This window comes from Myxine glutinosa, chromosome 2 (assembly GCF_964187855.1).
Source record: "Myxine glutinosa chromosome 2, kmMyxGlut1.1, whole genome shotgun sequence".
In the NCBI taxonomy this organism is placed as follows: domain Eukaryota; kingdom Metazoa; phylum Chordata; class Myxini; order Myxiniformes; family Myxinidae; genus Myxine; species Myxine glutinosa.
This window is the reverse complement of record NC_136262.1, coordinates 47,230,847-47,302,935: the sequence shown is the minus strand read 5'-3', so window position 1 is coordinate 47,302,935 and position 72,089 is coordinate 47,230,847.

Sequence of the window (72,089 nt, the reverse complement as noted above, 5' to 3'; positions counted from 1 at the left end):
AGCGGCTTGCCAAGCGGCTTGCTGGAAGGTTCCGTCCTGGCGAGTTTAGTTTGCACGCTTCCGGCAGCGGACGACTTTACCCACCTCCTCGCCAGTTTCCCGGCCCTCACACGGCCCACCTTCTCAGCGGTGGCCGTTAAACACGGGGTGGAGCACCATATCCCCACGGTCGGGCCGCCAGTCTATGCCCGGGCACGCCGACTCGAGCCCACGAAGCTCGCCGTGGTGAAAGCGGAGTTCGCCACGCTGGAGCGGCTGGGGATCGTACGGCGCTCCAACAGCGCTTGGGCTTCTCCTCTGCACATTGTGCCGAAGCCCGGCGGGGGATGGCGGCCGTGCAGGGACTACCGCCGGCTCAATGATGCCACCACACCCGACCGCTACGCAGTCCCACATATTCAGGACTTTTCCGCCCGGTTGGCAAACACGACCGTGTTTTCTAAGGTGGACCTCATCCGGGGCTACCACCAGGTCCACGTCCAACCGGACTACGTCCCAAAGACGGCCATCATCACCCCTTTTGGCCTCTTCGAGTTCCTAAGAATGCCCTTCGGGTTGAAGAATGCGGCCCAGGCGTTCCAGCGGCTTATGGACAGCGTCTTGCGCAACTTACCTTTCCTGTTTGTCTACCTGGACGACATCCTAGTCACGATCGCGTCCTGGGAGGGGCACCTGCTCCACCTCCGCACGCTTTTCGAACGCCTGGGCCAGCATGGCCTAATCATCAACCCCACCAAGTGCCGTTTCGGCATCGCCACCATCGACTTCTTGGGGCACCGCATCACCAGGCACAGGGCCGTCCCTTTACCGGCCAAGGTAGAGGCGGTCAGGGATTTCCCGCGGCCCCGCACGATCAAGGGGCTCCAGGAGTTCCTGGGCATGGTAAATTCTTACCACCACTTCGTGCCCTACGTCGCCCAGCTCCTCCGCCCCTTGCCCGAGGCCCTCTGGGGCAAGCCGGGCAAAGGTGACATCGCCTGGTCAGAGCCGATGGCCGCGGCGTTTGCGGGCGCAAAGCTGGCCCTGGCCGACGCCACCATGCTGGCGCACCCGGCACCCGATGCACCGATCGCCCTCACCACCGACGCATCGGACTACGCGGTGGGCGCGGTGCATGAGCAATGGGTGCGTGGTGCTTGGCAACCGCTGGCGTTTTTTAGCCGGCAGCTTCGCCCGCACGAACGCCGCTATGGCACCTTCGACCGCGAGCTGCTCGGACTCCACATGGCGGTCCGACACTTCCACCATCTGCTGGAGGGCCGCACGTTCAGGGCTTTCGTTGACCACAAGCCCCTGGTGTTCGCGATGGCCAAGGTCGCCGAGCCATGGTCGGCACGGCAGCAGCGTCACCTCTCTGCCGTGTCCGAGTACACGACGGACATCCGTCACGTGGCGGGTAAGGGCAACACGGTGGCGGATTGCCTTTCCCGGTCCGTCGTGCACGCGGTCCACCTCGGGGTCGACTATGCCCGGATGGAGGAGGACGAGACCGCCGACCCCGGCATCCAGGCCTTGCGGACCGCTGTCACGGGCCTCCGCATCACCGAGGTACCGTTCGACGCCGCGGGTGCGGCCCTCCTATGCGACGTCTCCCTCGGCCCGCCTCGCCCCATCGTGCCCGCTGGCTGGCGGCGTCCCATTTTCGAAGCCATCCACGGCCTGTCCCACCCGGGCACGAAGGCATCCCAGAAGCTCGTCGCGGCAAAGTTCGTCTGGCATGGCCTCCGGAAGGACGTCCGCGACTGGGCTAGGACGTGCCTCGCGTGCCAGCGCGCAAAGGTCCACCGCCACACCCAGGCCCCGTTGGCCCCGTTTGCGGTGCCCGAGCATCGGTTCGACCACGTGCACGTCGACTTGGTGGGACCTCTGCCCACCTCGTGGGGGTTCACCCACCTCCTCACCATGGTCGACCGCACCACACGGTGGCTGGAGGCCGTCCCATTGGCGGCGACGTCTGCGGCCGAGGTGGCGCTAGCCTTTATCGCCACTTGGGTTGCCCGGTTCAGTGCCCCCTCGGACATCTCGTCCGATCGCGACCCCCAGTTCACCTCGGAGCTCTGGGCTGCGGTGGCGCAAGGGCTCAGGGTGAAACAACACCGCACCACGGCCTACCACCCCCAGGCCAATGGCCTGTGCGAGCGCTTTCATCGCTCCATGGAGGCCGCGCTCCGGGCCAGCCTCCGCGGTGGCGGCTGGGTCGACAGACTCCCCTGGGTCCTGCTGGGCCTCAGGACGGCGCCCAAGGACGACCTGCGCGCGTCCTCGGCGGAGCTGGTCTTCGGGCAACCACTACGGGTACCGGGTGAATTTATCCCCGACTCCACGGCTCCTTGGTCCGCGGCGCAACAGCGCTCTGCCCTTCAGGAGACCGCCCGGAGGTTCGCCCCGGTGCCAACGGCACACCACGGTTGCCCGCCTTCCCACGTCACCCCGGAGCTTTGCACGGCAAAGTACGTCTTCATCCGGCACGACGCCCACCGGGCACCGCTACGGCCCCCGTACGACGGTCCCTTCTGCGTGCTGGAGACCGGGGACAAATTTTTCACCATCGACATCGGCGGTGCCCCGGATCGCATTTCTGTGGACCGCCTCAAGCCGGCCCACCTCGATCCGGACCACCCCCGCCAGCGGCTCTGCCTCCGCGTCGAGGCCGCCCCCCGGCGGTCGGACCCCCGGCACCCCCCAGCCCCGCCGGCCCGCTACCCCCCAGCCCTGCACCCATCGCCAGGGGGCGTTTCGGCCAGGTCATCCGGCTTCCCCGCAAACTCACCCTTCAGGTGCGCGGGAATTCTGGGGGGGCGCGTGTGGCGGGCACAAGGGGCAATAAATCCGCGCACCAGTGGGTGGCGCGAGCGCCCAGGCGGGGATCGAAGGCACATGCCCCGCCCTTCGACCGATCGGCCACGCCCGGGGACTAGGCGTGGCCTCGGCACATATATGCGGGCTCTAAGCTCGAGCCCGCCCAGTGCTGCAGTACAAGCTTTGGAATAAAGACTCTTTGTTATAATAAATGCGTTGTGGCCTACCTCTCTGGCAATCGAGTCGTGTGTGCGCAGCATCACACTTCACTGTATTATTTATTTAATACAAGTGTGTCGACATTTTGTTTCATACTACATGCTGTATTATTTATTTAGTACAAGTGTATCGACATATTGTTTCATACTACATGCTGTATTATTTATTTAATACAAGTGTATCGACATTTTGTTTCATACTACATGCTGTATTATTTATTTAATACAAGTGTATCGACATTTTGTTTCATACTACATGCTGTATTATTTATTTAATACAAGTGTGTCGACATTTTGTTTCATACACTGCAATATTTCTTTGTGGGGAGGCCACTCATGAGGGAGGTTCAAGAAGGTGTACAAGTGAGATATCCATCTTGTCCAACAAATAGTAAAGACTTTTTTCAATACCTAGGTATATATGCTCAGGAAGGAAATATTCTTCTCTCCTAGTATTATATATCCCACTATATATTCAGAAATAAAAAAACGTTGGTGTTTCTTGGACTAATGTGAGTATCTCGTTTACACACAATTTAATGAACACCTGCAGTTATCGGATATGAATGATGTACCGAATGATGCTGCAATGCCAGCTCTTATTGAATGATTTGATACAACAGCATGCATCCGTTAGGCCTGCATTAGCTACAAATAAACCCGGAGGTTTTGCCTCTCATCCCTGCTCTTGGCGGGTCAAAACACCTCTCTTTCTACTGTTCATTTTGTGCTGTTACGTCCTGATCTGTTTGTTCGATGTTCTTGCTCCTCCACAAGCCGAGCCTCGACATTGTGTACAAAAAACTATGTAAATCTAGTGGTGTATCTACATGAGCAATAAACAAAAATGGGGTATGCCAAGTTTCAACCTTCAACTCGACCCACACTAAAACTTTTCGGAACCTGACCCTGTCTTCCAACTCCATCAATGGCTTGAACCTTGCACTGCTTAGCGCATGGCCTTTGTTTCATTCCAAGGAAGCCTGATTGGTTAGTTAATGCAAATACCCGACAACATCTAATTTTACCCAATGATAGTTTCAATGACAACTACTTCTCATTGTACACCGCTCCTTTCCTATGCCATCTCCAGGCATTGCAAATCGTCATTGCCGGACACCAAAGGGGGCTTGGCAGTGACGCACGCTGAAAGAGAGCACTCAGTTTTCACTCTGGTTTCTTGTTGTACACCGCTCCTTTCCTATGCCATCTCCAGGCATTGCAAATCGTCATTGCCGGGCACCGAAGGGGGCTCGGCAGTGACGCACGCTGAAAGAGAGTACTCAGTTTTCACTCTGGTTTCTTGTTTGTTTTCTTGTTTGTTTTCTTGGTTGTCCGGACGATATCTCAGCCATCCTTTGAGCTAGGAAGCTGAAATTTCGGCACAGTAGTGAGCAAGTCCTTTGTCAAATACGGTATTTTTTGTTTTTTGAATAATCAATTAATTGAGGAGTTATTTAATTATTAGCGTTTAATTAAGTACTTATTTAATTAATTAAATTTCATTTATCTTCTGACCATTATTAACTCAGGCACCTTTTGAGTTCGGAAGCTGATATTTGGACATGCCAATGACCAGGTGATTTGGCTGCAAAGGATATTTTTGATTTATTAATTAATCAATTAATCGATTAATTATTTAATTATTCGATTAATGACAAAAAAAATTTTTTTTTTTAAGTTACAGATTCTGATGAAATAGTGGTAGTTTATGTGTTCTCTGACCAAATTGATTAATAATTTAATTTTTTAATGATTATTATTTATTTATTTTCATTATTAATCATTTATTTATTTTCTTTCTCATTTGGCCAATATCTCAGGCACCTTTTGAGCTGGGAAGCTAATATTTGGACATGAGTGACCAAGTGATGTGGCTATCAAGGATATTTTTGATTTATTGATTAATCATTTCATCTATTAAGTATTTATTGATTAATCGATTAATTATTTATTGAGTAATCAATTAATTATTTAATTTTTTATAAATGACTTATTTAATTAAATTTCTAAAAGATACATCTTCGGATGAAGCACTACTGGTTTAGTTATGCGATTAGCCAATTGATTATGAAAATATTTTGTGATAATCTTTTATTGATTTTAATTATACAATTAATCAATCAATTAGTGTACACCTCTCCCTCCCAATGCAGCCTCAATGAGCTGCACTGCGGTATTGCCGGGCGCCGGAGGCGCCCCGGCAATGCCGCGCTGCAGCATATTTAATTATTTGGCATGGGGCGGTGTACTTTGAATGTATGTGTACTTGTTTTCTTTCTTGTTTGTTTGTTGTACACCGCTCCTTTCCTATGCCATCTCCAGGCATTGCAAATCGTCATTGCCGGGCACCAAAGGGGGCTCGGCAGTGACGCACGCTGAAAGAGAGTACTCAGTTTTCACTCTGGTTTCTTGTTTTCTTTCTTGGTTGTCCGGACGATATCTCAGCCATCCTTTGAGCTAGGAAGCTGAAATTTCGGCACAGTAGTGAGCAAGTCCTTTGTCAAATACGGTATTTTTTGTTTTTTGAATAATCAATTAATTGAGGAGTTATTTAATTATTAGCGTTTAATTAAGTACTTATTTAATTAATTAAATTTCATTTATCTTCTGACCATTATTAACTCAGGCACCTTTTGAGTTAGGAAGCTGATATTTGGACATGCCAATGACCAGGTGATTTGGCTGCAAAGGATATTTTTGATTTATTAATTAATCAATTAATCGATTAATTATTTAATTATTCGATTAATGACAAAAAATTTTTTTTTTTTTAAGTTACAGATTCTGATGAAATAGTGGTAGTTTTTGTGTTCTCTGACCAAATTGATTAATAATTTAATTTTTTTATGATTATTATTTATTTATTTTCATTATTAATCATTTATTTATTTTCTTTCTCATTTGGCCAATATCTCAGGCACCTTTTGAGCTGGGAAGCTAATATTTGGACATGAGTGACCAAGTGATGTGGCTATCAAGGATATTTTTGATTTATTGATTAATCATTTCATCTATTAAGTATTTATTGATTAATCGATTAATTATTTATTGAGTAATCAATTAATTATTTAATTTTTTATAAATGACTTATTTAATTAAATTTCTAAAAGATACATCTTCGGATGAAGCACTACTGGTTTAGTTATGCGATTAGCCAATTGATTATGAAAATATTTTGTGATAATCTTTTATTGATTTTAATTATACAATTAATCAATCAATTAGTGTACACCTCTCCCTCCCAATGCAGCCTCAATGAGCTGCACTGCGGTATTGCCGGGCGCCGGAGGCGCCCCGGCAATGCCGCGCTGCAGCATATTTAATTATTTGGCATGGGGCGGTGTACTTTGAATGTATGTGTACTTGTTTTCTTTCTTGTTTGTTTGTCCGGACGATATCTCAGCCATCCTTTGAGCTAGGAAGCTGAAATTTCGGCACAATAGTGAGCAAGTCCTTTGTCAAAAACGGTATTTTTTTTTTTGATTAATCAATAAATTGAGGAGTTATTTAATTATTAGCGATTAATTAAGTACTTATTTAATTAATTAAATTTCCTTTCTCTTCTGACCATTAACTCGGGCACCTTTTGAGTTAGGAAGCTGATATTTGGACATGCCAATGACCAGGTGATTTGCCTGCAAAGGCTATTTTTGATTTATTAATTAATAAATTAATCGATTAATTATTTAATTATTCGATTAATGACAAAACTAATTTTTTTTTTAAGTTACAGATTCTGATGAAATAGTGGTAGTTTATGTGTTCTCTGACCAAATTGATTAATAATTTAATTTTTTTATGATTATTATTTATTTATTTTCATTATTAATCATTTATTTATTTTCTTTCTCATTTGGCCAATACCTCAGGCACCTTTTGAGCTGGGAAGCTAATATTTGGACATGAGTGACCAAGTGATGTGGCTATCAAGGATATTTTTGATTTATTGATTAATCATTTCACCTATTAATTATTTATTGATTAATCGATTAATGATTTATTGAGTAATCAATTAATTATTTAATTTTTTAATTCTATAATGTTCTATAATTCCAGCAATCTCTGTGTGTATGTTTGTATGTTTGTATGTTTGTATGTTTGTATGTTTGTATGTATGTTTGTCTGTGACCGCTGTTTCTCGACAACTACCGGTCCGATATACTTGAAACTTGCCAGGTATATTGCTGGGGACCCGAGGATGTGCCTTTTCAAGGTTTTAAATTAATCGCAGAAGTAGTTACCGAGCTATGTCCAAAAAACGATTCAACCAATCAGAGAGCAGCGAGCTATCACGTGTGCCGAACGTGGCGAACAGACTCTGCCTCGGATGGCACATTTGAGAGCGTATTCATTTATTTCCTGTCGGCAAACTATGTTGGCGCTATGTTGGCGTTAAACGATGTTTTAAAACTAATTAAAACTAATTTGCGATTCTTTCGCTTTCCTGCGATATGCGACCTTCCGGACAGTCAAATGAGGACGTCACTTCCGGACTTACGTAGCGGCGAGCGGGCGCCATTTGGAGGAGCTGGGAGGACTCAGTCGTGATAGAGTGAGCCTGAGTGAGTATATCAAGACAAGAACAAGATCTAGAAGGAGGTATGTACGGTGCGATTCATATAATATATTGTTTAGTTATCGTCGATGAGGAATTTGGGGGCCCGATTAACTGCAGCGCCATCCGAGCTGCGGCGTCGGGACGATACATTCATTGTACGGTAACATCACGCACTTACGGGCACGTCCTATATATATAGTACGGGCATGCCCTAGTTTAATTAAATTTCTAAAAGATACATCTTCGGATGAAGCACTAGTGGTTTAGTTATACGATTAGCCAATTGATTATGAAAATATTTTGTGATAATCTTTTATTGATTTCAATTATACAATTAATCAATCAATTAGTGTACACCTCTCCCTCCCAATGCAGCCTCAATGAGCTGCACTGCGGTATTGCCGGGCGCCAGAGGCGCCCCGGCAATGCCGCGCTGCAGCATATTTAATTATTTTGCATGGGGCGGTGTACTTTGAATGTCTGTGTACTTGTTAATATATTGTTTTTCCCTATCAGGCACAAAAGCAAACTTCCTGAAAGCAACACTGGTCTCAGCATTATGTGATCAGAGAATACCACTTTTGTGGATACTGTGATCAGAGGATATCACTAATGTGGATACTGTGATCAGAGGATATCACTTGTGTGGATACTGTTATCAGAGGATATCACTTGTGTGGATACTGGGATCAGAGGATATCACTGATGTGGATACTGTGATCAGAAGATATCACTTGTGTGGATACTGGGATCAGAGGATATCACTAATGCGGATACTGTGATCAGAGGATATCACTAATGTGGATACTGTGATCAGAGGATATCACTAATGTGGATACTGTAATCAGAGGATATCACTAATGTGGATACTGTGATCAGAGGATATCACTAATGTGGATACTGTAATCAGAGGATATCACTAATGTGGATACTGTGATCAGAAGATATCACTAATGTGGATACTGTGATCAGAGGATATCACTAATGTGGATACTGTAATCAGAGGATATCACGAATGTGGATACTGTAATCAGAGGATATCACTAATGTGGATACTGTGATCAGAAGATATCACTTGTGTGGATACTGGGATCAGAGGGTATCATTAATGTGGATACTGTGATCAGAGGATATCACTAATGTGGATACTGTGATCAGAAGATATCACTAATGTGGATACTGTAATCAGAGGATATCACTAATGTGGATACTGTGATCAGAAGATATCACTTGTGTGGATACTGGGATCAGAGGATATCACGAATGTGGATACTGTGATCAGAGGATATCACTAATGTGGATACTGTGATCAGAAGATATCACTAATGTGGATACTGTGATCAGAGGATATCACTAATGTGGATACTGTGATCAGAAGATATCACTTATGTGGATACTGTAATCAGAGGATATCACTAATGTGGATACTGTGATCAGAGGATATCACGAATGTGGATACTGTGATCAGAGGATATCACTGATGTGGATACTGTGATCAGAGGATATCACGAATGTGGATACTGTGATCAGAGGATATCACTTATGTGGATACTGTGATCAGAGGATATCACTTATGTGGATACTGTGATCAGAGGATATCACTTATGTGGATACTGTGATCAGAAAATATCACTTGTGTGGATACTGGGATCAGAGGATATCACTAATGTGGATACTGTGATCAGAGGATATCACTTGTGTGGATACTGGGATCAGAGGATATCACTAATGTGGATACTGTGATCAGAAGATATCACTTGTGTGGATACTGTGATCAGAGGATATCACTAATGTGGATACAGTGATCAGAGGATATCACTAATGTGGATACTTTGATCAGAGGATATCACTTATGTGGATACTGTGATCAGAGAATATCACTAATGTGGATACTGTGATCAGAGGATATCACTTATGTGGATACAGTGATCAGAGGATATCACTAATGTGGATACTGTGATCAGAGGATATCACTAATGTGGATACAGTGATCAGAGGATATCACTTGTGTGGATACAGTGATCAGAGGATATCACTTGTGTGGATACTGGGATCAGAGGATATCACTAATGTGGGTACAGTGATCAGAGGATATCACTTATGTGGATACAGTGATCAGAGGATATCACTTGTGTGGATACTGGGATCAGAGGATATCACTAATGTGGATACAGTGATCAGAGGATATCACTAATGTGGATACTGTGATCAGAGGATATCACTTATGTGGATACTGTGATCAGAGAATATCACTAATGTGGATACTGTGATCAGAGGATATCACTAATGTGGATACAGTGATCAGAGGATATCACTAATGTGGATACAGTGATCAGAGGATATCACTTATGTGGATACTGTGATCAGAGAATATCACTTATGTGGATACTGTGATCAGAGAATATCACTTATGTGGATACTGTGATCAGAGGATATCACTTATGTGGCTACTGTGATCAGAGGATATCACTTATGTGGATACTGTGATCAGAGGACATCACTTATGTGGATACTGTGATCAGAGGATATCACTTATGTGGATACTGTGATCAGAGGATATCACTTATGTGGATACTGTGATCAGAGGATATCACTTATGTGGATACTGTGATCAGAGGATATCACTTATGTGGATACTGTGATCAGAGGATATCACTAATGTGGACACTGTGATCAGAAGATATCACGAATGTGGACACTGTGATCAGAAGATATCACTTATGTGGATACTGTGATCAGAAGATATCACTTATGTGGATACTGTGATCAGAAAATATCACTTATGTGGATACTGTGATCAGAGGATATCACTTATGTGGATACTATGATCAGAGGATATCACTTATGTGGATACTATGATCAGAGGATATCACTTGTGGATACTGTGATCAGAGGATATCACTTATGTGGATACTGTGATCAGAGGATATCACTTATGTGGATACTGTGATCAGAGGATAGCACTTATGTGGATACTGTGATCAGAGGATATCACTTATGTGGATACTGTGATCAGAGGATATCACTAATGTGGATACTGTGATCAGAGGATATCACTAATGTGGATACTGTGATCAGAGGATATCACTTTTGTGGATACTGTGATCCGAGGATATCACTTATAGGGATACTGTGATCAGAGGATATCACTAATGTGGACACTGGGATCAGAGGATATCACTAATGTGGATACTGTGATCAGAGGTTATCACTAATGTGGATACTGTGATCAGAGGATATCACTAATGTGGATACTGTGATCAGAGGATATCACTAATGTGGATACTGTGATCAGAGGATATCACTAATGTGGATACTGTGATCAGAGGATATCACTAATGTGGATACTGGGATCAGAGGATATCACTAATGTCGATACTGTGATCAGAGAATACCACTTATGTGGATACTGTGATCAGAGGATATCACTAATGTGGATACTGTGATCAGAGGATATCACTAATGTGGATACTGTGATCAGAAGATATCACTAATGTGGATACTGTGATTAGAGAATACCACTAATGTGGATACTGTGATCAGAGAATACCACTTATGTGGATACTGGGATCAGAGGATATCACTAATGTGGATACTGTGATCAGAGGATATCACTAATGTGGATACTATGATTAGAGAATACCACTAATGTGGATACTGTCATCAGAGAATACCACTTATTTGGATACTGTGATCAGAAGATATCACTAATGTGGATACTGTGATCAGAGGATATCACTAATGTGGATACTGTGATCAGAGAATACCACTTATGTGGATACTGGGATCAGAGGATATCACTAATGTGGATACTGTGATCAGAGGATATCACTAATGTGGATACTGTGATCAGAGGATATCACTAATGTGGATACTGTGATCAGAGGATATCACTAATGTGGATACTGTGATCAGAAGATATCACTAATGTGGATACTGTGATCAGAGAATACCACTTATGTGGATACTGGGATCAGAGGATATCACTAATGTGGATACTGTGATCAGAGGATATCACTAATGTGGATACTGTGATCAGAGAATACCACTTATGTGGATACTGGGATCAGAGGATATCACTAATGTGGATACTGTGATCAGAGGATATCACTAATGTGGATACTGTGCTCAGAGAATACCACTTATGTGGATACTGGGATCAGAGGATATCGCTAATGTGGATGCTGTGATCAGAAGATATCACTTATGTGGATACTGTCATCAGAAGATATCACCAATGTGGATACTGTGATCAGAGGATATCACTTATGTGGATACTGTGATCAGAGGATATCACTTATGTGGATACTGTGATCAGAGGATATCACTTATGCGGATACTGTGACCAGAGGATGTCACTAATGTGGATACTGTGATCAGAGGATATCACTTATATGGATACTGTGACCAGAGGATACCACATAAGGAGCTGCTGATACAATATGGTATCTACTACTGCAGAGCTTGAGCAACCACCGTTTCTGCCTTGAGACATTGTCAGTACAATGCTAGGACATCTTCAGGAACCCAAGAGAACTTGGCTCTGACCACATCTCAAGCCCCTAATCAGCAGATACCTCTAATTATCCTCACCAATTAGCCGCAAGGTTCACATTCCAATGTCTGGGGCCTGATTAAACAGCTCTGGGGCTTGGAGGCCTAGTCTTGTGAAGGAAGGCGTAAGTTAGGAGCAGATCAGATTCAAAATGTCATGCACTAACGTCCTAATTGTCCTGCATATGATCTTTGTATGGTTCAAATTTGACCTGGACTGTATAGTAATCATTACTATAGACGCACAATCTGCTTTACGAGCCTGAAACTGTAAAAATAGTGTACACTATTAACTTGTAGGACTTGGGACTCATACACTACAAATGAAAATGTCTCATTATCTCAAAGGCCTTGAGCACATCACTCAATATTTAGCATTTTAAAAGGATAGAGCACCGACAATAGGTTGGCAACCATTGCGTGGGCTCTGATGGGCCTAATCGCCTTCTCCTGCGTTGAAGTTCTTTGGATGGGATATAGTGCATAGTCCCCTCGACCTCCCATGACTCCAATACCTTATGACAAGCATAGAGAAATCAAAGTTCGTGCTCAGGTTGGGTACTCCATGCTTCAGCAGGAACTGTACGTAAGACGGTGAATCTGAGATGTGCGACTGGAACAAGAGTGACGTTATGTGAATTCATGAAATCTGTTCACCACTACCTCGGGTCATCCTCCATCCGTACCCATGATCCATTCTACCCCAAATTCCCAAGCACACCCCGTTTCCAGGTTCCTGTGATTTTTTCCCTCCTCTCCATCACCACTTTTCGTTCGTTAGTTGGCGGTTGGTTCATTCCTTTACCGTTTCATCCGTGCCTTCCCCTTCCTCTTCTTGTTCTGTTTAATGCAGCTTGTTCACCCCTTGTGTCCTTCTCCCCCTCCGCTTGATCTCACTCTCACCTCTACTCTGCCGTTGGTGTTTCCCAATTTCCATCTTATTCAATTCCATGCTGTTGTCGCTCTTCCACGAGCCTCGACAATGTATACAATTCTTATTTATTTATTTATCGATGTGCTCTTTACAGAACACGGGTGTGAATGCTACCTTGAGACCAATTAGATAGACTTTTGCACAAAGTGGTTTCAAGATGTATGTGTCGATGCTCAGACTCCGGTGCTGAAAAGGGGAAACCAAAACTAAAGTATGAAACGGGTTTTTGAGCATTAAATGGCAAGATGAGCAAAGTTAGAGACATGTCCTCCTTCCAGATGAATCCAACTTGCAATATTGCTCAGCAGAAATGATTCTCAGATTATCTTAGAGAGTGAAGAGGAGAATTCTATTGTAGCCACTCGATGTATAGCACCAACAACTAAGCATGGAGGATGGATCGTATGAGTTTAGGACTCACAGACGTTTCATCATTGGTGGACTTGGGACAGGCAGATTCTGATCTCCCAGGAAGACAAGGGTCCTGAGCAAATAGCAAATGTGGTGAAACAATGCCGAATACAAAACCACGACAATGGTTGGTCTCAAGAAAATCCAGAGATTAACATAATTGATACTCTATTGACTTGTTCTTCTTATCTTGCATGCAATGCGTTCTTGCTGGTTTGCGTCATTGCTCAGGAGCTGTGCTTGTTAGTGCGGGACCTTTTCGGAATACGGTCAGGATGCCGGCGATAACTCACCGATTCTCGGTCGGATCTTTGACACGAGATCTTTCTTCACACCGTGAGATCTTGAACCAACTAATGGCGTCGGACCAGCACCAATCCCTAAATTATTGTCCATCCGAAGGACGGCCTCACCTTCCAGCAACAAAAGCCTGTGAAGCACCAGTCGGGTCGGGAATCAACCCCAGGTGAGACGGTTCTAATGGAAGTGTGATTACTTTTGCACCAACTTGTCATGACGTGCACATTTTATGGATGAAAAAGTGTACAGCCAAGGGATCACAAACAAAATACTTGTGCATTGGGTACTTTTTTTCATTTTTCAGGTCATCGCATCTCGATTCTTGAAGAGATGAACTTATAAAATGGTCGTGATGTCCGGATGTCTGTCCATCCGTCTGTCCGTCCATCCATCCCACCTGTGGTTTTCAGGCTTTTGTTCCCATATACTTAAACATATTCAACTGAAACTTGGTACATAGGTTTATATATACTGTATATTAAAATCCTAAGTGATTCTTCAGCATGGATTGATAGGACCAAAAACGATATATAGCACGATATCTCAAAAAGTTATGGACGACTTCTGACAAAACTTGGTGGGTGAGTTGGTTAGGTGACCAGAACAAGCCGATTCGATTTTTGGTCAGGTCCGAATCCAGATCCGACCTATCAGTGGGATACAGAACAAGTTTGAGTTTCAGGAGTTTCATCAAGTTTTCAGTTATACCCTTTTTGGACTTGGAAAACATCACATCGGTAGGGGACTTGAATGGCAAAGCAATTCTCACTTTTGTTATTATCGAGCTTAGCTGTAAATTCTAATCCAGGTCTGGTTGAACCACCGCTTGGTATTTCTTTTGAGTTATTTAGTGAAAGCAAAAGTGATTTGAAGGTGATCCCCACCAAGGAAAAGTGATATCCATGTTGATTGAAATGAGGGTGGGACCTTTTCATTTGCACATGCTTACCTCGAGAATTCCAGGCAATTGTCAGGCATGGACATGCAAATACTACCGTTTTACACTTTGATGAAACTAGAACGCGAGAGTTGCCTTTTTGATGCATGGGAAAAAAGGGAAACGCCACACCCTTTCTCACACCCTATAGCGTGCTCAGGATTCGAGCAAAGCAGGCCAGCGCTAGTCCTGTTATGGCCTGCACTTTGCCCAAGGCCTAGCTTAACGTAATCCAGGCAACAAAAGCCGAGCAGACTTGCAGAACAACCAATACAGCCTGCGGTGAGAGCCATGTCAAAACACCGCAGCAATGTGACACTGCATGGTAACCTGTCCCTTGTACCAAAATGCTGACGCATGGGGGGTAGGGGAGGTTGAGGTTGTGGGGAAGAAGGTGGATGGGGGGTGGTGGGGGGGGGGTGGTGGTGGTGCTTGGACGCTAATGCAAGCTAAGCTTGCTGAAGTTGTGACTATGTGTTGTACCATGAAGGGCATGCCAAACACCATCACAATGGCATCTAAGATCTACTAAGAACTATATATGCCACAAATACCTCCAACGATTAAAAATCTTCAACAATTATTTTTATTTTAAACTACAACGACACCTGGTAGAGCGCATACCTCCATTAGGCTGAAGACTTTAAGTTTTGTATCCCACTGATAGGTCGGATCTGGATTCGGACCTGAATAAAAATCGAATCGGCTTGTTCTGGTCACCTAACCAACTCATCCACCAAGTTTTGTCAGAAGTCGACCATAACTTTTTGAGATATCGTGCTATATATCGTTTTTGGCCCGATCAATCAATGGTGAAGAATCACTGAGAATTTAAAAAAAATCATATTCGGATCTTCGCCCAAATCGAATCAATCCGTCCTTGTCACTCACCCAACCTGTCCACCAAGTTTCGTCCAAAATCTCCCACAACTTTTTGAGATATCCTGTTCACAAACAAACCAGACAGACAAACATACAAGGGTGAAAACACAACCTTCATCCACCTTCGGTGGCGGACGACAGGTAATTATCTTCACAAAACGGTCCAAGTTGGTTTGATTGCCACGTTTGCGGGACAGAAGGGAGAAGAGGAACTGAGGTATTCTAATCATTCCGAGCTCCTCTTGAACCTTTTCCTCCATGCTGATAACACGCGTTGCCCACCCCACTTTCAAAGCTCGACAAATAACGATGTAATAAATTCAAGAAGGTGAGTGACGTGGTGCACCTTTGTGGTTTCAATGGTGGAATTCCAACAAGTCCCTGGGACTGATAGTGAAGCCCTCGAAACAAGTGGTGGATCCTTATAAGGTCAGAATCCCACAAACTGCTCCTTGCATTAACTGTTTTTTTTTTGTTTTTTTTGTTGTTTACATCACAAAGTAAAACATTCCCAACCCGCCCACGTCATATTACATCTAATTAACGTCCTGAACATCATAATGCCTTGGAAATTGATAGTTAAAATATTGATTCTTATGAATCATTGCGTGGCCATCACAAACCACTATTGTATGTAAACGACGGGGAGGGGGATGGAGGTTAGGGGGTGGGCGAGGTGGACCCACAACCTATTATGAAGGTCATTGGGGTGTTATAGTGTCGTTTCTAAGGGGATATGGAATCCATGGTACTCATGTTTAATGCCGAGATGTTAACCAGACATGGTGGCCAAATGGGTTAGGGTTAGGGTTAGGGTTAGGGTTAGGGTTAGGGTTAGGGTTAGGGTTAGGGTTAGGGTTAGGGTTAGGGTTAGAGTTAGGGTTAGTTCTGGAGGTCAGGGTGTTCGAACCCAGCTGAGCTATTCCAAAAACCTAACGTGCTGCTTCCTTGCTTGATGCTCAGCATTTAAAAACAATTGAGTACCGACACAACAGCCATAAGTTAGCAACCATTGCGCAAGCCCCATGGGCCCAATGGCTCCTTGTAAGGGGACTCATATTTAATTATGTTGCAAGATAATTACCTGTGCGAGGCCACCAAAGGATCAAGGTCGCTTAAGGCCCTTCATAGGCCACCTTTGTATCCGCACAAACTTCTCAACGATTTATGGACCCGGTCCATTACAAAAAAATCCCTCCAGGTCGTGCGTCACGCCTTTACATTCTTCGCATTCAACCCCAGATCTAGATTAGATATCCACGAGGTGCAAGACTCACTTTGTGTGTCCTCCAAATGGAATTATGTATAAGACCCCATCGGTTAAGAAGTAGCCGACCTCTTAAGTTTGCTGAAAGTTTTCATGGAGAAAATGCTCAAACTTTTTGTTCACTTGAAGTCAAGCATCAGTGGGGTTAAGTTGGAGGAAATGAGCGTTTGTTTGCATTATAAATTGCTTCGCTTTGCGCTTTAATTCTTCGACTTGTTATTTATTTATTTGTTTATTTGCAAAAAGTTCATGTCATTCTTCCCTCGAGGATGGACTTAATCCAAAATGTAGTGCTACGTCGGCCATGCATGTATCAAATGGACATTTGTGCGGAAAAGAAACGCAACCAAAGTGGATTATAATGCGCATAATGGCAAGGCACTGTCATTAACATGTTTCTCTTTGTCCGCACTTAATTTGCAACAATTCTGCCTGATCCCACAACAACATTTACAATTGTTTGATCTTAATGCGTATCATTCCGGAGATGAGATCACTGAAACCTGATTGGCTGTACCCGGACGCCACCCGCTAGCGTGGAAGACCTTTCAACAACAGTGACCCCAGGGTGGATTATAATGGCTTTGAAAAAAAAATGGGAACTGTTTTGACAAATTTGTTTCAAAAACCCATCTATGAATGATGTCGTTGATGCTTGCAAAATTGTTTCCAGGATATCATATGATTTTTCTCCGAAAGTTGGCCAAAAGGTCGTGCGAAGGTCGAGAGTATAATTTGATGACGTGCCTGATGGATTAGAAAGTCACCCAAACTAGTCCAGTCATTGTCAAGTTACAAATGGGATGTAAACCAAAGCTCAGTACAATGTTGACCATTTTTCTCTGACTGCAGCGGTGGCCTAGTGGTGTGGACTCTGGACCGCTCCGCCGGCTGACGTCAGCAGCATTTACTCTGTGGATTACAAGTTGTTAGATGTTAAGCTGGTTTCAGGATAGTTGCAAACTGACTAGTTGTAAACTAACTGACGAATCATCTACCTACTCCCTGGTCTTGCATCTTTTGCCCTTTCCGTGCTTTGTCCACCCACCCCAGGTTTCCGCAGAGCGCAAGTGGTGCCCCTTCTGGTGTTGAAACTTCCAAAATCCAGGATAAATGCTCACCTCCACTCTTTCGTTCCTCTTTTTTCCCACCTGTTAAAACCACCTTCCAATTCTCTACAAACCTCACTCTTCACTCCAGGGCTGCAAGGCAGCTGTCACCACCATCTCAGGTCATCCCCCATCCACAACCATGATCTATTCTACCCCCATTATCCATCCCCAAGCCTACCTCTTTCCATGTTTCCAGTTTTTTCTTCAACTTCTGTGATTCAGAATTTGCTGCTGTTTCCATATTGTTCAACCCCCGTGTCCTGGCCTTGCTCTCACTCTTGCCCACATCCGTTATCCCTCGAAAGCTTCCTCTATTTTGTCCCTCAACCCCGCAGTGGTGTTTTCCTACCCCCGCATCTCTTTCTACTGTTCTCTACCTCCGCCACCGAAGGAGGACAGGGGTTATGTTACAACTGCTGTTCTCCTCCCTCGAGCCTCGACAGTGTGTACAAAAAAGTTGATCATTCATTAAAACCCAGCTGGCTCACTAATGATCCGTCTATTCTGCTCGGTCTGGTCTCCATGCGATAGCGGTATGCAGATTGTGTTTGCCTCTGAATTCCATCAAGGACGTTTGAGATTGCCACTAAAATGTTACTTGTGAAAGGGCAGCACCACCCTCGACACCTAGCACCACTCTCGTCCCGCAGCACCACCATCATCCCACTAATTTAATATCGAAAGGTCGGAGGGGAGGAACAGCTTATTACAGTCGAAAGGGTACTTCCATTTTTTCACGAGAGTACCTCAAATCATTGATCTTGTTCCTCATCTATAAGTACAACCTTTCCCATTCTCCGGTAAAAGGGTACCAGGTAAGTCCCGAGTCTTTATCCTGTCTCCAAAAAGACTTTGTCAAACCCACAGGTCAGATTATTTTGCCAGCCCTTGAGGAAGGTCCTACTCGCCATTGCTCATTGGTGTGATCCCCATCCATGGCATCTCCTCGGCTGATATTCGTGAATCATCTTTCTCCATTCCAGGTATTTTCTCAGTACCGTATTGCCAAGTTTCCAATTGTTTACAAAGCCTTCCTCTGATGCACATCTGCAGGAAAGGGTCTTCCACTATGTGCCTGATCACCGACTTCACACATGACCCTTTTGATTTGTTGGGAGACCTGGGGTACCGGTACCATTGGCATCTGGAAGGCTGCCGCTCACCTGAGTTAGGGTTAGGGTTAGCCCGGGCTGGTCCGTGGCCTATCTGTCTTCTGCAGAGTCCTCATTGGCCTGGCCTCAAATGTGTTCTCCATTATCTGCCCGTCCCCAACCCGAACGCTGTCACTGCGTAGCCTCACACATATCCCTTCGGTGTTTTTCTTTTCTCATCAATGACCCTTGAACTGTGTAAAGAAAATAGAAGTTGGTGGTTTAAGCGACCAAACGTTCTCACCATCCTTGCAGATCTTTTTGGCATGATAACGAAAAACGGCTGAGCAGCCATTTTCATGGAGGGTGGTTCAACTTAAGCAAAGTTACTATGATGTAGCATAAGTCTCCTGTACCCCATATGAATGGTTTGTACAGGAAGTAGACCGTTTAAGGGTTAGACAAGGGAGCTACGTGTGGTCAGGGAGGAAGGAAAGGCTTCGTGGACGACGACCTCAGGATAATTAATGTTTGGCTGAATTCGAAATAACGAAGAAGATCCGTCGCAGTTCCGTGCGGCCTGTGCGTGCATGCCACGTTTCGCGTTGTTGTCTCTTCATATCCTTTTCTGCCATAAATTAACATCACCACCTGCTTGGCAGCGAGTCAATGACTGGTTGAGACGGATCTTTCAATGTTACTTTGAACACCGCTGATGTCATGAGGTCTCGACTTTCCTCTCCCGGACCAAGTGCTTATTGACGTCCCGTTTCTTAGATTCACAGAATGTGACAATGAACGAACAATGGAACAAAGAGTCAGGTTATTTATTTATATATTACCTCCGCCACCAAAGGTGGATGGAGGTTATGTTTTCACCCCTGTCTGTCTGTCCGTTTGTGAACAAAATATCTCAAAAAGTTGTGGACGGATTCGGACGAAACTTAGTGGACAGGTTGGGTGTCTGACAAGGACGATTCGATTCGATTTTGGTGAAGATCTGAATATGGATTCGGATATGAGAATTATTTAATTTTCTTAAATGATTCTTCACCATTGGGATATAGGGGCGAAAACGATACATCGCAGGATATCTCAAAAAGTTATAGATGGATTTGAACGAACTTGTTGGACAGGTTATGTGTGTGACAAGGACGATTCGATTCAATTTTGGTGAAGATCTGAATATGGATTCGGATATGAGATTTTTTTTTTAAAGTTATTCTTCACCATTGGGAGATGGGGCCAAAAACGATACATAGCACGATATCTCAAAAAGCTATGAATGGATTTGGACGAAACTTGGTGGACAGGTTGGGTGTCTGACAAGAACGATTCGATTAGATTTTGGTGAAGATCTGAATATGGATTCGGATATGGGAATTATTTAATTTTATTAAGTGATTCTTCACCATTGGGATATAGGGGCGAAAACGATACAAAGCGGGATATCTCAAAAGGTTATGGATGGATTTGGACGAAACTTGTTGGACAGGTTGTGTATTTGACAAGGAAGAATCGATTCAATTTTAGTAAAGAGCCGGATCCGGATCCAGCTGGTAGAATTTTTTAAAGTGATGCTTCACCATTGAGTGATATGGCCAACCATGTGGAGGTATGCACTCTACTGAGTACCATTCTAGTTACTCCCGCCAGGGAGTAATGCATTCGATCGTGTCCGTGTGTGTGTGTGTGTGTGTGTGTGTGCGTGTGTGTGTTCGTGTGTTTGTGAACAAGATATCTGGAAAAATTCTGAATGGATTTGGATGAAAGTTGGTGGGATGATTGCCCATGGGATAAGGAAGAATTGATTATTTTTTGGTGAAGCTCAGGTTATTATTCCGGATCCAGGAATTTTTTGAAGAATTTTTTACCATTGGAAGATAGGGCTCATTTTTTAAAACATTATCTTCTATATATTCTATATTTAACATTGTGATATGAAAATAGTTTTCATATTTGTTGTAAATGTAGTTTAAACTCGTGGTTATGCATTAGAGCGGTGTATTTTTTAGCAGCGTCGTCTTCAAGGTTCTTTTTTTTTTTATCTAATAAAGACATATTCTGTCATTTTAAAACCACCAAAGTGTGTATTCGGTTTCCTCGTTTCATAAAATGTATCGTTTGATACGTATAATGCTTTAAAAATGTTTTTTTTTTTTTTTTTTTTTTACCTCAGAAGAGATAACATTTACCTCAGCGAATGTCAATCGCGGTGTCAGTATTTGATGAACTTATGAAGACTTAGGTGAGTTATAAGTGTGACAAGCATGTGCACGGGATTCTTCCCAGAAGATTGAGTGGTCGCATTAGCTTGTACGACTTAAAATGAGCGAGTTTTGTTTTGACGTTTGGGCCAGTTTTACATGTTGTATCCCTAAGGAATGAAACGAACGTTTTCCTGGCTTACAATTTTATTTGAAGTCACACATGCCTCAAAATAGACTCACTTATATAGAATTGAACGCTGAATCCGAAAATGTAAGTGAAATTGCCTTGTTTTTTTTAACATTATCTTCTATATATTCTAAATATATATCTGTGCAGTGTCTGTCTTGTGTTGTCTTGTCTTGTGTTGTCACTGAACTACTCCCTCAAACTTTTGTGAAATCGTACTATTCCAACTTGACCCACGGCGGGAGTATGCGCTCTACTGAGTGGCGTTCTAGTTAACATATTTTATTCCCCATGGAGAGTTCTTTACAATAAGCCATGTCTCCATTTTTTCTATTCAGCGCTTTCGGAGATATATAGGTGCAAAGCTTTTCGGTTTTTCCAAGATGGCGGCCGAACCACGTGACCGATGACGTCATCATTATTTTTTTTCCTCTACCAGTTTATGCCGACATGGCGCTCAAGAAATTTCATCTTGATAGGATGAAGTTTTGTACTTGTCGAATGATGACGTCATAATGGAGGCACCTATGACATCATCATTAACATATTTTATTCCCCATCGAGAATTCTTTACAATGAGCCATGTCTCAATTTTATATATTCAGCGCTTTCGGAGATATATAGGTGCAAAGAGTTTCGGTTTTTCCAAGATGGCGGTCGAACCATGTGACATATGACGTCATAATTATCATTAAAAATTCTCAGGTGGAGTTGCACCTATGGTGAAAATTTACTGTCGATAGGACCAACGATTGCAGAGAAAAAAAAAATTATTCTGTGCGGACAAACAGACAAACAGACAAACAAGCAGACAGACAGACAGACAGACAAACGGACTGAAATGCAATAACCTCTCCTCAGGCGAGGGTAATAACACGCTCTTAAAGCTTCAATCACGCAGGAATTTTCTCATGTGATAAGGATTGTCCTCACACAGATAAGGGTTTATAACCACTTATTGAGTACCAGCTTATTGGTAACAGTAACAGGGGGCACTGCATCAGCGGCACAGCTGCGCTTCCATAAAAATAAATGATGCAACCAGCGGCCACAAGCTTCATACGCAATGACATCAATAATAAAACGTTTAGACAGCACCAGCACGAACACCGTATTCCATCCAGCAAGTTACCAGGACTATGTGACATGGTTGTGGTTGTAATAGTAGTGGTAGTAGTAATAGTATAGTAGTAGTAATAGTATAGTAGTAGTAGTAGTAGTAGTAGTAGTTGTAATAGTAGTGATAGTAGTAATAGTAGTGGTAGTAGTAATAGTATAGTAGTAGTAGTAGTGGTAGTAGTATTAGTAGTGGTAGTAGTAGCAGTGGTGGGAGTAGTAGTAGTAGTGGTAGTAGTATTAGTAGTGGTAGTATTAGTAGTGGTAGTAGTAGTAGTGGTAGTAGTATTAGTAGTGGTAGTAGTAGTAGTAGTGGTAGTAGTAGTAGAGGTGGGAGTATTAGTAGTAGTAGTAGTGGTAGTAGTATTAGTAGTTGAAGTAGTAGTAGTGGTGGTAGTAGTAGTAGTCGTAGTAGTAGTAGTGGTAGTAGTATTAGTATTAGTAGTCGTAGTAGTCGTAGTGGTAGTAGTATGAGTAGTAGTGGTGGGAGTAGTAGTAGTAGTGGTAGTAGTATTAGTAGTGGTAGTAGTAGTAGTGGTGGGAGTAGTAGTAGTAGTTGTAGTAGTAGTTTTAGTAGTGGTAGTATTAGTAGTGGTAGTAGTATTAGTAGTGGTGGGAGTATTAGTAGTGTTGGCAGGACGGCAGTTTATAGTCAGATGCTGTTGTGTCATTGCGTTAACTCAGACTCCGCAAAGGGAAGCGCTCGACCAACTGAAGGATAACCCCATCCCTTAAAAGAGGTAATTCAGTTGTTGGTTATAGTCAGGTTCACTATGTTAACAAATATAATTTCGTTCAAAATTTTGGTAGCTTAGCAAAACTATACATTTTTGGAATATTCAGAGCATGAGGAATCCAAAAATCAATGTTGGCATTTGCACAGACACCTGCATGGCCGCCATTTTGGATTTTGAAAATGGCCGCCATAAAATACATATTTTGCGCTATCTCGGCTTCTAGTCAACCTAGAGACTTAATTAAATATGCTAATCCTATGTTTTCTGGGTCAAGGAATCCAATAAAGGCCTCAAAATAGTGCTCAGGATTATAGAAAAGCAACAAACAAAGGTAATTGAAAACCATTGTCTTTATATTTGTGATATAACTGTATTACATAATACATGATATTGCAAGTCCTTTGAAGTTATAGGAAGTTATAGGTAGTATCAGATTGAACTATAAGTCCTATACACAGGATCTACGAGGTCTACACCGTTCAGGAATATGCTTTTACAGATCTTCATCACTGTCCTGAGGGTCATTTTCGCAAAGGTGTCTACGCAAATGTAAACATTAATTTTTGGATTCCTCATGCTCTGAATATTCCAAAAATGTATAGTTTTGCTAATCTCAAAAAATTTTGAACGAAAAAACATAGTGAACCTGACTATTTCAAAACATGGAGATTGTTGCACGTTTTCTCTCTTTTTCTTATTGCTACCATCTTTGGAGGAGGCTCATGAAGTATCCTGTACATACATCACGGGGAGAACACTACAGGGACGTCATTGTACTTCGATGCGAGTTACAAAGACATTGGTGGACAAGTTTGGTATATCCAGCCCTGGGATTTGAACCTGGGTTCCCTCCCTGCATCATGTCGAGCCGTGCGTGGGTTCGAATGGAAACGTCAGCAGGTCACTTTACACCTTTACATGAATAAACACGCCTTCAGGTGTGATTAATAAAACTTTAGTGAATTGAACATTAATGATCTTTCAGAGCAGCTAAATCGTGCCTTGGGTGTCCCTGATTGGCTGTGAAAAATCACATGATTTTTTTTAAGGCCAATCATGGCGTCGCAAAAGTTTTAAACCCATCATGGTGTCACAAAGGTAACTCATGGCCGTTACTCGGTCACATTTGTGGATTAATGGTGTCTTTCTTCACATATGGATGTAAAGCGAAAAATGTGATAATTATCAGATCTTGTAATTCCAGCATTTTGAAATTTGAGTTTTACTTGGCTATAAATATAACTTTTTTTGTTGATAATTTTTTGCAGGTATCGGTACCCACTGGATAGAAAAGTCTGAGCAACCTGTTTGTGAAAGACTTGCGGCAAAAACCTCTCCCTCGCCAAAACTTACAAGAACGTAGGGAACAATTGTGGCCCTTAAAGAAGTAGTAGTAAATCGTGGTGATAGTAGCCGTGGTAGTAGTGATAGTGCTGGTGGTAGTCGTAGTGGTGATGGAGGTCGTGGTAATTGTTGTAGTAGTGGTAGTAGTAGTAATGGTAGTGGTAGTAGTAGTGGCAGTGGTAATGATACTGGTAGTAGTAGTAATGGTAGTGGTAGTAGTAGTGGCAGTGGTAATGATACTGGTAGTAGTAGTAATGGTAGTGGTAGTAGTAGTGGCAGTGGTAATGATACTGGTAGTAGTAGTAATGGTAGTGGTAGTAGTAGTGGCAGTGGTAATGATACTGGTAGTAGTAGTAATGGTAGTGGTAGTAGTAGTGGCAGTGGTAATGATACTGGTAGTAGTAGTAATGGTAGTGGTAGTAGTAGTGGTTGTAGCAGTAGTGGTAGTAGGAGTAGCACTGTCGTAATGGTAGTTAGTTGTAGTACCAGTGGTAGTTGTGGTACTAGTAGTAGTAGTTGTAGTATAGTAGTAGTGGTGGTAGTGGTAGTAGTAGTAGTGGTTGCAATAGTAGTGGTAGTAGTAATAGTAGTAGTAGTCGTAGTAGTAGTAGTGGTAGTAGTATAATAGTAATAGTAGTAGTAGTAGTAGTGGTAGTTGTAGTAGTAGTGGTTGTAATAGTAGTGGTAGTAGTAATAGTATAGTAGCAGTAGTAGTGGTAGTAGGAGTAGTAGTGGTAGTAGTAGTAGTAGTAGTAGTAGTAGCAGTAGTAGTGGTAGTAGGAGTAGCACTGTAGTTAGTTGTAGTAGCAGTGGTAGTTGTAGTGGTACTAGTAGTAGTAGTAGTAGTATAGTAGTAGTGGTAGTGGTAGTATTAGTATTAGTAGTAATAGTAGAGGTAGTAGTAGTTGTTGTAATAGTAGTGGTAGTAGAGGTAGTAGTAGTTGTTGTAATAGTAGTGGTAGAGGTAATAGTATAGTAGTAGTGGTAGTAGTGGTAGTAGTAGTGGTTGTAGTAGTAGTGGTAGAGGTAATAGTATAGTAGTAGTGGTAGTAGTAGTAGGGGTAGTAGTAGTAGTGGTGGTAATAGTAGTAGTGGTTGTAGTAGTAGTAGTAGTAGTAATAGTATAGTAATAGTGGTAGTAGTAGTAGTGGTGGAAGTAGTAGTAGTAGTGGTAGTAGTAGTAGTAGTAGTCGTGGTAGTTCTAGTGTTGGTAGTCTTCTGTATAGAAAAATAGCAAAAGTTTTACCACTGGAAAAGTTTCGCCAGATTTTTTCCGATTCATTCATCTTTCACAAGTGGAGGAACTTTGTATACATTACATGTAAGGCCAAAAGTATTGGATTACATTCAATGGATTAACAAAGGATGTGGGAATTGAGCTAAGGCTATCACACCCTGTAACGTGTGAAGTTTTGTGACCCTTAGCTGACGTCACACTTCCTCATCGAATGATATTTGAAGCCGTTAGTCTTTCAAAGAAAATTTAAAGTTGAGTTGAAGTTTTTTTGAGTCAAATATAAATTATATTCAGGTCAGATAAATGTAGCTTTGTTTATTTAAGGTGTAAACTCGAGGGATCCATTGGTATGAAAATCTACCCACCATGTGCATTTGAAATATGGCGAGTCACGTGATCCGGTATTTTGTGACGGAATGAACAAGATGAAAAAGCGGAGGCTAAAGTAATCCAGATGCATTATGAAGCATTTCCAAGATCCCAACAAGATGTTTGCATGATGCATCATGATGTGCGGAGGAACAGGTTTGTGAGCAATTGTTTTCTGCAAGCAATGTAAACTTGAGATTTTAATTTGGCCCATTGTTACTGTGTTGTATCTCATGTATGGAGGAATACTGCGAGGTAATGAGGGAGGAAGGGGGAATAAACATGGACCACCCAGGCCACTAACATAGACGTCTACGCATAGGAAGCAGCGTGCAATGGTCACATGTATTTTTTGATATACAGTCACGTGAAAAAGTAAGTACACTCCATGTAAAGTTTTGACTTTTTCAACATATTTCAACATACAGCTATTTGATCTTCATTTCAACAATATTGATAGATAAAGGTGATATAATACAACAAATATCATGAAACATTTACATTTTGTAGTCCATTGTATAATTTAAATAAACATAAATGCAAATTTCGCATGTGGAAAAAGTAAGCACACCCCTACATTTATCACTACTTCAAATACCTAAAATTAGAATCAGGTGCACCAGCTCAGGTGCAAATGATTAGAACATCGTTATAGTGGGGCAACTTAGCATAACAATTGTGCATTTTGTGAGGAAAGCACCAGATTTGGCACACTCGTAGACTATCCTATTATGAACATATTTGGATATTGGGCCATCTCAAATTCAGCCCCTGATGGCTGTGGCAGCCATTTTCCAAAATGACACCTTCAGCTTGTTCTGACGAATTGCATCATCAATTGGCTTGGTCCTTTCCACCAGGCATTCTCTGGTGAAAGCCTGGAACTGCTCTTGGCCAATCTTCTTCACATTCCTGACAGTCTCAACTGCAGCAGGACCTGCAATTTCCTTTGTGTCAAGGACAACCAGATCCATGCTCTCTTCCTCAAAGGGGTTGCCAAGCTCTTCTATGACACTCACAAGGGTGCTGACATCCTTGGCGAAAGAGGTCTGCACACTTGGTGTCTGGTCGTGATGACGTGTGTCCTCTTGCCCCCCCCACCCCAGTGTTGATGGCCATCTTGGAACTCTTCTATGGCCCTGGCAACTTCTGGCCCGGCAATCATCCAACGCCGCAGGGCACTTGGGTTGTCAGTGAGGCCGACTGCTCCACTATCTCCTCTGATGCAGGCGTTATTCTGTTCATGCACCTGGTCGATTGGGATCGAAGAGAACACCTTCTTCGTCTTCTGTGCAGTGAAGTTGCCAGCCCTGAATTCTCTGGCTACATCTGGGTGCTTCATTGGGAGTGCAACCATGTCCCTCAGGTGAACAGGGACCCATAAGGCATGGAACCATGGGACCAGTTCCGTCAGGGCATCAAGGTACATCGTGAATGAAGCCTGCCACAGAGAACACACGTAGACCAGTACCAACATCTCTAGTTCCAGCACAGTTGCCCAGTACTGAAAGTTGGGAATGTCTTCTCCTCTCTGGTGACACCAGTCTTCGAACTCAGGCAGGTCTTCTGCATCATCAGCATATGTCATACAGTGGCGTTCATACGCACGGTGTTGCAGGATGTGCAGTGCCGCTGCAGTGATTTGATGAGCTCTTCTTGTGCAGGTGACGTGGGCAGCTCGCAGGAAGGAGTCGGCCGTCCCTGGCGATGCAATCTCAGCTTGCAAATCTGCAAAATCTGCAAATCTTGCAAAAATCAAATCTCTGAATCTGAGATGGCCCAATATCCAGATCTTTTCATAATATGATAGTCTACTAGTGTGCCAAATTTGGCGCTTTCCTCACAAAATGCACAATTGTTATGCTATATTTAGCTTAGCTGCCGGACTATTAGAGAGGATCTTAGAGGAACCTGTCGTATTTAAACCTCAGACATTTAGTTTGGTTTGCTCTTTGTTGTTGAAGTGTGCGGCGTCACCATGCCTAGATCAAAAGAGCTCTCTGAGGCCTTCAGAAAGAAGGTTATAGATGCCTACGAGTCTGGGAAGGGATCTCCAAACAATTTGAAATCAATCATTCGACTGTCCGGAAGATCATCTACAAGTGGAGAAGATTCCAAACAATTGGCAACTTGCTCAGGCCAGGCCGCCCCAGCAAGTTCAGCCCGAGAGCAGACCGCAAGATGCTGAAAGAAGTCTCTAAGAACACCAGAATGTAATCACGGGACCTACAGGTAGCTCTTGCCACTGTTGATGTCAAAGTGCACGAGTCTACCATTAGAAAGCGGCTGCACACATGTGATCTACATGGGAGGTGTGCCAGGAGGAAACCTTTGCTGTCCAGAAAGAACATCAGGGCGAGACTAAAGTTTGCCAATGAACACCTTGGCAAAGACCAGCACTTCTGGAACAATGTGCTCTGGACAGAGGAGTCAAAGGTAGAGCTATTTGGCCACAGTACCAGAAGACATGTTTGGCGAAAACCAAAGACAGCATTTGACCACAAGAACCTGATACCAACTGCACAGCATGGTGGTGGAAATATTATGGTTTGGGGCAGCTTTGCTGCATCAGGGCCTGGGCAGCTCACCATCATAGAATCCACTATGAATTCTTCATTGTACCAGAGGATGCTTGAGGATAATGTGAGGCCATCTGTTGGAAAGTTGATGCTCAACCGAAGGTGGACCTTGCAACATGACAATGACCCTAAACATACTCGTAAATCCACCAAGGAATGGCTGAAAAGAAAGAAATGGAGGGTTCTGGAATGGCCAAGTCAAAGGCCGGATCTAAATCCCATCGAGATGTTGTGGGGGGATTTGAAACGAGCTGTGCATGCAAGAAACCCCTCAAACATCGCACAGCTGAAAGAATTCTGCATGGAGGAGTGGGCAAAAATTTCTCCCTGTCGATGTCAGAGACTGGTAGACAGTTATAAGAAACGCCTACTTGAGGTTATTTCTGCCAAAGGGGGCAATACCACCTATTAGAGCCAAGGGTGTACTTACTTTTTCCACATGCGAAATTTGCATTTATGTAAATTTAAATTATACAATGGACTACAAAATGTAAATGTTTCATGATATTTGTTATATTATATCACCATTATCTATCAATGTTGTTGAAATGAAGATCAAATAGCTGTATGTTGAAATATGTTGAAAAAGTCAAAACTTTACATGGGGTGTACTTACTTTTTCACTTGACTGTATTGTACTGAGTCGAGGATCATGGAGGAGCTCACAGACCAGGATTTAACAGAAAAAACAGTAGAAAGAAGGAGTGGGGAGAAACACACCAACATCGGGGTTGAGAGACCAAATGGAGGGAGACTTGGAGGAATAAAGGACAGGGGGAAAAACAAGAGATGCTATCCACCCATCATGCCTGCGCTATACCAACTCCAGAAACCATCACCCATCCACACACAAGCTATCTACAAGATGGATGCATACACCAGAGTACATTAACAAATTCTCAATCACAGAAGTGGAAGAAAAAACTAGAAACCCAGAATGTTCTGGAATTGAGGAAGGTTCATGGGGGTAGAAGAGATTATTGTTTTGGATGGGGGACGATCTGAGATGGTGGTTAACAGCTGTCTTGAAGACCTGGAGGGAAGAATGAGATTGAAGAGGATGTGAAAGTTGGTTCCACCAGCACTCCATCAAGCTGCGGATGAAGACCTTGTAGGTGGATAGGAGCTCGGGTCTGCCAAGGAAGGACTTTGTATGACGGAGGATGCTCAGTCAGCGCCTGGCTTTGGTGGACAACTTTGAAATGCGACTTGCCCAAGAAAGATCATGGCTGATCGTAAGACCCAAATGTTTGAGTGACTGAACTTCTTTAAAAAGAGTGTTACGGAAGTAGATGGAACGATTCACCAAATGGTATTTTCAGAGAGACGGAGTCAGGGTGTGAGATTTGTCAGGATTGAAAGACATATTTCAAGTGTTTGACCAGATCACGATTCTGGTCAAAAGTATTGAGGTCTGCAAAGAGGGAAGAAGCCTGCTATCTAAAGGATGAAGGATGCTATGGCAGAGGGTTGAGTCATCAACAAAGAGATAAAGAGGATTTTCCAGAGAGTATATGAAAAATTCCAAAATTTTGGGCTGACTAAATACAAGGAAGGCCAAGGCAACTCAGCGTAACACTTGCCAAAAGATCACATCAGTAGCACGGACACTGCAAAGATTCTCGTACATTGATCATGAAGATTGTTGCTGAGAGTGTACAAGTTGGTCCGTATTCTCCATTCATATATCAACACAAATTTAGAAGGAAAGTAAGAGAAAGGCAGGGATAAAATTCCACTTTTTTTGCAAAGAATCATAATGAAACCAGATATAGGTATTTATGAATGAACCTGTCGAATCACCAAGGAGCGATATGCACTGTCCCACCTTCCACAGTGCAGTGGAGTGAACAGTAGGCCTACAAGCAATCATCCTCCACCCAATTGCAGAATGCTAAGCATGTGGATGTAGGGTGGGCCTGTCAATTTTCCCACATCAACACCCTCCTTTTACCAGCATTAACACGATACCCTTTTTTCCCCCTTTGCTCCAGGAGCTGCGGTTGAAAATGCCAAAGAGAAAAATTCACTCGCAAAGGATTTAGACGGCGTCAAGAAAGCTGTGAGAGGATGACACTTCCCACACACCCCTAGCAGGGAAGAGGGAGGGTTACATCAGGGCTCTGACGACCTGTCCTGATCCTTTCCAAAGCTAATATTGCTACCCTTAACCAGGGTGTTTTTGTGGTCACCCTTAACCAGGGTGTTGCTGGAGTCACCCTTTACCAGGGTTTTGCTGGAGTCGCCCTTAACCAGGTTGTTTTTGTAGTAACCCTCAACAAGGGTGCTGCTGGAATCGCCCTTAACCAGGGTGTTTTTGTAGTAACCCTTAACAAGGGTGTTGCTGGAGTCACCCTGGTCCAGGGTGTTTTTGTAGTCGCCCTTAACCAGGGTGTTTTTGCAGCCACCCATCACCACGGTGTTTTTGTAGTCACCCTTGACCAGGGTGTTTTTGTAGTCGCCCTTAACCAGGGTGTTTTTGCAGTCACCCATCACCACGGTGTTTTTGTAGTCAAACTTAACCAAGGTGTTTTTGCAGTCACCCTTAACCAGGGTGTTTTTGTAGTCACCCTTAACCAGGGTCTTTTTGTAGTCACCCTCAACCCGGGTGTTTTTGTAGTCACCCTTAACCAGGGTGTTGCTGGAGTCGCCCTTAACCAGGGTGTTTTTGTAGTCACCCTTAACCAGGGTGTTTTTGTAGTCACCCTTAACCAGGGTGTTGCTGGAGTTGCCCTTAACCAGGGTGTTTTTGTAGTCACCCTTAACCAGGGTGTTTTTGTAGTCACCCTTAACCAGGGTGTTTTTGTAGTCACCGTTAACAGGGTGTTTTTGTAGTCACCCCTAACCAGGGTGTTTTTGTAGTCACCCTTAACCAGGGTGTTTTTGTAGTCACCCTTAACCAGGGTGTTTTTGTAGTCACCCTTAACCAGGGTGTTTTTGTAGTCACCCTTAACCAGGGTTTTGCTGGAGTCACCCTTAACCAGGGTGTTTTTGTAGTCACCCTTAACCACGGTGTTTTTGTAGTCAAATTTAACCCGGGTGTTTTTGTAGTCACCCTCAACCCGGGTGTTTTTGTAGTCAACCTCAACCAGGGTGTTTTTGTAGTCACCCTTAACCAGGTTGATTTTGTAGTCACCCTTAAACACAGTGTTTTTGTAGTCAAACTTAACCCGGGTCTTTTTGTAGTCACCCTCAACCCGGGTGTTCTTGTAGTCACCCTTAACTAGGGTGTTGCTGGAGTTGCCCTTAACCAGGGTGTTTTTGTAGTCACCCTAACTTTCTTTCTTGAGGGGGGGAAGTGTTATGGATTCGGCACTTATTATTATTGTTGTTATTATTATTATTGTGGGTTCTAAGTATTATGGTTATTATTCTTTAAAGGAAATGGTTATTGTGGTGAAAAAGTTAAAAAGCGCTCCTGGTAAAATGTGGCCGGAAATCCGGATCGTGACCCGAAGACAAAGGGAGCAAAGAAGAAGAGGGGTGGAAAGAAAAAAAGACGATCTTGGTTGAAGCTCCGTACCGAGCGGTCGAGCGTGCCGTGCGAGTGAATTTTGAGTCCTTGAAAGGAAGTTCGGGCGATAGGTGACATCACCGGAGTGCTGTGGAGCCTGTGTAGTCGGGTATCTGCATTGAGGGTCCGGAGTATCCTTGCCTCGAAGCCCGGCTCGAGTGAGAGCCGTCCGCCATTTCGCCACGTGCGCTGCCTTTAGTGAAAAGGTTTTTGTCACGTCGGCCAGGCATTATTCCCCGGTGGGTTGCCGGGGACGGCTGTGCAAGAAAGTGGCTTTTGAGGATTATAAGGAGGCTCACTGATTGAACTGCAAACGGGCACGTCGGAGCGCGTCTTTGTGAGTTTTCCCATTCCACCGCTATTGTGCGGGGTGTTGGACCACATGACTTCTGGGTTGCTTCGATCGTCCACGCCTCAATTGATTTTCATCGGACATTGATCCAACGATCGCTGGAGCGAATCGATTCGCCTTGGAGGGGTACAGAGACATTGGGGGAGTGCCGTGAGTTTGGGTTAAAGGACTAGATAAGGTGGTACCATCTTAAAATAGTGATTGTAGGGCGAATTGCTATTATTATTTGTGTCGTGATTCCGGTGTGATTTATAATATATTCTTGTTTGTTCATAACCCTTGGTGTGGTCTCATTATTGATTTGATTGATTTCAACCAAGGATGACATGTCTTTCTGCCGGGGACCCTCTCGGAGTTCGGAGGTTTAGCGAGACCAGGGGATAGGGGAGGACCCCGTAACAGAAATTGGGGGCTCGTCCAATTGATATTCGTGGGCTCGAAATTGGGTCTGCGTCCGGGATATTAAATTTCCTAAATTTAGTCCAGGAAAGAATTCCCTAACATTCCCAGAATTCCCAAATTTGGAACTTTCCAACATTCCCAATTTTTCCAGACAAATTTTTTTTTTTTTTTTTCTTGTGTGAAGGTTAACAGGTGTTAACAGTAGTCACCATGGAGTTTGATGCAGAGAAGTTTACAGTGACCCCTAGTGAAGCACAGTTCAGAGCGTTAGTAAAATCGGACCTCTTGAAATTGGCCAAACATTTTAGCTTGGAGGTCCGAACTAATATGAGGAAGGCAGAGATGCAGACATTGGTGATACAATCTATGGTGGGATTAGGAACATGGGAAGAGGTAGCCTGGGATTGGTTACCAGAAGAACAAGAAAATGTGGAGCTCCGGAAACTGGAGATGCAATTACAGAGCCAGGAAAGGGAAAGAGCAGAGGAAAGGAAAGCAGAAAAGGAAAGAGCAGAACAGGAACGAGAACTCCAGGAAAGGTTAAAAGCAGAGGAAAGGAAAGCAGAAAAGGAAAGAGCAGAGCAGGAACGAGAACTCCAGGAAAGATTAAAAGCAGAGGAAAGGAAAGCAGAAGAGAGAAGAGAAGAGAAACAAGCAGAGGAAAGGAAAGCTGCAAGGGAACTCGAAGCAGAGGAGAGAAAAGCCGACAGGGAGTTAAAAGACCGTGAATTGGCGCGTCAGCAGGAAATTAAAGTCAAGGAGCTGGAGTTAAGGAGAGAACGGGGAGAGGTACCATCCCTGCTGACTGGTTCGACACCTAGCCAGAACCCCTGGGATGTTGGCAGACATGTGAGGCTGGTTCCACCCTTCAATGAAAAGGAGGTAGCCAAGTTTTTTCCACACTTTGAGAAAGTGGCTCGACTGTCAAACTGGCCTGAGGAGTACTGGTCCATACTAGTGAAAAGTGTTCTGGTGGGTAAAGCTCAAGATATTTATTCGGCTTTACCGATTGACCAATGTGCAGATTATGAGGTATTGAAGAAACACATTCTCAAAGCCTATGAATTGGTCCCGGAAGCTTACCGACAAAAATTCCGGAATGCCAGGAGGAGGGAGAGTGAGACCCATGTGGAGTTTGCCGGATTGAAAGAAACCATGTTTGATAGGTGGTGTGATTCAAACGGAGTGGGGAAAGACTTCGAACTATTGCGACAATTGATCCTGGTGGAGGAATTCCAGCAGTGTGTCCACAAGGACATTAAAGTACATCTGGAGGAAAGGAAGGTACCAAAGCTGTATGAAGCAGCAACCATGGCAGATGACTATGCCTTAACACACGGGGTGGGGTTCCACAAACCGAACTTCTCGCCTAGACCTAGCCAGGGGAGCTATGGTACATCAGGGTCGGAGAACGAAAATTCATGGGGGCGGCCTCGAGATGACTATGAGGACCACTCTGATACCACAACTTCTAGAAATCAGAAGTCAACAGGTCCAAGGCAGTCGTATCCTCCAGGGGGCTCGAGGCAGACCACGAGGTTCTCCTCTGGGCCTACTTGCGCTTTTTGCCGTAAACCTGGACACTTGATGTCCCAGTGTTACACCATGAAAAGGGAAAATCAGGAGCGGAGTTCGACTAGTACAACTCCGAATGCAATGGCCAATGTGAGAAATCGCCCTCAACAGAGTTACCAACGATTTATTTCAGGGGGGTTGGTGTCCCTGGGTGGAGACCTGACTAACCGAAGACCTGTTAGGGTGTTGAGGGACACAGGGGCACATCAATCTTTAATGCTTGAAGGCATCTTGCCATTGTCAGAGGAGACGGCAACTAGTGGTAGTGTTCGTTTACAGGGGGTTGGTGGCTGTGTTAGAGCTCCACTTCATGTCATCCATTTGGAGTCGGAGTTGGTGTCAGGACCAGTCACCGTGGGTTTACAAGACACTCTTCCTGTAGAGGGAGTATCTGTTGTTATTGGGAATGATTTGGCCGGTGGCCGAGTTTATGGTAACCCGATGGTTGTTGAAAAGCCCAGTAGGGGAAATAACACAACCCCAGTTATGGATGGCGACAAAGGTAGCAAGTTATTTGTATGTGGACTGAACTTCAAAACAAAGGAAGAAGTTCTGACCTCTGTCTTCAACAAATATTGACCGCTGTTGGAAGTGCGGTTGGTAAAAGACAGGGAAACGCAAAAGTCAAGAGGGTTCGGCTTTGTCACGTTTGCAAGCACAAAGGACGCCAAAGAGGCAGAGAAGAATTGGAATGGCAAGGATTTGGATGATCGGACCATAGCCGTAGAGAAGGCAGGCCGTAGGTGTCGAGGGTGCTACAGACGAGGAGAACGTGGTGGTAGTATGGGTGGTGGCCGCAATCGATATTATTATGGAGGCTCCCAGAGTGACGGCAGCTCCCGAAGGAAGGATTGTCAGAATAGCGGCCGAGAAGGAGACCACTATTCAGGTGACTACAGTGACAAGCGGTCCCACCGTAATTATTATGAAAGTCTGGAAAAATTGAAGCACTGAATGCTGTGGAGCCGCCGAGCCAAGATTCCTACACGGACTAACCGTGAACTCCATGTTCCTAAAGGCGTCAATTTAGTGAATACCTCCAGGCCTCACCACCCAACCACCATGGAACCTGGCTTTCAGCTCGGCCTCCTGGGGAAAGTGCTATAGATTTGCTGGTCTTTGGGTTTTTGATCATAACCCCTTAACCTTCATTCAAGAGAAACTAGAAGTAAAAATCGGAGGGTGCTGAGATGGAGTTTGGCTTTGCAGGGGTTCAACTGGGAAATTGAGCAGGTAAGGGGCAGGGACAATGTCGTTGTTGATGCTTGGTCCAGAGTGAATTAACTTTGGAAAGCTCTGTGGGTTGTGTGAAATTTTGTTGCTTTATTTTTGGGGAAACATTGATTACTTGTGTTTGTTAAAGAGTTTGCCTGCAGAGAAAGTTTTCGCTGTGTTCTAACTTTCTTTCTTGAGGGGGGGAAGTGTTACGGATTCGGCACTTATTATTATTGTTGTTATTATTATTATTGTGGGTTCTAAGTATTATGGTTATTATTCTTTAAAGGAAATGGTTATTGTGGTGAAAAGGTTAAAAAGCGCTCCTGGTAAAATGTGGCCGGAAATCCGGATCGTGACCCGGAAGACAAAGGGAGCAAAGAAGAAGAGGGGTGGAAAGAAAAAAAGACGATCTTGGTTGAAGCTCCGTACCGAGCGGTCGAGCGTGCAGTGCGAGTGAACTTTGAGTCCTTGAAAGGAAGTTTGGGCGATAGGTGACATTGCCAGAGTGCTGTGGAGCCTGCGTAGTCGGGTATCTGCATTGAGGGTCCGGAGTATCCTTGCCTCGAAGCCCGGCTCGAGTGAGAGCCATCCGCCATTTCGCCACGTGCGCTGCCTTCAGTGAAAAGGTTTTTGTCGCGTCGGCCGGGCATTATTTCCCGGTGCGTTGCCGGGGACGGCTGTGCAAGAAAGCGGCTTTTGAGGATTATAAGGAGACTCGCTGATTGAACCGCAAACGGGCACGTCGGAGCGCGTCTTTGGGAGGTTTCCCCTTCCACCGCTATTGTGCGGGGTGTTGGACCACGTGACCTCTGGGTTGCTTCGAAGTCGCCCTTAACCAGGGTGTTTTTGTAGTCACCCTTAACCAGGGTGTTGCTGGAGTTGCCCTTAACCAGGGTGTTGCTGGAGTTGCCCTTAACCAGGGTGTTTTTGTAGTCACCCTTAACCAGGGTGTTTTTGTAGTCACCCTTAACCAGGGTGTTTTTGTAGTCACCCTTAACAGGGTGTTTTTGTAGTCACCCTTAACAGGGTGTTTTTGTAGTCACCCTTAACCAGGGTGTTTTTGTAGTCACCCTTAACCAGGGTGTTGCTGGAGTCGCCCTTAATCAGGGTGTTTTTGTAGGCACCCTTAACCACGGTGTTTTTGTAGTCAAACTTAACCCGGGGTTTTTTGTAGTCACCCTTAACCAGGGTGGTGCTGGAGTCGCCCTTAACCAGGGTATTTTTGTAGTCACCCTTAACCAGGGTGTTGCTGGAGTCGCCCTTAACCAGGGTGTTGCTGGAGTCACCCTTAACCAGGGTGTTGCTGGAGTCGCCCTTAACCAGGGTGTTGCTGGAGTCACCCTTAACCAGGGTGGCTTTGTGGTCATCCTTAACCAGGGTGTTTTTGTGGTCACCCTTAACCAGGGTCTTTTTGTAGTCACCCTCAACCCGGGTGTTTTGTAGTCACCCTTAACCAGGGTGGTGCTGGAGTCGCCCTTAACCAGGGTGTTGCTGGAGGCGCCCTTAACCAGGGTGGCTTTGTGGTCATCCTTAACCAGGGTGTTTTTGTGGTCACCCTTAACCAGGGTCTTTTTGTAGTCACCCTCAACCCGGGTGTTTTGTAGTCACCCTTAACCAGGGTGTTGCTGGAGTCTCCCTTAACCAGGGTGTTTCTGTAGTCACCCTTAACCACGTTGTTTCTGCAGTCAACCTTAACCAGGGTGCTGCTGTATTCACACTTAACCATGGTGACAGATTTAGAATTTTGTCAGAGTTATAAACCAGGGTGAACAGGGTGACACAAGGCTCTACTCTTTTTCCATGGTGCTGTGAGATATTTTACCTACACAAGTGAATGCTAGTTGGCGGGCTGCATGGACCTTAGCCGTTTGGTCCCAGTAAGAGAGTGAGCAACGCTTCAATAATATAATTGCAGAAACTAGTGCCGAGTTGCAGGTGCTCTGTTCCACAATTCAAGTTGTAGTGTGTTCTGGTTTCCCCTCTCCTTTTGGGTAATTTGGGGCCTAATGGGGGTGACGTGATGGGAGCTACTGTTAACCGCACGCAGAAACTAGGCCATTCCGATGAATGGAAAAGTTCAGTAAGAGATTCTTGAGAGGTTCGGTACTGTTGGTTAAGCATACAGGACAAATTGCAGAGATTAAATACGCCCATTTTATTATCATTATAAAGACATTACTGCTTTCAAATGATTCACAACCACTTGCCTGTGAGTTGAGCTACAAAAGCGGGTGGTGATCCGTCAGCCAAGTTGCTGTGGTTTGCCTTGGAGAGAACATGGTGTGGTTTCTGCAGATGTTTTGCTGTTATGTATTGCCCCGGATGGTCAAGAGATATGTTCAAATAGAGTGCTCAACGCCGCTCATCGTCATGGCAGGAATGCAATGAGTCACATTGAAAGGAAGTTGTAAAATGCAAGTTGTAACAGGTTTCCTTCACACCTCTGCTGGAATGGAAAATATGCTTTGGAGGAAATAAGAGTCAGTTGAGGCGATGGAAGGTGTGTCTCCGGAGCGACGAAAGGTCAAAAATGGCACCATTTTGGGTACGCAATACATAGATGGCCCTAAAAAAATCCATGAATGAATTCACAACTGACCTCGAGCTGCTGCAGCTTGCCCAGGATCCGAATGACAAAATAATTTATCACGATTCACCTTTACCTAATGCAAATTTTCATCAAAAACAATTCATGAACGGCTCATTTAAGTTTGATATCGAGGATGCTTGTGAATTATTCATGAGACGAAACACCCAATTTCAGAGCAGGTTATCATTCGAACATTCTGGGGTACTTTTCTGAATCAATGTCATCACATGGGCATTTCTGCTTTGGAGCTAATGTACTCTACTCTTACCAGACATTTAAAAAAACGATGATTCCCTGAGTTGCATCTGGACCCAAAAAGACCTATTTTGAAAATCCACTCCCAGGAAACCCACAAGTCATCTGGTGCAGAACTGTCCGACCAGTGTCCTTAATTCAGAAAAGTTGGACCCACAAAGACGTATTTTGAAAATCCACTCCAAGGAAACCCACAAGTCATCCGGTGCAGAACTGTCCGACCAGTGTCCTTAATTCAGAAAAGTTGGACCCACAAAGACCTATTTTGAAAATCCACTCCCAGGAAACCCACAAGTCATCTGGTGCAGAACTGTCCGACCAGTGTCCTTAATTCAGAAAAGTTGGACCCACAAAGACATATTTTGAAAATCCACTCCCAGGAAACCCACAAGTCATCTGGTGCAGAACTGTCCGACCAGTCTCCTTAATTCAGAAAAGTTGGACCCACAAAGACCTATTTTGAAAATCCACTCCCAGGAAACCCACAAGTCATCTGGTGCAGAACTGTCCGGCCAGTGTCCTTAATTCAGAAAAGTTGGACCCACAAAGACCTATTTTGAAAATTCACTCCCAGGAAACCCACAAGTCATCTGGTGCAGAACTGTCCGACCAGTGTACTTAATTCAGAAAAGTTGGACCCACAAAGACCTATTTTGAAAATCCACTCCCAGGAAACCCACAAGTCATCTGGTGCAGAACTGTCCGGCCAGTGTCCTTAATTCAGAAAAGTTGGACCCACAAAGACCTATTTTGAAAATCCACTCCAAGGAAACCCACAAGTCATCCGGTGCAGAACTGTCCGGCCAGTGTCCTTAATTCAGAAAAGTTGGACCCACAAAGACCTATTTTGAAAATCCACTCCAAGGAAACCCACAAGTCATCCGGTGCAGAACTGTCCGACCAGTGTCCTTAATTCAGAAAAGTTGGACCCACAAAGACCTATTTTGAAAATCCACTCCAAGGAAACCCACAAGTCATCTGGTGCAGAACTGTCCGACCAGTGTCCTTAATTCAGAAAAGTTGGACCCACAAAGACCTATTTTGAAAATCCACTCCAAGGAAACCCACAAGTCATCTGGTGCAGAACTGTCCGACCAGTGTCCTTAATTCAGAAAAGTTGGACCCACAAAGACCTATTTTGAAAATCCACTCCAAGGAAACCCACAAGTCATCTGGTGCAGAACTGTCCGGCCAGTGTCCTTAATTCAGAAAAGTTGGACCCACAAAGACCTATTTTGAAAATCCACTCCAAGGAAACCCACAAGTCATCCGGTGCAGAACTGTCCGACCAGTGTCCTTAATTCAGAAAAGTTGGACCCACAAAGACCTATTTTGAAAATCCACTCCCAGGAAACCCACAAGTCATCCGGTGCAGAACTGTCCGGCCAGTATCCTTAATTCAGAAAAGTACCCTCAATATCTGGATGACATCATGTATTGAAATCCCCCTGAAAGTTTCAAGCTGCATCGTGCAATTTGCAGAAGTTGAGCAATTGATTAACATAACCTGCTTCCTTGACAAGTACATTTTATAAATGCTGTTAACATGCATAAACCGTTTAATCAAAAGTACTTAGCTGTATACAAAATATACAAATATAATTGAGCATTGGAAAAAATCCTTGGGCCCATTATGCCTGTGCTACACCCCAACAGAGTGGACAGTGTTAGGACCATGGTCCATAGCTTGGGGCAAATGGCCTCCTCCTGCAAGAAAGTTACAATTGTGTGTTACTGGTGTAACGCAAAGTTACTATGTAAATAAATGATGAGGAGGATAAACCTTTATAAATGGGCAGACTACACAAAATAGACCCTACCACTCCGCTTACAGGATGGGTGGTAAGTCGTTGTCATAGGAACAAAAACATTATTTCAATTCTCTACCTGGTTGGAGTGGGGGAGGGGGATGAGGAAGGGAGTACAACCTGTAAACACAAGTTCCTAACTGCTTGGTTGGCATCAGCACCGATCAGATGTCATCCCTCCACGACTAGTGAGATTGCTGCGGCTCCTTGAGGCTTTGTATAAAGTATAACCTACACTGTTTTAGTACCAGGAATCATTTTCCACAACGGCTTTTACCACATGGATTCTGACCAACGGTGTGTGTCTGCCACACACCTTGCTTCCTGTGGTCCACAAATGGATCTGGAGAGGGATACGATAAAATTAGAATTGAAAGAAGCTATGAACCCTCTGGCTATTCGCAGGCAGTACAAAGCAGATTTTTCTGCTGATACACCCCCAACAGCTACAGGGCACGTAACACTGCTGCCTAATTGACATGGGAATACATTTACAATCTTGCTGCGGGGTTGGGGCGGGGTATCTGTTGCGCAGTGATGACGACCAAGTATCCAGAACACACGTGGTAATTGATTTGGCCCCCCTGGGTGAGCCAGCCAATACACGTAGAGAATGGACCCGTTTACCCCACCTCCTTGAGGCAACTTTGGAGCTGCGAGGGTCTCGTGAAGTTGTGTACACAGCCAATCCGATGGGACGTAGCGGGAAAACGACCCACCCATGACATGAGCCCTGCCCACTCACAAATGGCCAAAATGAGCTTAACGTAACATTGTTCTCATGCCCAAGGGGCTGCAAGACAATCTACCTGTTGGGGGCAGTAGTGAGCAGGAGGCTCTGTTTTGTGCAATTCACGCGTCGATATTGGCTTATCCCCTTTCAATTGTAGTTTTCACGGCTACCTCGTCAGATCCATTTGTGGAGTGCTGTTGTAACGGTGTGTGGCAGACACACCCTATTCTTCAGGATCCATATTGGTAAATAGGCAGTTTGGCAAGTGCATCTTGATACCGCAACAGTGAAGGGATTTATATATTGTGACAGTTATGGAACCGGCCCCTGGGTGAACAAACACCCATGACATTTAGGAATTTCGAGTAAGTACATGTGTCTAGATAGGCCCCCACCCAGGGCCTCAGGGAAATAAGGTATATGCATTGTGTCGGCTATAGTAGGTCTTCTTCCTCCTCCTATATATTCCTCCTTTTCTTCCTTTATTCTTCCTTTAAATCATCTTTTATTCATGGCTGATATCGATGGTTGCCATTTTGTGCACCACACAGTACAATTCGGTTCCCTCTCTCTTTTCCAAATCACCATTTAACATTCTTCTTATATATATATATATATATATATATATATATATATATATATATATATATATATATAGTACAACCATATTCGTAAATTCCCTTTCTTTATTTTTATTACCCCTCACTTACAGCACACCCACAACTACATTCGAAACCACTGCACCACAAACAACCACAATTCATACGATGAAGGAAGCAACACCCCTCCCACACTTTCAAACGTCCCTGGGTGGGGAAGACCGTTGGGTGGAAAAAACCCCCAATAAAGGAGGAGCAGACGCTACTTTGGAGGGGGTGGGGGGGGTGGGGGGGGGGGGGGAGGGATGGGAGAGAGGGAAGGGGTGGGAGGACTCCAGCTCGGAGATGATTGACAGCAGAAGGAGGCATTGGCTGATGAGTGCACCAATGAGAATGTGCTGTCGCACGTCAAAGGGCAGGCCAGGACCTTTTCTCCACCTCCCATGATCCCCCAAGTCCCGCCCTGCTCAAGCTCCTTAAAAGGCAGGGTGCCAGACCAAACGTAGCTGTTGAAACATTCTGGGGACCCCAAAACAACTTGCCTGCCTGTTTCTGCCATCCAAGAGGGACCCGCTGAACCAGGACGAGCTGTGCCAGATGGTGCTGGGAGAACAGGCAATGACTGTTTGAGCATGTAGCAGAAGCGCGAGAGGGAATGAGTCATCACATCCTTAGCGCATTGTGATAGTTTCATACTGGCGTACACTTCTTTCTCTTGCTATACCTCTAATGATTTATAATTCGTCTAGCTCGACAAACAAAGAGAATCACAATTATAAAGAGTTGGTGGTGACTTGCCTCTTGGCCCTTCCGAGCGTGGCTTTACATATGCACCTCACATTTTCCTCTAACCATCCTTCACCCACATTATTTCACTTGTATTTACACCCTTCTGCTTTCCTTACCGCTCCTTATTCCTCATTTGTTCCCCATTTTAGGATTTGCACACGTCCGTCCACATGTGCTGCCGTGAGTCAAAGGCCGAACCAAAGCCTTGCACATCTATCTTCTTTTCGTCCTATCTACATTACCTCGGTATGATTCTGCTGGTGCCATGTCCTGTGTGTAGCTAATTAAGATAAGATTGCAGAAGGGGAATAAGCACTAAGGGTTAGAATCTGTCTTTCGTCCCTTTTTCTTGATTGTTTGCTGTACTCTACATACGTGCCTTTCATCATTGATTATTTTGCTTTGTAAATATGTGCTTGCTTATTTGGTAAACACTTTGTTTCCATCTTGCCCATTTTGTATCATTCTCTCTATTGGCTCGATTTAGTATGTAAGATTAGATAGACGGGAAGTACAGCCCTATCGATTGGCTCCGAAACTTAGCCAGTGTGTACTTGACGATTCCGCTCGGCCGTACATAATAAATAAACGAGTGTGCACTGAGGGTATGTGCCACAATTGGCATCACCAATCCACCAGAAAGGTAACCCATTTGCAAAAGAGTGAGGACCCTGCCAGGGTTGGCAGCATCAATCGATGTCCATAGTTGCTTGCCAACCCGACAGGCCACGGACCTATCCGTTGCACAACGGCTTGCAGGGCCGGAGTTCGGGAGGAGTCTGAGAAGTCCCCCTCAATGGTAAACACTGTTCTGCAACAATATCAATAAATATGTTATAAATAATGTCTCGTCTGTGGCCAATGAACACCGGCCTCAGACGGATAGCCGATTGGTTAACTCCGATGCATCAGTTTGAAACTTGTTGAATCCTTTTTTGGCGGACGTGGGATGGGAAGGAACTGAGGTCTTACCTGTATGAGCACACAGGGTCTAATCCGAAGCCCACAGAACAAGGAAATGCAACACAATAATAAAATGCACAATAAATGAATTTAATGAAAATAAATGCAGTACGATAAAAATGAAAGGTGAGGTAAAAACTATAATTCCTAAATGAGGAACCCTCCACTCAGACTCAACGACACGAAGAAGGGAAAAAGGAAAGTAAAAATAAATGTCAGATATTGTGTGGCCACTTAGCTCCGGTCTCAACGAGGGTTTGGTGGCATCACAGGTCCCACGTCCCTGCACAGGAAAACGCGTTGGCACGAAGTCGCGTCCACAGCCAGCCGCCGGCGCGAGGCAAACAGGCAAGAGCTCCCTTGGTCCTTCTCGTTCTGCTGCACCGAGCTCCAACCATCCACTGCCTCTCACCAGCCCCTTCCCAGGAGCGCACACAAACCAAAGCAGCCCCCAACCGCCACCAATGCCAGAACAGAGTGAGAGGGAGGGACACACCCTCCTTTGTCCCTTGCTGACGTCACACCCGACCAATCCTAACGTCTCGTCACATCATCTCATCTCCACAACCAATCATCCCCCTTTGGGGCAGGGCCCTCCTGTCCTGCTTGACGCCCAATGATGAAGCTCGGGGTGTGGCCTGTCAATTACGGTCCTTCGAGGCGTAGTCTAGCTGTCCTTCGGGAATGTTTGGCTGGGTGGGGTGTACTTGTGAAAGTACACCCCGCCCAGGTACTGTCGGCGATTATGGTTGTTGTTGTTGTTGTTGTTGTTGTTGTTGTTGTAATGGCGGCCCTTTTTGGATGAAATAAAACATAAGGGAAAATCACAGGGGCAATTACACACTGGGGAATATTCTTAAGCCCTACCTAATTGGCATAGCTCCACCGCTTGTATGGAGACACATATACGATCTTACCGGACAGTCAGCCCAACTTAGATACATGAAGGTTTCTTCTTTGCTACACTCGGGGCATGCTAATCTATACAATTCTATCTCGACTAAGGCATTCCATTACCTACCCCACACACGTAACAATAATTACAAGTGTTTGTTTGTTTCTCTTTCACGGCCGAACCGTAGCACCTGCAGCCCCTACATTTTGGGTGTATGTACTTCAGGAAATGGGCAAGGTTGTATGCCACCACCTGTTGGCCTTGAAGGCTGCTTTGAGGCCACCAAAGGCCGCTATAAAGTGTATATTGGGATGTGGGTCAGGCAGTGATGCCGCTGGCCCGCAGGCAAAAGGTAACCACCATGAGGCCAATTATTCCATAGCTTTTCAATGTCCAACACACTACGAAACCCCTCACTCAGCCGGAAAAAGCTCACTCAGCTGGGCAGCACCAGATACCCCCCCGCCCAACCTAGTACCGATATAAATGCAAGTTGCGTACTTATGTCTGAATGGGGTAATCTCTGTAACCACAGCACGTTTAATGCTGAATTGCACTTCATTTAAGAGTGCTTGGGTTTGGACAGTGCATGCATGCAGTGGTCCAAAAATGTCAATTCATGCAATTTTGAGTCTTGTGCATTTTTGTTGTGCACACGGTCGGTGTTTCAAGCCAATTCCGTTCAACGTGTCATTACGTTTTCATCCATTTACTTCACGTAGAAACCTAAGCAGTTTACACCGCAGGTATCACTAAAAAGAGTTCATCACTATTATGTGGACTCAGGGTTGGTGGGCAGAGGACTTTAAGGAGAAAGGGGGAGTGGAGGACAGAGAGTTGGAGTGGGGGTTGGGGGGCAGAAAAGGGACAGCGTTGGGAAAGGGGGATTGAGGCTTGTGGTGTGGGGGTGAGGACTTCAAGAAGAAAGGGGTTGAGGACTTGAAGTTACAATTTACATGACGTGGAATTTCCATGACATTCCAAGCAAACGCCTTAAATATTCCACACTCTATTGGGAACGGATCCGTTCCCTTGTCACAGCCCGGTTGCACCGGGTTATCTGCGAGTATGTAAATAAAATCGAACACTTCCTCGATATATGTAATTGGTTCACGAGTTATCAAGTGACCACTATATTCGTCATGTGTGTGCATCTCCCTGCGTGTGTGTCTGTGTGTCTGTCTGTCCGCAGCATAACTACCCGATGATATCATCCGATCTTGATGAAATTTGGGTGGGAGGTTGATATCATGTTCTTGTTGTGTCCTGCCTAGAGTGGGCATATTGCGCCCATTGTGGGCGGAGCCACGCCCCAAAAACGTCGTTTTAGGGGTAATCGAGTTCAAGCTACATCTTCTCCGAGGGGTTTGGTGGAATCTGACAGCGGTTTCGATATTTGGTTAGGCCAATGTCATGTGTCTAGCCCCACGGAGATCGATTTTTTTTCCTTTATTTATGTATTTATTTTTTCATTTCATTTTTCACCGAATTTTCGGTATTGTGGAGCTAACGAACCTCAGAACTGATTATACATTATTTTCTATCTCATTTCAAGGTCAGTAACCATCGTTTTGACATTTCCGGGCCTGGCCTGTCCGGGCCTGTTTCGGTTATAGTCCGTCCTTTGTCATTGAATACCGCTCGCTCGTGAACCATCGTCGTCTCCTGACTTGTCGTACTTTCAACTATTAGGGCAATCTATATATTCCATACATGACAGATAATTCCATATATCATGGCCATCTGTATGTACGGAGAGGTAGACGATAAAATTTGAATTTCACGGCGTCAAGCTGATAAAGATGTGAGGCAGGGGAGCTAGCCCAGAGGTGAGAGCACTACTCCATCAAGATGCAGATAAAGTCCTTGTAGGTATATATACATTCAGGTGTGTGAAGGAAGGACTTTGTACAAGGAAGGACATGCAAACAGATGGGATCATGTGTGTTTGTATGTCTGAAAATCAAGATGCAGACGTCAAACATGGAAATTAGGCCATTTGGCCCATCGTCGCCGTGGTGCACTCTGGGGTTAATTTTGCTACAGATTTTAACATTAATCTTCTTGATGGTTTACTAAAGTCTAAACAACCTAATTATGATCGTGTGGCCCAGATTGTGTTTTATAAGAATTATATAAGTCAGATTGGAGAAGAGGGGGATGCTGTTTATAATCAATTTATAGCAAATGATCTATTGCATATGCTGGTGGGAAAGTGGGTGTTTTGGGGGGAGGGAGTGATTAGGGTAAAGGTGAATTGATAAAAGAAAATTCGAGATTAAAAAAAATCGGGCATGGTAGTTGTGTCGGTGGGAAGGGTAAGGGTAAAAGAGGTTGGACTTTGTACGTAATATGTAGAAGGGTTTTTAACAGTGTATATCTCAATGAATCGATCAGAATTAGAGAGCATGGAGCAGAAAGTGTTTCGATTTATTTATTTATTTATTAGAAAGAAACATCAGGTTCTCAAATGAGAATAGAAAATCCAAAAGTCCTGGCACACGTCGGGAAAGAGTAACTCATGCGGTGAATGAGTCACGGTGGGATAAATTCCTCCTCGAAAGGCAAAGAGAAATTTTTAGCTTTGCATATTTGTCGAAAACACTTGTGCGGTGTATATTTGGAATGTGTGGTTTTGCATGATAACCGAATAGTCCGCATCTCCATTGTGGATGTTAAAGAGGCCACTTTACCCCCTCGGAAAGAGCAGGTCATTGTGTAATGCGAAAATATTGTTTAGAACAGGGATGTGGATGTTAAGTTAGATTAAGATCACGATAAGGATGCGGTTGGTAAACAGAGAGAAGGAACTTGATGGATCCAGTTAATGGTGTGTGGATATGACACAGATGTGACGGGCCAAACGGCCTCTTCCCACTTCGAAGTTTCTTTGTATATTGTTGTACAACTTTTCCCTGTAGCCTCGTTATCCAAGCAAGGAATCATGACAGGAGATAAGAGATAAAAAAAGGAGAAATTTTTCAACGCGGTTGTGCAATTGTCAGGAGACCAGAACAACCACAAGAGTATTAACGGTATAAATTCAAGTTCTTAAAAATCCTAAAAAATCCTAAAACTATTCCTAAAAATTCCTAAGGATATTCCTAAAAAATCCCAAAAATATGCCTAAAAATTCCTAAAAATATTCCTATTTATTCCCAAAAATCAAGTTGCTCAAAATGATGGGAAAAAACTCATCAGTGCATCATTTAGTCATCATCGTAGGTGTAGAAATACCACCATACTCCCATCCGCGGGAGGGTCTTCGGTTTCATTGCAGGGATCAAGTTGGGTGCCCGCGCCCACAACCGCTTCCGAAACAACAGCGTACTCCGTGATGCAACACCCCCCACCACATTCATGATCCACGAAGACCGATGGAAATGACCCAATTTGAGCCTCTGTGTTCACTGTTCCTTGAATGCAGATTTGCGTGATTTAGAACGCTTTACCTGGTTCAAAAAATTCGAGCCATCACTTCAAAATTGACATGCAGGACATGTGCGGAGTGACCTTTCAATGAGGATCCGCATTTTCTCTCCACATTGCCTGGTTCGGGTGAATAATTTCATTACTTTTGGATCCAATTTTTTTGCCAAAAGGCCGTGGAACCCTTAACACAATAAGGACGACGACGTACGTGAGCTTTCCTTCAACTCGCAGGGATTGGATTTACACACCTGGTCTCTGGTTTGAGACCCATGAGAGGGCCATTATAACGGTTATAGACTGGAAAGGGTTTTAGAACTGCATGCAGGTGGCCAAGGTTAAGCGCGGGAACATTGTCTGCCCATTAAAAGGATGAGAAGCTATTTTATGCTGAAACATTCTGATTTATTTTATACGTAATAGCATGAGACTACTATTACTACTACTACTATTTATACTACTACTACGATCACTACTACTACTACTACTACTACTACTACTATAACTACTACTACTACTATTTATACTACTACTACTATTACTACTACTACTATTTATACTACTACGATCACTACTACTACTACTACTACTACTACTACTACTACTACTACGATAACTACTACGACTACTATTTATACTACTACTACTATCACTACTACTACTACAACTATTACTACTACTACAGCTATTACTACTACTACTACTACTACTACTACTACTACTACTACTACTACTACTACTATTTCTACTACTACTACTACTACTACTACTACGACTACTATTTCTACTACTACTACTATTACTACTACTACTATTTATTCTACTACTACTATCACTACTACTACTACAACTATTACTACTATTACAACTATTACTACTACTACTACTACTACTATTACTACTACTATTTATTCTAGTTCTACAATCACTACTACTACTACTACTATGACTATAACTACTACTACTACTATTTATTCTACTACTACTATCACTACTACTACTACAACTATTACTACTATTACAACTATTACTACTACTACTACTACTACTACTATTACTACTACTATTTATTCTAGTTCTACAATCACTACTACTACTACTACTACGACTATAACTACTACTACTACTATTTATACTACTACTACTACTACTACTACTACTATTACTACTACTACCACTACTACTACTACTACTACTATTACAAACTACTACTACTACTATTACTACTACTACTACTACTACTACTACTACTACTACTACTACTACTACTACTATTACTACTACTACTATTAGTATTGCTACTACTACAACTGCTAGTATTACTACTACAACTACTAGTATTACTACTACGACTATTACTACGACTACTACAACAGTTGCTTCTTTAACGGTCTAATTATTGCTACCTCCTTGTAAGGTTGGACAGGGAACGTTTTTAACCGACATCTTTCACGAACAGACTGGTCAGGCTTGACGTTCGACTGATTTGGGGAGGAATTCGTAATTTGTTCAGGGTGCCGGCGATAACTCACTCACTTTTTGCGAATGACACCGTCGGATCATTAACCTACACAAAGGCGAGTGCTGGCAGACGGGTCCACCGGCTTGACGAACATCCGTGGGAGACACACAGATTGCTGTCTCGCCCTGTATGTGAAGCACCAAAGTGGCAGTTTATACCAGGGCCGGGATTTGAAACCACACCAGACAGTTCGAAGGTAAGTATGCATACCTCGAGGGTAGGTGAGCATCTATAGTATGCATAATTTGCCTAAAACACTCCCTGACACTCACTGAAAGTTTGACGAATATCCGTTCAGCCATCCCTGAGAAAATGGTCACACACACACACACACACACACACACACACACACACACACACACACACACACACACACACACACACACACACACACACACACACACACACACACACACACACAACTCATCCATTTATAGTAGATAGATTTTTTTTAAACCGGTATGCAATAATAACAAGAAAGAGCAATCAGAGATTGCCAACCCTCGCCAGGATATGTTCGTGTCGTGTGTTTTGTGTGGTTTGATTTGCTGCTGTGTTTTTGTGGTTTACTGACGGCGTTGATTTATGTTCAAACCAATATGGCTGCCGAATCACATGGCCGATGACGTCATCAATTTAATTGTCCCATACCATTTTTGTGTAGATCATGCTCAATAAATTTCAAACTGATCGAATCAAGTCTTCTACTTGTCTAATTATGATGTCATAAGGAAGGCACCGGTGACATCATCATGAATATACTGTATGTTGTTCCCCATGGGGAGTAATTGACAATGATTTGTTTCAATTTTTTCCATGAAGCGGTTTCAGAGATTTAGATGTGCAAAGTTTTCCGTTTTTTTCCAAGATGGTGTCCATACTACGTGACCTATGATGTCATAATTATCACTAAAATTTCTACAGGAGGAAGTGCTCCTATGGTGAAAAATTATTGGCAATCAGACCAACAGTTCAAGAAAAAGCATACTTGTGTTCTGTGCTGACAAACAAACAGACAGATAGACAAACAAAAACCAAGAAGACGTCATGCAGAGTACGATACTTGCAAAATCCACCCCCTCCCAAATAAAAAGGTTGCCATGGATACATCAAATTGTCCATTTCATTGAGATTAAAATTGACGTTCTTAATCAAAGCTTGGGTCTATCGGATTAAAATTGATGATTTTCAGATGAAAATTGATATTAGAAGTTTGACCTTGAGTTGACCTTTGACTTTTTGACCTCAAAATAGTTGTTTTCCCAATTCAGTGATGCACAATGCAATTGCTGTTTAATTTCCAAGTTAATAGGATGAAAATGGACAATTTTTCGAAAGAAAATTGATGATTTTTGAAGTTTGAACATGAGTTGACCTTTGACCTATTGACCACAACATCGTTGGTTTTCCAATTCAGTGATGCACAATGCAATTGCTCTTTAATTTTCAGGTTAATCGGATGACAATTGATGATTGTTCAGATGAAAATTGATGATTTTAGAAGTTTGACCTTGAGTTGACCTTTGACATTTTGACCTTAAAATAGTTGGTTTCCCAATTCAGTGATGCACTTTTCAATTGCTCTTTAATTCATCGGTTAATCGGGTGAAAATTTACAATTTTTCAGATCAAAATTGATGATTTTAGAACTTTGACCTTGAGTTGACCATTGACCTTTTCACCTCAAAAATAGTTGGTTTCATAATTCAGTGATGCACTTTTCAATTTCTCTTTCATTTTCAGTTTAATCAGATGGAAATTGTTGATTTTTCAAATGCAAATTCATGATTTTAGAGGTTTGACCTTTTGACATCAAAATTGTTGGTTTTCCAATTCAGTGATGCACAATGCAATTGCTCTTTAATTTTCAGGTTAATCGGATGACAATTGATGATTGTTCAGATGAAAATTGATGATTTTAGAACTTTGACCTTGAGTTGACCGTTGACTTTTTCACCTCAAAAATAGTTGGTTTCCCAATTCAGGGATGCACTTTTCAATTGCTCTTTCATTTTCAGTTTAATCAGATGAAATTGTCGATTTTTCAAATGCAAAATCACGATTTCAGAAATTTGACCTCGAGATGACCTTTGACCTTTCATCTCAAAATCAACTAGAACGGCACTCAGTAGAGAGCGTACCTCCACCTGGTTGGCCATATCACTCAATGGTGAAGAATAAATTAAAATAATTCTACTAGCTGGAACCGGATCTCGATCTTCACCAAAATTGAATCGATTCTTCCTTGTCACACAAACAACCTGTCCAACAACTTTCATCCAAATCCGTCCACAACTTTTTGAGATGTTCTACTATGTATCGTTTTTGGCCCCATCTCCCAATGGTGAAGAATCACTTGAAAATTTTAGTAGCCGGATCCGAATCCGGATCCTCACCAAAAATCTAATCATTTCGTGCTTGTCACATGCGCTACATCTCTGACAAATTTCGTCCGAATCCGTCTACAACTTTTTATTTTTTACATACAATGTCAAGGCTCGTGGAAGAGCTGGTTTTATTTTTAAGATATTTTGTTCACAAACGGACAGACAAACGGACAAACAGACAGACAGGGGTGAAAACATAACCCCCATCCACCTTTGGTGGTGGAGGTAATACGCTTCTCAGTTGTGACTACCTCTATAACTCAGTAAAGATTCATGACGATCGGTTTAGAATTGTGACCTGTATGCGATTGAAATACAAACAGACAAAGACAGAATAGCGCAGAAGACCAACAAATATACTTGAAAAATCTTTGATTTTGCACGTAAAACACAGACCCAAATGCAATACCCTCTCCTCTGGCAAGGATAATAATAATAATAATAATAATAATAATAATAATAATAATAATAATGCCATTATATTAGTATAATGTAATCATGACGGTTTTAAAAGCTATGCTTAAAGATAAAAAGTAAACCATTATTAGAGCGTGGACCTTTTAATAAAGATTGTGGACCTTTTAAAGAGGGTGGACCTTTTATAGGGGGTGGACCCATTAATAAAGAGTGTGGACCTTTTAAAGGGTGTGGACCTTTTAATAAAGAGGTGGGCCTTTTAAAGAGGGTGGACCTTTTATAGGGGGTGGACCCATTAATAAAGAGTGTGGACCTTTTAAAGGGTGTGGACCCTTTAATAAAGAGGTGGGCCTTTTAAAAGGTGTGGACCCTTTCATAAAGAGTGTGGACCTTTTAAAGAGGGTGGACCTTTCAATAAAGAGCGTGGATCTTGTGAAGAGTGTGGACCCTTTAATAAAGAGTGTGGACCTTTTAAAGAGGGTGGACCTTTCAATAAAGAGCATGGACCTTGTAAAGAGTGTGGATCCTTTAATAAAGAGTGAGGACCTTTTAAAGAGGGTGGACCTTTCAATAAAGAGCATGGACCTTGTAAAGAGTGTGGATCCTTTAATAAAGAGTGAGGACCTTTTAAAGAGGGTGGACCTTTCAATAAAGAGCGTGGATCTTGTGAAGAGTGTGGACCCTTTAATAAAGAGTGAGGACCTTTTAAAGAGGGTGGACCTTTCAATAAAGAGCATGGACCTTGTAAAGAGTGTGGATCCTTTAATAAAGAGTGAGGACCTTTTAAAGAGGGTGGACCTTTCAATAAAGAGCGTGGATCTTGTGAAGAGTGTGGATCCTTTAATAAAGAGTGAGGACCTTTTAAAGAGGGTGGACCTTTCAATAAAGAGCGTGGATCTTGTGAAGAGTGTGGACCCTTTAATAAAGAGTGAGGACCTTTTAAAGAGGGTGGACCTTTCAATAAAGAGCGTGGACCTTGTAAAGAGTGTGGATCCTTTAATAAAGAGTGAGGACCTTTTAAAGGGTGTGGACCTTTCAAAGGGTGTGGACCCTTTAATAAAGTGTGGACTTTTAAAAGGGTGTGGACCCTTTCATAAAGAGTGTGGACCTGTTAAAGATCGTGCACCTTAAAAATTTTTACTACTCTTCCATACGAGTCCGATGGAAATTTGAGCAGTTCCTTTTCCTTTTTTACAATCAACAGTAAAGAACATAATGTGGGATTATTGGAGTTTACTGCGGTGGTCCTAATTGACGTCAATGAAGGAACATGAAGTCATTAGAGTTTGCCCACAACAAGGCCCCAGGGGTGCTTACTAAGCAAGGCTTACACCGTATGTATCAGTGGAAATTTCAGGGTTCGAAATGTCCTCTCTTAACTTCTGGCCATTGTGGGATGTAGCACATACAGCTGACTGACCTCTTGTGGGTAAAGTTTCTGAATTGTGAATGGGGAATTACTTTATACTGGAAATCGGTCTATCGATTCCTGTAAATGGTCGAGGCCTTGTCAGTCCTATCCACACGTGCAATAACCAATGGAAAACTGGTATTGAGGGGAAAGCCACATATTACACACATCAAGGGAGTGGGAGTGTTGTGAAAAAAAAAACTGATAAAAGGGGGTGGGATCATAAATAAATGAGTCTATGAAAGTTGAGGAGTAAGTCGAAAAAGAGGAAGAAGATTTAGAGATGACCAAGGAGAAAAAAAATACAATGTCATAAAGCCCCAGTGTTTTATTATAGCTTTAAAACTTTATAATGGAATTATACTCACCATTATGTTGTCCAATAAATAGTCATCTTATACAGATCAACACAATGGCCGCCACTCTGTTCTTTGGTCAGATTGCGGAAAAAATGAACTGCAATAGCTGTCAGTCGGCCATCTTTGGTCGGATTACAAAAACAAAATTTTCCGCATATGTATATTCTCAAGTATTGTCTTTCTGCCAAGTTTGAACAAAATCGGTCCATGCATGTCTGAGAAATGGTTGAGGACATGTTTAAGTAACAAAATGGCCGCTAGTCGGCCATCTTTGATCGATTTGCGAAACAAAATGATGTGCATATGTACACCATCATGTATTGTCTTTTTTGCCAAGCTTGAACAAAATACAGGTCCAAGATATGGCTGCGGACGGACGCACAGACGGATGGACGGATCCATGCATGGACGCACGGACAACACCCAATCCATAAGCCCCCCGTTTCGGATTAACGACAGGGACAGGAGAGGGTCATGTATGGTTCATAATGTGAATTGACAGGTGAGGTTGGGGTGTCGGGGTAGGTCGTAGTTTTAAGTTTAAGTTTTAAGTAGTTTAAGTCATAAGTTTTATCTGGACACATAACATGTAGATGAGTTCATTTGTCTTTCCAAATCTTAAAGATACAGTTGTGAGATCAGTCAAATATTTGTCTTATTACTTCCTCTATATCGCCCAAAATCCTTCCCACCCTGGATCAACTAACTGCCCCAGCCCCCCCCCCCCTCCCCCATCTCTTGCTGCGATGAAGTGTTAGCATCGGAAACGTCAGCTTCTATTTAATTCCACCAATAGTTTGCATGTCTCAATCGGCGTGCTGTTCATTCCATCAATTGTCGTTCCATTCCAATAAATTGTTTCATTCCATCAATTGTTGTTTCATTCCATCAATTGTTGTTCCATTCCATCAATTGTTGTTCCATTCCATCAATTGTTCCATTCCATCAATTGTTGTTTCATTCCATCAATTGTTGTTTCATTCCATCAATTGTTGTTTCATTCCATCAATTGTTGTTCCATTCCATCAATTGTTGTTCCATTCCATCAATTGTTGTTCCATTCCATCAATTGTTGTTCCATTCCAATAAATTGTTGTTCCATTCCAATAAATTGTTGTTTCATTCCATCAATTGTTGTTCCATTCCATCAATTGTTGTTCCATTCCATCAATTGTTGTTCCATTCCATCAATTGTTGTTCCATTCCATCAATTGTTGTTCCATTCCATCAATTGTCCACCGATGCAGATAGACACTAGCCTGAGCAAAGACCAGTTTTCCACTCCATTGTTAATAGTTTGGAGAAAACCAATTTGACAAACATGATGATTACTCCCGCCAAGGAGTAATGCATTCGATCGTGTCCGTCCGTGTGTGTGTGTGTGTGTGTGTGTGTGTGTGTGTGTGTGTGTGTGTGTGTGTTCGTCTGTTCGTGTGTTTGTGAACAAGATATCTGGAAAAGTTTTGAACGGATTTGGATGAAAGTTGGTGGGATGATTGCCCTTGGGATAAGGAAGAATTGATTAGTTTTTGGTGAGGCTCAGGATATTATTCCGGATCCAGGAATTTTGTGAAGGATTTTTTTTACCATTGGAAGATAAGGCTCCAATTTGACCCACGGCGGGAGTATGCGCTCGACTGAGTGGAGTTCTAGTTTTATATGAAATAACGTTGAACCTTTATTGATCCGGCTATTGATCAAGTGGTGAATGGGAGCATTTCTTTCTGCACGATCCCACGCTAACCCACAATTGGCAAATGTGGACGCGTATGGCGAACACTCATCGGCGTAGTTTGACATCTATATTTGGAGGGGGGAGGGGGGCAAGGGGTTAATATTTATAATGGATAGCTAGGTCTGACTTCCAGAATTACCGTTTGTTAATGTGGTTACAGTGTACGTGAAATCACAAATACAGTTTACGTTCATTATTGTTACATTTAAATAAGGGATGTTTTTATCTTAATTGTAAACTACTGAAAAAATTAAGGTGGGGACATTTCCCCCCTGCTCCCCAAACTCCGCCGATGCGAACACTCCTCAACATGAGCTGGAGGAGGACCTCATTGTGTAGCAGAATGAAGTTACCTGAAGTGGAAGATGATAAATATTTATATTCCTATCAACACACAAAAGGGCCTTTGGTGCAGGAGGCCATTCGGCCCATCAAGCCTGTGCTGCACCAACCCCAGTATCATCACCCATCCACACACAAATTACCTACAACTACAAGTCCTGCCAACATCCCTGTACACCTCCATCTCCAATGCATCTAGGTATATCTATTGAATTACAATTTAAATCTATCTACTCTTTCTGCTGCCACTACCTTACTAGGGAGACCATTCCACGCATTAACTACTCTCCTACTGAAAGACCCCTTCCTTAAGATTGTCGAAACTCACATCTTTTTTACCCTCAACCTGTGGCCCCTGGTCCTAACACTGTCCACTCTGCTGAAAAATTCCACTGCACCGATCTTGTCCACACCCTTCAAGCCTCCATTATCTTAAACATCTCAATCAAATCCCGTTATAATCACCTCCTTTTTGAGTCCTGCCTCCTTCAGGCAAGGGTTTTTTTTTGTGGTTTTGACCTTTGCGTCAAGATGCTGTTTTTATCTTTGTAATATTAAAAGTTTGGGGGCTCGTAGAGGATCTGGATGAGTGGAGCAGAAGTCATGAAACCAACAATAAAACTACTGGAAACAGACGGCAAAGGTATAGATCAGATGTTTGATCCACGGGTCGGTATGTTACAAAATTACCTTGACCTAAGTCCGTTTTCCGGTTATTCAAGTACAATTCTCGACAGATCGATCGAGGGTCATGTTTGGATAAAAAAAATTGTCTCCAGATAAAACCAGATAATTGGCCTTCAGGTCACGATGGGGTCTTGTGCTTATACACTGCCTGGGTTTTTTTTTTCCCAGAAGCGATCGAGTAATATGTATTGTTAAATCGTATGTTGAGGTTGCAGTGATTTGATGCGAACAACACATTATTTATTACAGTGTTTATACGTGCGCCTGCTATTAAAATATTGCTTTACACAGGTTTATTATAACACCTCCATGTTCAGGCCTCGATCGGGTCTTGTGCTTATACACTGCCTGGGTTTTTTTTCCCAGAGGCGATCGAGTAATATATATTGTGTAGATCGTATGTTGAGGTTGTAGTGATTTGATGCGAACAACACATTATTTATTACAGTGTTTATATGTGCGCCTGCTATTAAAATATTGCTTTACACAGGTTTATTATAACACCTCCATGTTCAGGCCTCGATCGGGTCTTGTACTTATACACTGCCTGGGTTTTTTCCCAGAGGCGATCGAGTAATATATATTGTGTAGATCGTATGTTGAGGTTGTAGTGATTTGATGCGAACAACACATTATTTATTACAGTGTTTATACGTGCGCCTGCTATTAAAATATTGCTTTACACAGGTTTATCATAACACCTCTGCATTCAGGCCTCGACTTGCTTATACACTTATATCGACGTGAATATGTTGCTTATACACTGCCTGGGTTTTCCCTGGGAGTGATCAAGTAATATGTTTTGTGATTGTCATGCAGGAAATATTTAAATACATGTTTCATTGAATTTCCATGGGCAATACCAGGTACTCATTTGAATCTGAGATGTCCAGCATTATAAGCTATAAATTCAGATGGATAGATTATGCTCCATTTGGGTGTGCAAAGGTCTTCCAAATGATGCCACCCACGAGTTCTCCATCGAAAGATTTCCTTACATAGTCAAGAAGCATGGATCACGTGACCTGTGAACTTTCTCCGGTTCCACACTTAAAGCATAATTTTGGGGGTTTATTTATCGCTTTTAATAAATAGATATGAAGAATATATCTTGGGATGCAAAAACTGAGCTCATGACAAAGAAAAAACTTTTCAGGTGGAAAGTTCTAATCGTTGTTGAAAGTAATCGTGATTTTCGTGGGGGAAAAGTTTTTTGGGATTATTCATACATATTAACCACATTTAATACATTGTGCTTTATGTTTAGTAATTATTTAGTTTTGAGAATTGCAGAGGCTGGCAGGACACACTACAGGTGTGCAAACTTGCCTGGGTTCCAACATCAACTCAGCTATAAACTGTCATCCTGGTGTTTCACATCACATCATTGTGTCCACCGTCCGTCGGAGGGACGTTAAGCCGGCCGACTCATCTGCCGGCACTCGACAGTGGTGGTTTCACGAAGAGTAGGTGAGTTATCGCCGGCATCCTAAAACGAATTACAAATTCCCACCCAATGGAATTCATGTTATCTATAATCATGACATGTCATGCTATCTCTAATGTTGCACATCCACGATAAATCCACGATAATAGGTCATGAAGATAAGAAACAGTTACGTCCGCGATCACAGGCCTCACTCGAGGGACCATGCCTCAGGCCTAAGTCGCACCTGTTCTGCTTACCATGTGACATCCAGGCTGCAGGGAAAGGGATCAGGGCATTAGCTTTCGACATCGTAGTCTAATTACCAGCTGGAACATGGCGGATCAGGATGTGGAAGTGGCGATTTGAATGGTAAATATGACACGGCCTATACTTGTTATGGCGGATATATTCCTCCTCGCTTGGACGTCTTGGGTGGTTGAACTAGCCGGTTTGAGTCTCGACTAGCCACCTCGGTTCTTGATTCGAGCGTGGGGACTGCCTTGGGATCCGAGGGTCCTGAGTTCGGATCCCGGTCTGCCGTTGAATTAACACCAGATGGGTTGACTCGGCCTGATTCATGCTTTCCGGGGTCGGTGAAGAGGGGCACTGCATCAGCGATGGTGTACATATGTTTCAGCCAATGATGCTACCTACATCCAAAAAGAGAAGGTTCTTGATTCTAATTACAAAACTAGAAAGCATCTGAAAATGCAAAGCCCGTCCGCATCCATTTGTATTTAGACGTCTTCTTCTTCTTTTTCATTTTATTCAGAGGTCATGTGCTAAAAAATAACGAAAAGTTTTAATCAATGAATGAAATGAAATCAGCTTTAGATCTAAAAAAAACAATCAGCTTCTCGCTTTTGATTAGTGAACCAATTCAGTGACCCGATATGCAAATTCTTTAAATTTCAGGTCAATCGTGTGAAAATTGGCGATTTTACACAACCTTGTCCTTTGACCTTTTGATCTAAAAAACAATCAGTTTTTAACCTTTGTTTGGTGAACCAATTCAGTGACCCAATATTCAAATTCCTAAAAAATCAGGCCAATCAGATGAAATTTCAAGTCAAAAAATCAGATGGCAATTTTATGAGGCTGACCTTTGACCTTTTGACCAAATTATTAATTTGTCTTCTCCATATTCGCATAATAAAGTTTTGTTGAAAATTTGATGACAAAACTCAAATGATAATTGAAATTACAGGTCAATTGGATGAAAATTGATGATTTGATGTGATGCTGACCTTTCACCTTTGGACCTTTTGACAAAATTATTAATTTGTCTTCTCCACAATAATTCTCACATTAAAGCTTTGTTGGAAATTTTATGACGAAATTCAAATGGTAATTGAAATTACACGTCAATTGGATGAAAATTGATGATTTTATGCGACGCTGACCTTTGATCTTTTGGACTTTTGACAAAATTATTAATTTGCATTCTCCGTATTATCATAATAAAGGTTTGGTGAAAATTTGTTGCCAAAACCCAAATGGTAAAAAGTTACAGCACACACACATACACACACACACGCACGCACGCACGCACACACACACACACACACACACACACACACACACACACACACACACACACACACACACACACACGCACGCACGCACGCACACACACGCACACACACACACCCACAAAACCCCGTCTCCTGCTTAACAACAACCATTTGGCAATTGCACCATCTTTTACAGTCGTTGTGTTTTATCAAGATGCCGGTGCTCATCTGCACTTGTACCAATTTACACCCACAGTCTATGACGCTGGACTTTGTACCGGATCTGGAGGATAATATCAACATATCTCGTACTCTCTCTCGTACCCAGCCAGAAGCCAGGCTAAACAAACGCCAGCAGATGTTACAGTGGGTTAACCGCCCATGGTGGAGTTTGACACCAAATTGCTGTGTACTTTCATTCCTCCCTGTTGACTCGCATGATATTATATCCATTTTCTCTTGAAATTTGTTGATAGGCGATTATAAAGTTTATGATTCTCAGAATTGAGTAATAGGGAGAATGGTTCAAGTTTAAATTCGAAAGGGCTGTTGCCTTCCGACAATAAGTCATTGTTCAACTTCACAATGTTGTGTTTAATTTCATAACTAACAACACAATCTTTTGTGTAACAAACAACTGCATGGAAGAAAGTTCTGTGTTCACATGGAAGAAAGTTCTGTGTTCACATGGAAGAAAGTTCTAAGTTTACATGGAAGAAAATTCTGTGTTCACATGGAAGAAAGTTCTGTGTTCACATGGAAGAAAGTTCTGTGTTCACATGGAAGAAAGTTCTGTGTTCACATGGATGAAAGTTCTGTATTCACATGGATGAAAGTTCTGTGTTCACATGGAAGAAAGTTCTGTGTTCACATGGAAGAAAGTTCTGTGTTCACATGGAAGAAAGTTCTGTGTTCACATGGATGAAAGTTCTGTGTTCACATGGAAGAAAGTTCTGTGTTCACATGGAAGAAAGTTCTGTGTTCACATGGAAGAAAGTTCTGTGTTCACATGGAAGAAAGTTCTGTGTTCACATGGAAGAAAGTTCTGAGTTCACATGAAAGAAAGTTCTGTGTTCACATGGAAGAAAGTTCTAAGTTTACATGGAAGAAAGTTCTGTGTTCACATGGAAGAAAGTTCTGTGTTCACATGGAAGAAAGTTCTGTGTTCACATGGAAGAAAGTTCTAAGTTTACATGGAAGAAAGTTCTGTGTTCACATGGAAGAAAGTTCTGTGTTCACATGGAAGAAAGTTCTGTGTTCACATGGAAGAAAGTTCTGAGTTCACATGAAAGAAAGTTCTGTGTTCACATGGATGAAAGTTCTGTGTTCACATGGAAGAAAGTTCTGAGTTCACATGAAAGAAAGTTCTGTGTTCACATGGAAGAAAGTTCTAAGTTTACATGGAAGAAAGTTCTGTGTTCACATGGAAGAAAGTTCTGTGTTCACATGGAAGAAAGTTCTGTGTTCACATGGAAGAAAGTTCTGTGTTCACATGGATGAAAGTTCTGTATTCACATGGATGAAAGTTCTGTGTTCACATGGAAGAAAGTTCTGTGTTCACATGGAAGAAAGTTCTGTGTTCACATGGATGAAAGTTCTGTGTTCACATGGAAGAAAGTTCTGTGTTCACATGGAAGAAAGTTCTGTGTTCACATGGAAGAAAGTTCTGTGTTCACATGGAAGAAAGTTCTGTGTTCACATGGAAGAAAGTTCTGTGTTCACATGGAAGAAAGTTCTGAGTTCACATGAAAGAAAGTTCTGTGTTCACATGGAAGAAAGTTCTAAGTTTACATGGAAGAAAGTTCTGTGTTCACATGGAAGAAAGTTCTGTGTTCACATGGAAGAAAGTTCTGTGTTCACATGGAAGAAAGTTCTGTGTTCACATGGAAGAAAGTTCTAAGTTTACATGGAAGAAAGTTCTGTGTTCACATGGAAGAAAGTTCTGTGTTCACATGGAAGAAAGTTCTGTGTTCACATGGAAGAAAGTTCTGAGTTCACATGAAAGAAAGTTCTGTGTTCACATGGAAGAAAGTTCTGTGTTCACATGGAAGAAAGTTCTGTGTTCACATGGAAGAAAGTTCTGAGTTCACATGAAAGAAAGTTCTGTGTTCACATGGAAGAAAGTTCTGTGTTCACATGGAAGAAAGTTCTGTGTTCACATGGAAGAAAGTTCTGTGTTCACATGGAAGAAAGTTCTGTGTTCACATGGAAGAAAGTTCTGTGTTCACATGGAAGAAAGTTCTGTGTTCACATGGACGAAAGTTCTGTGTTCACATGGAAGAAAGTTCTGTGTTCACATGGAAGAAAGTTCTGTGTTCACATGGAAGAAAGTTCTGTGTTCACATGGAAGAAAGTTCTGTGTTCACATGGAAGAAAGTTCTGTGTTCACATGGAAGAAAGTTCTGTGTTCACATGGACGAAAGTTCTGTGTTCACATGGAAGAAAGTTCTGAGTTCACATGAAAGAAAGTTCTGTGTTCACATGGAAGAAAGTTCTAAGTTGACATGGAAGAAAGTTCTGTGTTCACATGGAAGAAAGTTCTGTGTTCACATGGAAGAAAGTTCTGTGTTCACATGGAAGAAAGTTCTGTGTTCACATGGAAGAAAGTTCTGTGTTCACATGGAAGAAAGTTCTGTGTTCACATGGAAGAAAGTTCTGTGTTCACATGGAAGAAACTAAGATATGGAAGTTGAATTCTCAAATTAAAGATTAACTATGTATAGGAAGGTTGATAAAGATTGATAAGAGGTATGTGCACTCGCCTCTAAGCTGGCGAGCCTGGGTTCGAATCTCGACCCAGCTATAAACTGCCGACCTGGTGTTTCACAGGACAGGGCGAGGCATCAATGTGTGCGTCTTCCCTCGGATGGACGTTAGAATGCGTCTGCGAGCCTGATAACGTCAAATATCCCACGGTGTCATGTTTGCGAAAAGGTGAGTTATCGCCGGCACCCTGACTTACTGCTGGGAAAGTAATGGCAAACCACCCAGCATAACCGTCCGGCAGCACCGAGGCTAAAGGATATGGTACGTTGATGATGATGATGATGATGTTTGATAAAGAAAAACACTAATGATATATACTAAATAGCATCCATGTATTATTATCGTTATTATAATCATTCTTACCATCATCATCATCATCATCATCATCATCATTATCATCATCATAATCATCATCATATTCATAAGTATAATCATAGTCATCATCGTCATCATTGTCATCACCATCATCATCATCATCATTGTCATCACCACCGTCATCATCATCATTGTCATCACCATCATCATCATCATCATCATCGTCATCACCATCATCACCATTATCACCATCATCACCATCACCATTATCACCATCACCATCATCACCATTACCACCATCAACATCATCATCATCACAATCACCACCATCACCATTATCACCATCACCATCATCACCATTATCACCATCACCCTCATCACCATTATCGCCATCATCACCATCACCATTATCACCATCACCATCAGCACCATTACCACCATCAACATCATCATCATCACCATCACCACCATCACCATTATCACCATCATCACCAATATAATCATCATCATCACCATCATCATCATCATCATCATCATCATCACAGATTATTTTCTGCTTCTTTGCTGCTGCTTCATGAGAAAGGATCATGACCATTAATATTTCACAAATTCAATTCAATGTATCGATACTCGATTGTTCTGTTTAAGCACCTCTGTCACCGACAATAGTAATCAATGAAATAATTCTAAAACTGCATTATGTCCTGCAAACCAGGTGTTGCCATAACTGCTAAGATGGCTGGGCTAAGATATTAGGGTCTTGAGTTTGAGCCTGTCGTGCTATTGAAATACCACCAGGTGGGTTGTCCCAGCTTGGCATCCTTCTGAGGTCGACAAAATGAGTACCCAGCTTACTGGGGTAATCAGCCATTTGAGTATCCTGCGTCGGATTGGCTACCTGTCCAGGATTGTACTCCTTAGCCAATGAAACTGCCTCTGGAGCTCCTATAACTGTGTGTGTGTGTGTGTGTGTGTGTCATTCATGTTTTTCTCCATAATTCGGATTCAGAAGGTGTAACGGAGTCCTCCCGAGTCTCGAAGTATCCACCTCCCTTTCAGTAACAGATCATGATTCATGGACCAGTTTGTGAAGTTTTCGTATTTTCAAAGTTTTCTTCCGAGGGCTCTTTTGAGGATCGTCACCGAGCCTGGACAGCTTCCAATTGCAGTTCGTTTGTCGTAATATTCCCAGGGATGTTTTTTAGGATGCTTTTAGCAACATATCCACTTATAAAATACCTGCATTTAGCAACATACCTGATTTGTCAGGTTGAGATCGAGCTGAAATATAAAGGATAAAAATTGTTCTCCCGCCTTTATTGTCACTCAATTATTCCAAGCAAACTTTGATTGAACTCCTATTATATTATAATATGGATATACACGGAACTTTGGTACAGAAGGAGGCCATTTGGCCTATAATTATGTGCTGCACCAACCCCAACAACCATCACCTATCCACACACAAGCTACGAGCCCTACCAATATCCCTGGAATACTCTATCCCCAATACATCTAGATACCTATCGAATTCCAGTTGTAACGTATCTAATCTTAATTATGAAACAACTGAGTGAATTTTTTCTGATTAAAATTTGAACATACAACGTTGAAATGACATTGCTCATTGGACCTTCATGAAAGGCCTCTGAATTGGTGTCTCTGAATGTTGAGGAAAGTGACCGCAATGGCCTTGATTGATGGCAACTGGTCCAGATAAAAGTCTCTTCTGCTAAAACGTAACTGTCGAGGGTTACGAAAGTTTTCTGCTAGCCAAACGATTTCCTGGAATGTCCTGAAGCAACAGAGATGAATGTCAGCTATCGGAGCTTTGAGGAATCTTTTCTCTTAAGAAAACCCTGAAATATTGACCAATGTGTCTTCTACATCTAAAACCGTCATCTGTTTTCCAGCTTTATGTGGTCATAATGGTTCTTTTAACCCCTTATTGTCACCTAGCTCTTTCATTAGCTTAGATTTTGCATAAAAACCCATAAACTCAAATAAGGGAACTACTTGATGAACTTTTTGGCTCTTCTTTTCTATTTGACTTTTATTTGAGCTTTGTTTCCACCACTCTTCTCCGTCTCACTTTTTTGAATATGATCGGTGTGCTGGCAGGGCGGTCATAGTGGCAGACTAAATACCTGGATATCCTAAAGGAAGGCCCCACAACTACTGGTCTTGTGCTCACACTCAATTCTTTCATCATTCAGGGCTGACTCTTCCGTGCCATGTCCCACCTAATATTATTTACACCTTATCACCATCCCAAAAAATTAATCATGACACCTGCATCATCATCATAGGGTGGATCTGTTGGAGACTGAGTACCAAGACCACTTGCAGTCTAATGCTTAAAGTGTCTGCTCTGAGTGTGAGACGTCGCTGGCACAAACCCTGGCCTAGTCATAACAGATACTTGAAAATGGTATGTGCTGCTTCTTTACCTGATGCGTGCTTCCGCTATATACAGGGGACTCCTTCACCTCTACCCCCCCAGAAACCTATCTGAGATATCCATTTGTACCTGGCTCAACATGGAGTCACTAATGCCTTCTCCTTCATTACCCGTGCCAAGGCCTGACAATTCCGTCATCTTATTCCCCCGTTATCATATTTTATCAGTTTGCCATAGACTTCTATCGGACGGAATAAGTGTCGGTAGCAACCTGTCCTTAGCGTCCGGGATAAATTTTCCGGTTTGATATTTTGCGTCTTTTTATTCTTATGTTTAATTTTCCAAAAATTGTATATTCTTCCCCTTTCGTGACCACAAAGGGGGCATTGTACATATCATGTACAAAAATGGAACATTTCATCACTTCCGTCATTGCCCTATCTATACATTCCTCTTTCCTTCCCTTTACCCTTAACTCCTCCCAATCTACATCCCCTTTCTCCCTTCTTCTTGCCAACCCCCTATCTGCTTTTTGCCCCATTATGCTTCCTCTCCCCTTACTTTTCTCATTTTTCGTGTAGCCGATTTAACCACCTACACGTAATATGGCGGCAGCCCTACTCATGGCCTACAATATGGTTGGACCTTAGGCCTAGAATCCCTTAGATTATACGTCTCATATCAACTGTTTCGTCCTGTTAAAGAGTCCAAACAACTTTCAAGGACGAGTTGTTGATGAAAACTTTTGTAAACCGCATCCAAGCATCGTATACAGTCTTTCGCATTTTCACATAACTGACATTTATACAGGACAAACAACACAAGCCCGGGTGTGGTTTGTACGCCGCTTCTTAGTACAGTAGAACTACTATAGACCTATGTTCATGGGGGCGTTAAGCCCACTGGTGGACAACAAAATGTTACATCTCAGTAGCTCCTTTCATAGCGTTAATCTCCATGGGTCATGGTACGGATGCTCCACGTCTCTGTAATGCGTTAGTCGAGAGGAAACAGATCCCGATTCTGCTGTTCAGCAGGAATAAACCCCAGGCTAGCCTCAACAATGGCTTCCCTTTTTTTGTCCAAGTGTTGACCCTGCGAAAATCACTCCAGGCCGCTTCAAGCTCAATGTCCTCATTGCTGATCGAGTCTGATAAGTATTTTTAGGATGTGTAAAAAGGAACATGGTGCCTTAGCCCAGGATGTTTCTTTCAAAGGGGTATGATTAGGCCCCCACGGTGGCTGGATAAGTTCTCACATTTACAGCGCATGACTCTGGTTCCTGATGGTATAACCCACACATTCTTTTTTAACACTTCCTTCACTGACAGCGATTTATTACAAACTCCTAATATGGCTGTTTGAATTTGATCGAGAAAGTTCGCAATTGACGAGCCGTGTGTGGCTTTCAAAAAGTTAAACAAACAAGACATTCACAACATATACATATATATATATATATATATATATATATAAAGGAATTTTCAAGTGCTGTTTGTGTGTTTGTACGTTATTCTTTCACGGCCACACATAGCTCTAGGTGCTGCCTAGAGGGGCTAGACCCCTCTAGGTAGCACCTAGAGGCCCCAAATTTTGGGTGTAGGTACCTCATAATCTTGGCAAGGCTTTAGATTACCACACACTGGCCTTAACTTCCGTTTTATGTCACCAAAGGCCGCTATAAAGTGTATATTGGGATGTGGGGGTCTGAGAGTGCTGGTGCCGGCCTGCAGGCAAAAGGTAACCACCATGAGGCCAATAACTCCATGGCTTTTCAATGTCTAACATGTCCGAAACCAATGCTGGGAAAAGCTCACCCAGCCGGGCAGCTGCGGGTAGGTATACTGTATCTTACCACCTCCCCGGAAGCGCTGGGTAGCCCCTCTCGTCGTAATAAACGCCAATATTTTTTTCTATGATTAATGATAATGGAGGCTCATACTCATAATTCGAAGTAAGGCAACTCACAAGTTGAGAAACGTTTCAAGGCGGGAAGACTTTCTGGACAGTTCGCGTCTCCGTCGTGGGATACTCGACCGGAGTAGGTGGCAGACTGGCAGGAATTTGTGTCATTTGTTTGAGGTGTCAGAGATAACTCGTCTACGCTTCGCAAAAGGCCGTGGGATTTTCAACTTACCACCAACGACCGGTGCTGGTATCCGGATACTCTGGGCCAACGTCTTTCCGATGGACGGTGATACAAACCCAGGTTAGACAGGTAGGTGCCATTTTTTTTTAGCTGGGTCGAGATTCTCACCCAGGTTAGACAGCTCAAAGGAGAGTCGTGTGCACATGTCTCGCCTATCTTGCCAAGACTATCTAAAATTATAAGTAAGATTTTTTAATTTATATATAAACAACCCGAGAGACGCTCACACGTACATTTTTCAATTCAATTCAATTCGGTTTTATTAGAATAAAGAAAAATATATACATGACTGCAGTCCAAGGACTAATAATATCAAGTTTACAATATAAATAATTTCACATTGTAACAAATACATTATACAGACAGAAAAAGAAAACAACATCTATTTGCATTTTGTATCAATCCCAAAAAAAAAAAAAATTCATTTAGCAGCAGATTTAATTACCTATATATGGATTTTTTCCCCCATTTCTATAGTTGTATGCATCTCCACACACATGGACAAGGAAATAGATATATATTTGGAAAATGAAAATGGTCGGCGTTATTGGACGACAGTGGGTATCTCGTTTTAATAACTGTGCGCACGTACATGCGACACCACACCTAGCAAGCCGATAACACTTCAACAAAAATAGCATGCGGTGGGGAAAACGGTCTTCCCGTCCGTAAATATCCGAGGGTAAATGGTTTTCTTCTGGGTTCTAGCTTCTGTGCAAAGTGAAGTAGGTAATAACATTTGTGGTGGTAGACTTGGATTTTGGGGGTTTGGGAAGGAGCAACAAGGCACGACGGGAAAATCTACTAGTACTAAACGAACACTACTTCTACTTCAATGGCCACAATTATTCCTACCTTATGTGGTCGTTCAGGCAATGTCATTGGCCCATGTCTTTGGTCAGGTCTGACGTTCGACTGTTGGTGGCAGGAATTTGTAATTTTTTCGGAATACCGGTGATACCTCTCTTTCTTTTCGGGAAGGACACCATTGGTTATTTAACGTTCACCAATGTCCAGAGCTGGCAGATGGGTCTTCCAACTTAATGTCCATATCCGGGAGGATTGCGCACACATTGATGTCTCGCCCTGTTTTTGAAACACCAGGGGGACAATTTATAGCTGGGTCGGGATTCGAACCCAGGCTAGACAGCTCAGGTGCATACCTGTACGGTGGGTGTATACCTCTAAGATACAGGTGTATACCCCAGGAATTATGGTTTGGAGACGTTGAGCCACGATCACTCAGAAGGTATCTTTGGAACCTAGCTCGATGTCGAGCGTTTTGCCCGGTTTCTGATTCAGGGTTTCCTCTCGATCTGCCTTGAATTGTCAGTTGTCATAACAACAAGCATCTGTTGGATAAAACGAACCTGTCCCACGATGGTCCAAACTCAGCTCACGTTTTGTATTAGTAGGTGAACAATTAAACACTTTAGAATTCCGCTTCACAATGCCAGGAAAAGCGGACAGTAAATGTGAACTGCATAATATGGTGACGTCAAAGTGGGAGAGTAGGGGTGGGGGGAGGGAAGAGGGGGAGGGGAGGGGAAGGGGAGATGGGGAGCCACGTGTAGGATGCCCCCGATATCTATTTTCCCTTTGGCACTATTTCATTGTGTATAAAGTATTCTCAGCAAACAAATACATCATGTTGGTGCATGCCTTGGTATGAAAATGGTTCACCTCTTTACTGAGACCTACAGTGACCTGAGAAGTTGATGCGCAACCTTGGGTAGCATCATTTATGTCCTTCAGAATGAAGTCGTGGTCATATGTAGTCTTTGTTCACCTGAACAAAAAGAGTTTATAAATCGTACAACAAAATTTTATCTTCTTGAAGATCCTTGATCCTGTTTGAAACTAAGTAGACTTGAGAAAGTTTTATTCTTTTTACTTCTATTGATCTGACTCATATAAGAGCTTGGACACACAGGACAAAGACATCGGTGTACATTTACATTAATTGTGAGGTTATCTACTATAAATGGATGAGGTGTAAATGTGTGTGTCTGTGTGTGAGGCATGTTTTATGTGGATTTCTACTGGAGCTTTCTGATGTGGAATATAATACACAGAAATCGTCATCATGACCTTCTGAGTCGATTAATACAACTAGTGAGGAACCCGTGCTAAGCACGGGTGGGAGGCCAGAAGCAAACAGACAATGCAGAAACGGCGAATGCTAAAGCATGAAACCAATAAATTCCACATTCCTGTAGCACCTTCAGTCGCACGTCAGACATGGACAGCAAGTTCGTGAAGGACTTCCTTGAAAAACGTACCCGTTCGCAAACAAACGGGTACGTTTGTTCCATACCCAGTCAATGGCGAATCTGCATATGGCGATCCACGAATTTCACGTTTAGAAAGTATAAGCCGTCACGGCATTTCGTTATTCACTTGAACTCAATATCTCTTTTTTCATTCCAAACAGCATAACTCCAATCACAAATTAAATAACATTAATATAAAAAAGAAACTTTTAACAACATTCGTGACATAAACAAATATTTAAATCCTGATGTGAAGTTCCGCATGGTTGGGTGAATACAATTACGAATTCAAAATCGTAATTGTATTCACTCAATTCCAATCATCAATTGATACTTTAACAAAACGATTAACATGATTAATGTTTAACGATTAAACATTACGATTGGATGACGGTTGTATTGGGATATTATCAAACCCGCGCATTGCCGTCATCTGTCCACTTCCAGATTCGCTGCAGGTTTGAATTTCTCATCAAAATCTAAACAGTATTTGTAGAATTTCAATAAAAGTCACATCACTGTTCATATCGGTAAATATTATTCCATCGTGTTTGGAAAAACGGGAAAATTGGAAAATTGGAAAACTTGGAAAACTTGGAAAAACAATATAGCCTATTTTACTCCAGGGGATCCCAGGATTACCCACCCAAAATATCATTGCGATCGGTTGAGCCGTTTTTGCAGTACCTTCGAACGGACAGACGGACGGACATTTGGTGAATTATAATAAGATTAACTACAAAGAATCCGGAAGAATTCCCATGTTTTAAATGCACGCCATGTTGAGGTGTATAGAGCAGCTTAAAACGTCCTTCCATGGCATAGCATTCTAATTCCAAAATAAATAACAAAAATAATGATAATGAGGGAGCTGCGCTCCAACGCGAGTCGAAAGAAGTGACGCGACCAAAGACGGAATTCGTCCGAGTTGCTTTATTAAAACAAAACAGCTCAGGTATTCTGACAAAAGCCCGTTTATCGGGCAGCAATATATATACGCATTTATGTCGGGAAGTTTGCCCGGCAAAAGCTATACCGGGCATGCCCGGGTGTCAAGGACGAGCCTTGGAAAGGCGAGTCTGGACCTGCCCGGGCGTGTTTGGCTGCGGCCTGGCAAGTCGAGGCTGGGCGTGCCCGGGCGCTCTGGACGAGCACTGGAAAGGCAATAGCGGGCATGCCCGGACGCTCTGGGCGAGCCCTGGAAAGGCGAGAGCGGGCATGCCCGGGAAAGACGAGACCGGGCGTGCCCGGGAGGTTCGGGCGTGCCCGGGAACAGTGAGTCCGGGCATGCCCGGGAGAGGCGCGTCTGGCCGTGTTCTGGCCGGTGCAAGGCGATTGTGTGCATCCAGCGGTAACCGCTACACACGCCCCTCCAGAATCGACCTGCACCGGCAGGGTCAATTTAAGGGGGGTCCGGATGACACGGCCGAAGCGACCCCTGGAGGGTCGTGGGGAGGGGTCCGACGTGGTGGTGGGTGGTCGAGCGGGGGGAACTGTGGACGGGGGGCGGCCTCGCCGCGGAGGAAGGGCCAACCGCGGTGGTCGGTCGACGTCCATGTGCGCCGGTTTGAGGCGGTCCACAGAGATCCGGTCCGACCGGCCGCCAACGTCGACGACAAAGGACTTGTCGCCCCGTCGCAGGACCCGGAAGGGCCCGTCGTACGGCGGCCGGAGTGGCCCCTGGTGCGCGTCATGATGCACAAAGACGTACTCCGCTGTGCGAAGCGCCGGGGGGACGTAGGACTGGGGGCTACCGTGGCGGGACGTTGGCACGGGGGCAAATCGGCGGGCGGCCTCCTGGAGGTCCGAGGCCTGGTGTGCGGCGGACCAGGGACTGGTAGCGTCGGGCACGAACTCGCCCGGGACGCGGAGCGGCTGGCCGTAGACGAGCTCGGCGGCGGACGCCCGGAGGTCCTCCTTGGGGGCCGTGCGGAGCCCCAAAAGGACCCACGGCAGCCGGTCGGTCCAACCGTCGTCCTGAAGGCCGGCCATGAGTGCGGCCTTCATGGAGCGGTGAAACCGCTCGCACAACCCGTTGGCTTGGGGGTGGTAGGCCGTGGTGCGGTGCAGCGTGACCCCCAACGAGCGGGCGACCATGCCCCAAAGTTCGGACGTGAACTGTGGGCCGCGGTCGGACGAGATGTCCGCCGGTGCGCAGAAGCGCGCGACCCAGGTGGCGATGAACGCCTGTGCCACGTCGGCGGTGGTGGTGGAGGTGAGGGGCACGGCCTCCGGCCACCTGGTGGTCCTGTCCACCATGATGAGCAGGTGGGTGAACCCCCGCGATGGGGGCAGGGGACCCACCAGGTCCACGTGGACGTGGTCGAAACGCCGTGCAGGCACGGTGAAAGGTGCCAGCGGGGCCTGGGTGTGGCGGTGGACCTTGGCCCGCTGGTAGGCCGTGCAGGCGTTGAC